This window comes from Balaenoptera musculus, chromosome 2 (genome assembly GCF_009873245.2).
Source record: "Balaenoptera musculus isolate JJ_BM4_2016_0621 chromosome 2, mBalMus1.pri.v3, whole genome shotgun sequence".
Lineage (NCBI taxonomy): Eukaryota > Metazoa > Chordata > Mammalia > Artiodactyla > Balaenopteridae > Balaenoptera > Balaenoptera musculus.
Window position 1 is genome coordinate 47,284,042 of NC_045786.1, and position 72,089 is coordinate 47,356,130.

At 45.3% G+C, this 72,089-nt stretch overlaps 1 long non-coding RNA gene across 3 annotated transcripts; it reads left to right on the plus strand.

Moving 5' to 3' along the window:
• The first annotated feature begins 9,875 nt into the window (after nucleotides 1-9,875).
• On the plus strand, nucleotides 9,876-51,203 carry LOC118888717. Of its 3 annotated transcripts, XR_005018355.1 has the most exons (5): nucleotides 9,876-10,028; nucleotides 41,075-41,263; nucleotides 42,086-42,196; nucleotides 45,515-45,662; nucleotides 48,820-51,203. It is a non-coding gene; the product is annotated as an uncharacterized LOC118888717 (long non-coding RNA). The 3 variants fall into 3 exon arrangements; XR_005018356.1 differs by lacking the exon at nucleotides 42,086-42,196; XR_005018354.1 differs by lacking the exons at nucleotides 41,075-41,263; nucleotides 42,086-42,196.
• The last annotated feature ends 20,886 nt before the right edge of the window (nucleotides 51,204-72,089 follow it).

A 72,089-nucleotide genomic window follows, 5' to 3' on the forward strand; every position in this document is an offset into this window, starting at 1 on the left:
AAGCGCTACAAATGTAAGATGAATTTAGTGGCGCGGCTGCCTCCCTGAATCCGAACGGTAATGATGGATTTATCAACGGGGATTCGCCTTCAGCACAGCAAGGGAGGTTTACTCAGCAAATATGTCGTTGAGCACCCACCCAAATACAATCATTTGACCCCCTGCGGGCGTTAGCCACCTCACCCCTTCCGCCACCCGCCTGGTGGGCCAGGGTTGCCCGGGGCCAGCGACGGCCCGAGGACCAGAGGGGCACCGCCCCTCTCCTGGCCTCTCGCCCCCTCCTCTGCCTCCTCTCGGCCTGCGGGTCTCCTCTTCTGGCGAGTGGGGGACCTGGCTTGCAGGTTTGGACGTGGGGAGTGGGTGATAGCAATATTAGAGCACACGACGAAGCGTGGGCTGTCTTGGTGTTGCCGACTCACATCAGTGGGCGCCTTCGCGCTCCTCTTGGTTTTTAAGGGGTAGCAATTGTTCCTGAGAGTGGGCTCTTGAGCACTCAGGCTTTGACCAAATCTTAGGTCGTGGGATCCTCGCTGGGCCCCCAGCCCATCCCTGGGCAGCATTCTAGGTGAGACTGGCTCGAGGACAGAGGCCTCGGCCCCCAGGCCCTCCGAGGGCCCCAAGTGTGTCCAGAGTGGGTGCCTCTAGTGCCCACATTCTCCAGGCTCCCCGGACCCGGCCAAACCAAACCAGAGGCTGCTATTTGCCAAGGTTAGGGTGTAGCCTCCAAGGCAGAGGGCAAAACTTCCAAGTCTCTTCCCCTAAACAGATCTGGCCTCTCTCCCACCTGCCCTGGCAGGGCCCACCGGCCATTTTAAAGTTTCTGTGGCTGTGGATTTTATAGAATTTGGTGCGGACTGTGATTATTAACGCGCACAAACCCCAGTGACCACCACCTCTTTCTTTTTGTCTTTTATCTTTCTTTGCGAGGGGGAGGAAAGTGCTGGCCTGTTCCATCAAGCCCAGTTCGCATTTGCTTTGGCCTCTGATTTCTTTCTTCTTTGGAAATTTCATTGAGATGTCTCTGTACTTCGCTTGTCAGTTATCTTTGTTCCTTTTAAATAAAGGGCTTTTAAATGGACTTATTGCTCCCAGCGTGGGTTCCTCTCTCTAAATGTTAGAAAATTGTGCCATCTACCCGCTATGCTGAGTACTGTCACACTCGGAGACCTCGGGGACCTCCGGGCCGGCTTCAATGCAGCGGTGTCAGGGGCCGCGGGCGGCAGGAGGAGGGGGTGGCTCACGTGGATTTTTTACAGATCTCCGCCTGCAGTCGGCCCGCGTGGCCACGGCAGGGCACGGCCAGCAACGCGCGCAGCCGCCGGCTTGATGGCGGCCGCGAACTTGGCGGCTGAGGCTGATCCCGGACCACATCACAGGCGTGGCTGGGACTCTTCCCTTCTCAGAGATGCCCCGGGCCGGGAAGGGGAGCGCCGGAGCTGCTTTTAGACCCGAACAGCCGCTGGGGGTCGGGGATAACGGTGGACAATGGGGGGGTGAGGCTACCAGGGAGGGGCCGGGGGGGGGGACTTGGCCACGCCGCTTTGGAGCGCTCCTACCCGCCTCCAGCCCCGCTGTCTCCCTCGGGGAAGCCGGGCCGAGGCCTGCGGAGAGTCACAGCCGCCAACTGGCTTCCCAGCCTGGGTGAGCGAGAGGAGAGCTCGGGCCAGGCAGTTCGGTTGCAACTTTCAGCTCCGTCTTCTGGAAGGCCACAACTTGCTTTGCTTTAGGGGAGTGTAGTTTAGTTGGACCAAGTTTGAACAAATCAGAGGTCTGACGTGGGGTCTCCTCACCCCAACCCCTTCTCTGCAAAACATCCTACCTGCAACCGCAGGTTCTGTTTGAATGAGTTAGAATGGATTAACAGTTTAGATTTTATTATGTGGCTACCCCTCTCAGATGCCTTTTTTTTTTTTCAAACCCATTAAAAGTATTAGCTAAGATCTCCAAGTGTCATTTGGGTATTTATGCTTGTGTGTGTGTGTGTGTGTGTGTGTGTGTGTGTCGGGGGCGGGGGGGAAATCTCCGATACGGTTTATGACTTTTATTACATGTTTCACACTGTTCGAGAAATGGAATTTTAAACAACATACAATTAAATCTATATTGCTCTTTGGAGAAGGGCCAAGGAACTCTACAGTCAATTAGTTTAGATCTTTTGATACTTGTTGCTAAAATCAAAGTGTGAAACTACAACCCCAACGTAGAGCTGCTTCCCCATTTTTCCTAAGGTCGTGGAGCTACCACATAAGAAATGGCAGTGGCTTTTTTCCACCCCGGGTTGTTTTTCCTGATAATTCTGCACAGATTAGTCTTTTAAAAAATCATACTATTTTCTATGTTTTTCCCCCATTTCTCTCTCTTACTGCAATTTCTCATCTCCTGCCTTTATCAGCCCGATTTAGTTTTTAAAAATACATTTACTTTTAATTTGTATTATTTGAAAATGAATTTTCCATTCACCCTCTCTCTCATCCCTCCTATCCTTGCCTGACAGTAAGAAGGGAAGCCAGGTTGTTTAATAACCACAGTAATACAGTGGTTTCCAGACAAAGGCAAAATTAAATTCTTTATAACCACAACAGGACGAGAATCGGGGATTCATTCTCCATCCCCCCCCCCCCCCCCCGCTTTCTCTCATCTCTGTCTCTTTCAATAAGCAGTTTAGGAAATAATCTGCATTGAACAGAAACTGCTTCCTCCTTGAAAATGTCACCGTTGCCACCTCCCTGACTCTCTCTGGGCCAATCCCCTTGACTGCCTAGTGGCAGTCTGCCTGTCCTTGGCCTGAGCAGGGGCTGGCAGGGGAGCGCCTATGGAGACACAGAGCATCATGAGAAAGCGGTGGGGTCCAGCTCGCCTATACTGGGCCGCTGAGGCAGGGTTGCTAGCAAGTTCCAAAGAGGGGCTTGCTAATTTATTACATAATTCTTACTTCCCCTCAGCATCTTCTCCCTATAGACACCCAGGTTTTCAAAATGAGGGGGAGGCGTCTGAGGTCTCATATCTGTCTCCCCACTTCCTTCTCCATTTTCCAGGCTGGGTTGCCCTTTCACCAGCTTCATCACTGATTTTAATACCCTGTGGCTTTGGGACTGAGCAGGCCAGTCATTGAACTGTCATCTCCACCACGTTAGAACATCCAGAACCTCTTCTCTTCTCCAAAAGAAAGGTTCTGAACCGAGTGAAGTGATTGGGCAGAATGTCATTAGCCTCTCTCCAGAAGCCTTCCTTTTCCTCCCAGGGGATGAGGACTCCCGGGTGGGAAGGAACTTTGCCTCCACCAGTGCTGTGGACTTGCAGGGTCTGGTCCTCGAGTTTCCACCCCGTCTTGTGCCCATCCATCCCTATGCTGTGGCCCTAATTGTAAGGAAGGTCTGGGAAACATTTTCTCTGCTAATTTTATATTTCCCCTTTCCCCCTTGCAACATTAAACATAATTTTGCGCTGTCACTGTCACTAAGATTGCGGTTTGTTGATGTCTCTACTTGGAAACACGACCCCTTCGCCTCCAACAGGGAGTCCTCCCTGTGCAGCTTCTGGGAGGCCCCTTCTCCATCCGGGACTTCAGGGTTTCTGGAAAACCCTGAGAGAGACAGAGAGAGAGAGAACTGCAACAAAGGCCAGAAGGGTCCCTACCAGAACCCCACAATCATTTCAAATCCCCTTTCCCTATGACAGCAGGGGCCAATGTGTTTTTGATGTGCGTTTGGTTGTTGGCTTGTTTGTTTAATAAAATCCCTGTGTGTGTGTGTGTGTGTGTGTGTGTGTGTTTTAATGTCTCAGTGTCTGTGATGTGTAACCACAGCCACTCCACTTTAAAAATTTCCCTTCAAATTTCTTTTCTGCTTGTTTGTTTTTGTGACTGTCCTCTTCAACCTCTCTCTGTTCTTTATCCCCCCCCCCTATATATTTTCTTTGCCTAAGCAATAATCCCCTGGCCCAGTGACCACGTTCCTGGAGATAAAATCCATTTATCCCTTGTGTTGCCTCACCAACGCCCAGTTATCCGGGGCATTTGGTGACAGACTGGAGCAAGAGAGATGAAAATATTTTTTATTTTGCAGGCCCTGATCCTGTCTTTAACGTGCCAGCCTGGAGGGGCTTGGGAGTTAAGCAAATGCGCCCAGGGTCTATGGGTTTGCTTTCTGTGCCTGGTTGTGCTTCTGGTCGCTTCTCATCTGTTTTCCTTTTCTTTGGAAGAGCTGCTAGCTACTCTGCACTCTCCACAGCAGTGTTCCGGAGCCTGTGTGCACCAAGGCTGGTGAGTTTCAGGGCGATTATCTCATTTCGCTGGTGCAGAGTGAAGCGGCTTGCAGCCCCTGGGTCAGGCATTCAGCAGAGGGCCCATGTCACAGACCCAACCCGAAGGTTAATTTTCCCTCATTAGCATGTCCATAGTTTGCTTCTAGCCCAGGATCTCAGGTCCTCCCTGTGTCTCCTCCCTGCTCCCCTCTCAAAGTCTCTGGTATATTCTCTCTCTCTCCTGGACCCTTCTTCACAACCTTACATTCTGCCAGGTTCCTACTGGGTTCATAGACTCTAATCACTGAAAACCCGTTTCATCAATTTTCAAACAGTTTGTCTATTTTTATTCTAGAGCCACTTTCCTCCATCCACCTCTCTCTCTCTCCTCCATGCACTTCATTTACAAAGTATTCTGCTTTATTTGAATTAGTTCACTTCTCCTCTTTTACTTTCTCTCCCCCCCTCCCCTTATCCTTTCATTCACTGCTAGTAAAAGCAAAAGATACAAAATGGCAAAGTTCAGCTGCATGTGCGTGGGGGGAGCCAACCATCCCAGCCACCTAGAGTGAAGCTGGAGGTTTGTAATGACAGAAGAAACAACAAAGAAAAGAGAATTGCATTTGCAGCTTAAGTGGGCGAGTGTGTTTGTGTGTCTATATCTGTGTGTGTTTTTAAGATTTTTTTAAACTGCTTTTGTGCTGACTTGACAGAGGCGTTTGCCGAAGCTAGTCACAGTATAGGAACTTTGAGTTAACCTCTTATATCAAATGAATCTTTTCATTTAGAGACCAATAAATCTCAATCTCTAAATACGTTGTGTAGACCCAGCCTGAGCTCAAGGAGACAAGACTGGGGCTTATAATAAAGACCAGATAAAGTTTGCCAAAGTTATTTTTTCCCCTCCATCCTTTTTTAACTAATCTAAAAAATTCCCCCATCTAACAAATAAAAGTTCGAGGAAGTAGCAGCTTTTCCTCAGTGAACAGAAGGCTGGGGATTTCTTTACCTTTTCACAGCAAGCCTGTTGACTGAAGTGGTTTTCCAAGCTCAGACGCTGAAATGATTTATAGTTTTTCAACGTCATTATTTTGGTGTGCCGTTTAGGTGGGGCTGAGACAATCTAATAATCAATGTAAGGCTGGGGGGAGGGGATTGTCTGTGACCAAGAGGAGAGTTAACACCAGAAACATGAAAGCCAGTCCGGTCTCCAGGGATGGAATTTGGGAAAGAGCCTGCACACGTCTGCTCCTGGGCTATAAAGAAATACATTGTTAACAACAACAAAACAGACAATGCCCTGAGCTCTGGCTTGATTCAGAGCTGAGCTACTTTCAAGATTTTTTAGCAGCACTGTTCATTTTGATGGGGTTTCTGGGCCATTTGAAATTCAACCTTTAGCCAGCCTGCTCATGGGGTATGGTTACAGAATTCATTTTCTGATTTACTACCCCTCCTCCTATATTTTCTTTATTTCCTGATGGCCTCCCATGAGGCTAATTTTTTTTCCTTTCTTTTATATTTTCCAGTTTTGTTCTCCCCACAAACGACTCAGTGTTTTTCCTGTTTCTACTGATCACTCATTTGCTTCCTTTCTTTCCTTCCTCAAGAGACAGAGGAAAATAAAAAGCATGGGAGGGGGATTTCCAAATCGTTCCTCTCTAAGTGTTATTAATTACTGTTACAAGGCAGGCGATTCTTAACTAATAACAAAGTTGTAAATTACCCCTGACTTTCAAATATTTCTCATTTGTCAGCTCTGATTGATTTGATTAATATTCTGTTCTTTGAAATAATTTTAGCCGCACTTACAATCAGCTCTACTCATGAAGCACTGAGCAGACCATCACCCCTGCACAGGACCCTGTCCCTCTGGTTTTACTTTTCAAGTGAAGTGTTGGTTTTCATCCTGAGGTCCATGATTCTGACTGCAAAGCAGTGCTGGAAAGGCTCACGGGTAGTTAAATTGCAGAAATTGAGTGGATGGGGTACCTGCATATGTTCAGTGATTTATATGTAATTTTGAAAACATTGTTGAGGAAATTAATTGTATTGAAAGAGCCAAAAAACTTCATTTCCTAGGTCTCCTAAACATTTTTTTCCCTCCAGATTCAAGGCTGAAGGAATGGGTTTTTAAAGGATTCCTAAACCCGGGACATTCACCCAAGCCAAGACCTATTTCTCCTTATTCTCCTCCATACCATTTCTAAGAAAGAGCTGGTCTACTCCTAGCTCACCTAATCAGAGATGGGAATTACTGATGGGGAAAAAAGGTGTATGTTGGGAGTGGGGGGCAGAAAAGGTCAAAAGGGCTCCCTAGACAGGAGCACCCTGAAAACCCCACCTTTTGGGAAGGGGGTTTATATATTCCAAAGGTCTTTTCCCCTTCCACCATCATATCCAGAACGCAATTTCTGAAGCTATCAATACCTGCTGCCTCCAATACCTCTGGAGTTTTAATCTTAATTATATTATTAAGTAAAGTACTGTTCTGTCAAGGAATTGAACATGATTTATGACGTCTGCCTATTAAAGGATCGATTATGAATATCGCTACTATCGTCTGTCAGTATTCTTAGGCCGGGGGTATTTCTCGCTCCACGGTTGTTATTTGTAATACCGAAATGATAGACTGCAGGATACGGCTATTTCTTCTTCGGAGGACTAGCTTTCCAGGTGCGGCGGGGAGTCAGCGTGGGGAGACAGGAAACTCCGCGCGGCCCACCACTTCTCTCACCCAGGGAGAGTTTTAAGATTTTTTTTTTCTTTCTTAATGTGAAGACCAGTGAATTCTCCTTTGGGCGCGTAGTAGAAGAAGGAAAGCCAGAGTCGTTTTTAAGGAAAGAAATAACCTCTGCAGGTCGATATCAGGAGCGAGCATTTCCGAGCTGCCAGGTGATTTGCAATGAGACCAGAAGCAAAAAAACAGCGACGAGGGAGCCCCTTTATAGGAGGATGGCTGGATGGGGGCTGGCGGGGTGGGCTAGGGCAGATACCTGGGTCGTGCCTATGCCCTTGGACTCGGAGGTGTTCAATTTCTGGGATCAATCAAGGCCCTCTACTACGAGCCACCCCTACCACGACACTTCCACCTGCTCCCGGATGCTCTGCATAGGCGGAGGCGGGTGCGAAACGCGCAGCGGCTGAGCCCGAAGGAGCCTGAGCGCGGAGGCCTTTTGTCTCCAGACAGAGCAGCGCCTGCTTTTTTCCACCCTCGCGGGGCACGGCACGGGGTCATCGGCGAGTCTCAGCCCCTGTTTTAGGGGGATGGGAGGGAGAGGCCATGCATGGCGCCAAAGTCCGGTTCCCGGAGAGGCCTCGGAGCGGAGGCTGGAGCACCCCTGCGGGGTGGAGCGTGGAGAGCAGCCCGAGCGCGGCCAGGGGGCGGCACAGCCTGCGCCCCGCTCCTGCCCTGGGGCCCGCACCGGGCCGCGAGGACTGCGGAGGCCCCGGAGCCGGTGCAGTGTCCCCGGCCCCGAGAGGGAGGCGCACCTCGCCTGGAGCAGCGCCGCCGCGCCCTGGGTCTGGGAGGGCGGAGGAGGCGCGGAACACGGGGCCTCGGGCTTGGCTGTGGGCCTGGTCTCGGCGCGCCCAGCACTCGCCCTGACCCTCGCCTGGCCTTCGCCGTCCTCACGGCCCAGTCGACTTGCCTCCAGAGTTCCAGCGGGAAGAAATGAGCACATCACTGAAACTGTTGGTCTTCCTTTTCCCTGGCCAGAGATTTGGGGCCCACACCGTGCGTGGCCACGCGGGGCAGGCCGGATGTGGGAAAAGGACCACAGACAGGGAGGAAGGATGCCATGACCCGGCTCCTGGCTGCCCGCAGCGCCCCCTCCTCACCGGGCAGAAAACGCATTGCGGGGCAGAAGCCTCTATCCTCAGCCATGGGATCCCACCTACCTGGCTACCTGCCTGCTCCCTCCCGGCTTCCCTGCTCTGAGGCCTACCCTTGGCCACCATGGTGTATCCTCGGCCAAGGGTAGGCCTCCCTGGGGGGATGGACACGATGTCTGGTACATAGTAAGCACTCAATAAATGTTAGCTGTGGTTCTTATTATTATGAGGCACGTCCGGTTTCCTCCGTGAGCATCTCCTCTCTCCTACACGTTGATCCGGGATCAACCACAGCATAGCTGCGGTCCCCAAGCCCCCAACTCGTGCCTAGGTGTCCACCAGCTGCTTCTGCCCCCTCTAAGCCCCAAAGGCACAGCCCTCCACCCCCAACATACTGGGAGAAAACCCGAGGCCCCTGCCCTTCCTCCCCCAGCGTGTTTGTTCAGGCCTGGACCACCGTGAACGGAAGACACTGAGGCCTGAAGCAAGTGTTAGCAGGTTTCTAATACGCCCTGCCCCGGTCAGCACCAAGGGAAGGGAATTTCTGTTAAATAAGAACTTCCTGGGAAAGGGGGTGGTGGTTTGTTTTTTAAAAGCAAACAAGAAAAAAGAAAAGACCCTTCAGTGTGGGGTTTGGGAGGAGCAGGGGCAGGCCGAGACAGGGGGAGCAATAGTAGCTGGGTCAGAAGCATCGGAATGACACCTTTTTCTTCCAGAAACAAGTTCTTGGGTAAGCCTTTAATCGGCCTAGGCCGAGGGGAATAAGTTGTCAGAGACAGGCCACCAAATATACATACGACGCCTTGAGGCCGGATTTTATCTTAAGACCTCAAATAAATATCACCCCGCCTTCCAGATTCTTCTTATTATCAGTAATACTCCTAATATTGTTGTTATTGTTTTGCAAACGACGTTTCGGTCCCGGACAGCCTCTGGAGCCTCAGCAGGAGCCACGCCCAGGACGGCGATCACCTGCCGCGCTGGGGCTGGGACTTTGCCCCCATCATAGTCCCTTCCCTCCTCCCCACTCCCCTTAGGCTGATAGATATTCTTGGATGTGGACCCCTTTTAAAAGGACAAATGTCTTGTCAATACAGACCATCCATCCCTTCTTGCTTTCTAATCGTGTTTCGGAGCGAGGAGGGACCCAGGCGCAGGCCCAGCGGCGCGTGTTACGCGGCCTGCGTTGTACTGTAATCACCAAAACCTTGGCCTAATTTACAGCTAATAGATCTCGAGCGAGGGAGTCGGGAAGAAATCAGTGGCCCAAGGAGCTGATTTAAGCTTTGGAAGGATCAGAAATTAAGGGACTGGAAGGAGGATGTGATTCATATTATTCTCTCCTCCCTCCCCCTCCCACACGGGACCAGGCGTCTCCCGGCTCGGCTTTTGGGGATGCAGCCCTTAGCTCTCCGCGGCCTGTGTCCCTGTCGCTCGCTTCCCTCGGTCGGGACCGCTGTGCGTCTGGGGCGCCCTTCGGTGCTCTCAGACCCCGCGCCCTCCGCCTGGCTTCTCCCGGCCCCCGAGAGGAGGCGCTGGCGCCCGGGTCGGCCTCTGATCCCTCCCAGCCGGCGTCCCGGAGCCCCCATTCACAAAGCCCCGCTTGGAGGAGGCGACACACACAAGCACACAGCGAAGAGGGGAGCTTGATCTTGTCTCATTGGTGTCTCGGGCCTGAAAGGAAAATCATTTGGGTAAACAGCCAAGCTTCCAGGCTTAACGCCCGGCTCCCGCCCCCGCCCCCGCCCCCCTCCGCCTCCCCCACTCCCCTTCCACCCCACCCGCCACCCACACTCCGCTCCGCAGCCGGGCCCCGAGCGAGCTCCGCGCGGCGGGCCGGGAGCCCAGGGCTCCCGGGTTCAAAGGGCCCCGGCCCTGAGGGGGATGCCCTTCTCGCTGTGCCCCGGGGGGCAGAAGCGGACTGCAGGGCGGTGGGACCGGCCCGGGCCACGGTAGGAACCGCGAAACCTCCCGCTTCCCTAAATAGAGCTGGTCCCGCGGGAGGGCGCCGGGGAGTTCGGAGCCCGGAGGGACCTTTTCGCCAAGACCGAGCGGAGGCCGATCCCCGGGCCCAGGCTGGGCCTGGGCTGCCCCGGCGCGTACCCTGAGCCCCAGCAGGCGTTCCCAGGCAGGTGTGCAAGTGTGTGCACGACCGCGGGCGGGGGCGGTGACCCTCTGCAGGCCGCGTGGCGCTCCGCACACCCCGGGGTGATTACCGGGTCCCCACCTCCCTCCAAGCGGGGCGGCTCCTGGAAATGCCTTTAATCTGATATTAAGCGTTTTCCGAAGTTAGATTCTTTCCAAAAGGAGAGTTCTTCACTTAACTGACTGTAAACATAATTAATAGTTATTAACATGCAAAAAAAAAAAAAGGCAACCTCTGTGGTGTTTAAAAGGATATTGCTCTCTCTCTAGCTCATACTCTCAAGCGTGGAAAGAACCTTGAAATCTGAAAATATTCTGATTAGATTATTAGACTTGATTATACGGTGACCCCCCCCTTCTTCTAATGAAATTCCTCTCTCTTCTCCTTTCCTCTCTCTCTCTCTTGTTCTCTCTCTCTCTCTCTTTCTCCTTCTCCCAGTCTCAATCTCGCTCTAATCCAGGAGTCATTAGCAACACCCTCTGGCTACATGTTTTGCATCAGTGAAACATTGTGACATAGTTGTAATACAAACTCTGTCGCCTTGCACTGCATCTTGTGGTAGGAAGTGTAATAGCAATAAAAATCATTTTTCATCTCCAGGCATTATTCGGTGGAGAAAACAAACCCCAGAAAATCTTAATGTGAGAAGCGGAGGGGGTGGAGGAGAGAGAAATGAAGGGAGGGAAGAGAAGGAGAGAGGGAGAAAGAGAGAGAGAGAAGAAAAACCGTTCCAATTTAGACTGCTCAAAACTAGAGGCACATCGATTCAAGCATATTATTTTCTCTGCTTTCCTTTTCTCTGATTTTGTCCCTGGTCCCCATGGCTGTCCCTCAGTGGACCCCTGGAACCTCTCAGGAATTGCCTCTTAGTTCCCAGGATGTCTCAGCAACTCCCTTCTCCCCCAGCATAGCATCCCTTTGGGCGAGAAAGCCCCAGGAATCCCAGGGGCTGGGCCACCCCTTCTCAGCTGTCTGGGGTGAGGAATCCTTATTCAAATCCTGCTAAGAAATTGGGGCCTCTTTCCTGTACGGTATCTCAGGAATGTTTCCTAGCCTGATGGAGAAGGGACAAACCACCCAGCAAGCCAACCTGGCTATTTTCCTGGTGCAGCCCTATAATTTCTGAGCAAGGGCTCTCTGAGAGCCTCCTAATCTTCAGTGAGGAGTACTCCCTCCTTTGCCTGCTGGCCCTTTGGGAACTCACCCTGCCAACTCAGGGAGGGCAGAGTTTCAGAGAAAGGGTCTCTATGTTGGGTTTGCTCAGGCAGGGAAATGCAGGGGCTTACACACCACCACGTGCACACTCTCCCCCCACCCCATAGTTCCCAGTTCAGCCATCATTCCATGTGGGATCCACCGAGTTCCTTTAAACAAAAACAAACTTGCAGTCAAAACTAAATTAGAAAAAGTTTCTGTACCCGCCTGAAAACAAAGAAAACACACAAATCTTATCAACATAAGGTATACACTCTATTTTTAACAGGAAAAATCTTTTTTGTGTGTGAAAATATTTTACTTATAACCCTATCTCTGGGGCAGTGCACTTTGAAAACAAATTGAACAAATTCACATATGAGTTAAATTTTCTGTATATTTTTAGTCTTGTGGGCTTAAGAGTAGGGCAAAACTCTTAAGTTACCAACTGGATAAAATAGGGTCAAACTTGCACCTTAGAGAGAAATGCTGTGTGATTTGTAACTCTTGCCGTTCCTGTTTTCACTGGCCCACAGGTGTACAAGTTAGGGGCTGCATTTTGTGGTTATTTTGTCAGCAGAGCCAAGGGCTGCAGGGAACAAGTCCCAGTAGGCTGGCCACTGGCATGGCGCAGCCCCTCTGATGTCCGTCTGATCAGAATGAGTGGATTTCGGTGGAACTCGTAATTGGGAAGGGATGACTTCATAAGCACCCGCCTCATGGGAGATATCTGCATTGGCCACAGCTGAGTGGCCCGAAACACACGGCGGCCCGAACCCGTGGCAACCCGTGGCCTCCGAGAGGACATCGCTCATTTATTTTATCTTTTCTATGAAAGCAGCATCACAATTTAGACTTGGAGATATTGTACCTATATATTTGTTCCTCTTTTTCCTGTTATTTGCCCTTTATCCCAGTGCAGACATCACGGGATATGTCGGTCACAGATCACGGGTTTTAATTGGTGGGAAGAAGGCCTGCGCGTTTCGGCTTCTCTTAAGGTTTAGATGAAGGAAAAACTCTGGTGACGGTCAAGTTAGGCAGGAGGCTGGGCGGCATGGCCGCGTAATTCCAGTTTCCGCAGCGAGGTGGCGCTCCAGGGTACGGCAGCGCGCCGGGCTGTCCGGCGCCGAGCGCCGCGGCCGCGTTCCCGCAGTGAGGCGGCGGCCACCGAGCATCGTTCACGCCGGCTTCCTTTCGCCTCGGCGTCAAAAGTCGGGGAGCCCTCAGACCCGCTAGGCCGACCAGTTCTCGGGGTGGGCGAAGGCCCGAGGCCACGACGGGGAAGCTGGCGGCGGCAGGGAACGCGGCGGGACCCAGGCCGGGGCACATTCCGGGCACCTTGGCTCCAGGGAATCTGTGAAGTCCGTATTCGCGATGGGACCCGGGCGGGGCCGGTGCGAGGGTGCGGGGCCCGCAAGGCCCGGGGACCGCACGCGGGGTCAGCCTCGGTCCAGTCGTGGAAGGCCGAACCCAAACACGCCGAGGGAGTCGCCCAGCTCCTTCTCCCCGGGCTCGGGAGACTTCGCTTCTTTTTTCTTTTTCTCCTTTTTTTTTTTTAAGATAAAATAAAGGAAAGAAAATCTAATGCATTCGTTATTGGTTTGTCCCCAAACTAGGTAGTTTACAGTTTGATAGGTTTTTCTTTTTCCTTTCCTTTCCTTCTCGTTCTTTACATTTTTCCCTTTCGTCCCCGCCCCCCCCCCCCCCCCGTTTTTCTTTCTTTTCTTTCTTTCTTCAACCTACTTCTGAGAGCTGGTTCCTTGTGGGTGGGTGGGTGAGAGAGAGGAAGAGAGAGAGAGAGAGAGAGAGAGAGATTAACACCAGCCCTGGAAAACCCAGCATTGGGCAAATGGCAGCGAAATTGAAGAAGAAACTATTTCCATTTATTGAACTACTTCCACACATGCGATTTCGTTTTCACAATTGCCTTCCGTGGGTATCTCACAAGCTCTAAGTCAAAGACGACCGGGAGGGAATGCCTTTCACCCTGCCACTCTCAACTTGCGGTTGTTGGGCCCATCACGACCAGTTTGGAAACAATGCTAGAAATAATAGTACTAATAAATAGTAACGATGAACAGCATTTCCATCCTGCATGAACTTCCTCCTACGTAGCTCTGCGCCCGGATCTCTGGGATCCGGGCGACACGCGCAGCCGTTTAGGCTGGGCCCTCTTTTCAACAGTTCGATCCACTGGAGCGCCCTGCCCCGAGAGCTGCCCCCTTACGCAGAGGCTTTGGGTGCCCGGCCTGGGCCCTGGCCGCCACCGGGAAGCTTTCCTGAGGCTGCACCCGGTCGCTGACTTGTCACCAGCTGCACTTCTTCTTTTAGTCCATGCTTTTGGCCACCTCACCTTCCTTGAAGTTTTCTGGTATAAACGCAGGAAATTTCGGCATTAGGAGTCTGCAGAAACTCAGAGGGTCAGGTCACGAGGAATGTTAACGTGGCGACCAAGGATTACAAACATGATCTAAAAGTCTCTTCCAATTCATTTCTTCAAGTATTTATTTGAGTTAAGCGATGAAAAGTGACAGTTGTGAAATAGACAGCTTTTAAAAGTAATGAAGTCAGATGAGGCTCTAACCTGTCGATTGCTGTAAATCAACTTTGAAAAAGACGAATGAAGAATATTACTTGGGCGCCTAACCGCCAGCATTTGCTGTGCGGGCTGCAGACCCTGAAATCTGCTTGCGATTGCCCTGGGAGCGGCGGCCCCGCAAGGCTCTGAGATTGGAGCTTGGCCCTTGGGTGACTGAGCAGTCCTGGGACTTGTGCTGCCTGAAGGTGACATTTTGGCAGGGGTGGGTCTCCATTTCCGCTTGGACTTGGGCAGATTTGGGCCACCGCAGTGTGTCTTGGGCAGGCGACCCTAGCCCTCAGAACAGCTGGAAATTCAGAGGGGCCGCCACCCACGGTAAATGCCATGATATATGCCTCACCCAGCTGAGGGTGCCAACTTCCTCCAGCCGAGCGGAGAAAGACCGGGGCCTGCCTGACCCCCGACCCCCGGCCTGCCTTAACTAACCCTTCGAAAATGGCGGCAGAGGCAGGGAGGAAGGTGGGGAAGAAGAGCAGGAAACTAAATCTCCCAGGGGCCCAGGGATCCTGGGGGTGGGGTGGGGAGGGGAGGGGACGGAGGTGCTTCGGGTTCTCAGGGACATCAAATGGCCTTATCTACAAGGGAACCCGGAAAAGAAAGGGACCGGGACAGGCATCCGGAGGTCTTGTGATGGGGAGAACGGTCTTAGTTCTCCACCTGCCCCAGGCAAGGGGTTCAGATATGGCTTCTAAGGAAGGTGAACTGGTGGGGTGTTTTAAAATAAACTTGACACATTTTCTTGGAGAGCTTAAGTTCCCCACAACTGCAACTTTAGTCAAACCAAGGCTTGGGGGGACAGTCCCCTTCCCAGTGACTTCACCCCCAGGTCCCTATCCCACCCCAAGTCTGAAGGAGCATGCCCGGAGCTTCTTGCCCTCTGGGTCGACTAGGGTCTCTTTCCTCAAACACTTCTCCCAGGCGAGAAGGGCACAGAGGTTTCCGCCCTTTTCCTTTGCCCCTCTCCGACGTTGTTTCTTGGAGAAATCGGCATTCGATATCCTCCCGGGAGAGGCGCCGCTCTGCTGGAGCACCAGCAACAGGTCCTATGCACTTTATCCCCTGAGCCCTCCACCCCTTTCCCTCTCCATCCTCACTTCTTGGGTCAACTGAGAAGAGAGGGAGTAACTCTCTTTTCCTCTGTCCTGGGACCACCGAGCGCAACCCAAGGAAAGTGAGGAGACAGCGCCCGAGTTTGGGGGCAAGTGCCAGGCCGGTTGGCTCTTAGAGACGTTCTGTTGCCCCTGCCTTAGCCCTGCTCGAAATTCTGACTCTAGGCTGGAGGCTGTGACTCAGAGGACTCTGAGGATGAGACCCAGGAGAAAGTGATGGGGAGAGAGAGTGAAGAGGACCACACCCTCCCCGGGGACAGTCACTAGCGACGTGGGGGCAAGTTGGGCTGGTGGCTCCACTCGGCCCACCGTGGCCTGCGACGCCACCTCGCGGCCTGGGGGCCTGCTGCCGACCTCGTGCAGCGTCCTCTCCCCCTTCAGGTCGATTTCCCTTCTCTACAGACCGCGACGCGGGGAAGGAGGCGCCCCACCCGGGCGCACAGGGCTCCCGCACATCCCGCTCCCAGCCCGCCCTCCGGGTCAGCCGGGCTGGAACCCGGCGGCTGGGACTCCGCCGTCGGCTGCGCGGCCACCACCCCCCACCCGCCCCGCTGGCGCCAGGGTTCCCAGTGTCCCAGGCTGGGGCATGAGGGGCGCAGGGCGCGTCCGGACCCGCCGGGGTGGAGGGTGGAGAGCGGGGACGGCAACTTCCAGTTTCCGGCCGGGCGGAGGGAAACTCGTCGGAGGGGGCAGGTGGAGACTCCTCCTCCACTCCGCCCCGAGGCAGCCGGACCCGGCGAGCAGCGCGTCTCCGCCCGCCCGAGCGTTTCCATAAATCAGGCTGCTGGCAGGCTGCTAATTAGCTCAGGCCGAAAAGAATAGGAAGAGGGAGAGTCCAGTAGCGCTCGGTGGGGTGGGGTGGGAGCTCAGTAGGTGGGAGATCAGAATTTCCCGGGGACCAACAGGAGAGTCCTTGGGGCACGCCAGCAGCCCCCGCGGAGGCCACGGCAGGTCACTCCCTCCGCCCCGCCCCCCCCCCCAGCCAAGGCCTCCAAGCTGGGCCTCCAGATCACCAGCCCCCAGCACTGAGCGCACCCCGATGTTCGACCCGGCCCGCCCACCCACGCCGATTCCCCCTCTCCCACTCGCTGAGCCAGCCCCGCGTTAATTAACTCTCCTCTCACCCCCTGCAATATCACAGGACTTTCACAACTCATCCCCGAATGTTTCCTCCTTAAGCCTGAAGCCTCCGGCTTGGAACGGCCGCCAGGAAAGAGGGAGCTGGGTCTGGAAGGAGGGTCAGTCACCTCAAGGCTTTTGGAATAACGGGGTTCTCCCAGGGATGGAGGATGGTGTGGGATAGGACGTTGTAAAGCTGTTCCTCCTCCCCCAATGAAAAGGCAAGACGGGTCATTCAAGATTAGAAATAACAGTAAAGTTGGATTATTGATTTCCATGTAAATCCAGAGCAGAGGACGCGGCGAGTGAGAGCAATTACTGTTTATTTTCTCTCTTTTCCTCCCCTACCCTTCTCCCAGTCCGCCTGGCTCCGGTCCCCCCTCTCCCCTCAGTCCTCCCCGCCCTCCGCCGGGAAGGGACTCTGCGATGACATCACCGCGGAGACCCGTGGCCTCCCCGCCCCCGGCCCCGGGACCCCAGAGCGGAGATTGACAGGTGTCGCTCGCAAGGACAATGCCTTCCAGGTGTCACCATCACAGTCTCAGCCCTCTCAACCTGCCCTCTCTGCCCCCTTCACTTCCAACTCTCCTGCCCCTCTATTTCTCCTCAGAGGGAAGCCCTCTCATCCCCCTCCCCTAGCTCCTCGCATCTGGGTAACGGGGCCCGGGTCTGGAGATGCGGGCAGGGGTGGCGGGGTCTCTGCCTGCTGCCTGCCGCGGGGCGGCTGGGAGATGCCAAGGCCATCAGTAAGGGGCCAGGCGGCGATAGCCCGAGTGGGCAAAGAGGGAACGTGCGTGTATTTTAAAGGAACCAGAGCAGTCTCTGGACTTCCCTGCCTTCGCTCTCCATCCTTTCTCCCACCCCGACACACACACACATAATATAACAGACGCGAAGATAATCCTGCCATCTGGCAAATCCCAAATTTGGCGACCAAGCTCCGAAAGCCACGGCGAAGTGTCATCCCGGGAGTAGGTGCCTAGTCCTGCCCGGCTCTCCGGAGCTGGGACGAGGGCGCTGAGGTCTGCGCCTGCACCTGCCCGTACCTCGGCTGGATCCCCCATCCCTGCCCTGACCCCACAGATTTTGTGAAGTTTTCCTTCCACAGTGGACAGAGGCTCTGGGGGTCGGGAATGGGGACGCAGGAATTTGGGGGTCCCCGCCCCAGTTCCCACCAATACTGCTTCAATGAGCTAAAACCCAAATTCGGCTTCATTATGTAACACCAATTGTAATTTATAACTGGGCGGCCAGTCGGCGGCGATTTAGATCATTTGGTGATAAGGATCACACTTATTAGATTTCTTCAAAGTCGATGGAGGTTTTCTATCTTTTTTTTTTTTTTTTTAAAGGAGGGCATTTGTGCTAAATTGCCCAGTGCTGGTGTGATAACTGTCAAAAGTTTGACATCAAAAGAGCTAATATTATTCAGTTACTAGAGAAGCTGTCAGTCTAAATAAGAATATCTTAATTACTGCATGACAAAGGTAGGAAAGGGTCGGATCTGAAAAGGGGAGAGGCATTCAGCCACTCCTTTTGATGCACTATCTATATTAGACCGATGCGCCGCTCTTAATCAGGCCTAGTCCGATTTCCTCTCCTCTCCCCGTCGGTCCTCTGAACTTTATAACTATATGTAAACACGTTGTCAGTGGGGACATAATCTCAGGTTCTTATTAGAAGAAATTTCCATCCTTTCCCGTTCTAGATTAGCAGTGGAGTCCCTCCATCAATGAAGGGACTAAGGTTTCGTGGACAATAATGTGGCAATTGTTGATGGTTTGTGACCCATAAAATGTGGAGGTGACTGTTCTGGCTTTGGTATGTAATTATGCAAAACACTTTCCATAAAGACTTGCCATTCGATCTAATGGCAGTCCCTGCGGTCTATTTCAAAAAGGGAGGGTCTATGTACAGAGAGAGAAAAGTAACATTTGTTTTAACACAGGTTTTATGGGGGGGATGGATAAAAACAAACATCGCAACGCCGCCCAAAGTATTTTTTCGAGTCAAATTAAAATAATTACGAGGGGGTTTAATAAGTTAATCATAGCAACACGGCCCATCCAAACACAGAGGGAGGGTCGTTCAGGCTTCAGCCCACCACCTCCCCGACCTGGGACTGGGCTTGTGGGTGGCGATTCACCTCCCGCGCATGCAGGGTGGTGTGCGTCTCTGTCCCAGCTCAGTCCACCTGGGCGACTGGCTGGGATCTAAAGCTCAGTCTGGGGCTGAGACTGGGGGAGGGGTGGGCAAAGTCCCCACCCCCAAATCTTTTCCGCGGAATTATTTGACAGAGGGCATTTTAATAAAGCAGTCCTCTCCCAAGAAGCCCTCCCCCACATTCCCTTTGCCTCTAGTGCCCTCAAGTCCCCAGGATTTAGGGGCCCACGGAAAGGCTGGTGGGAGGGGATGCCGGGGCAGGCAGGGGTGCCCGGCTGACTTGGGTAAGATGTCTAAACGCGGTGTCCAAGCTCAGAGACGTCAGCTCGGGGGCCGACTTCCAGCAGCTAAAGCGGCACCTTTCCAAGCCACCTGAGGGTTTTTTTTTTTTTTTTTAAATAATAGAAGGAATTAAAAAGGGCTTGAAGGAGGAGAGGTGGAATGAGATGGGAGGGTAGTCACCGGTCCCGACCCAGCCCTGGCCGCCGGCTAAAAAGCAAGCGTTTCTCTGTAACTCCACGGGCCCCCACCCTGCCTGGAGAGGAACCCCCGCGCTCGGATCGGCTCTGCGTCCAGCTCGGCGGCCTTGCTGCCCGCCGCGCAGTGACGTTGCAGTGTGAGCCCTGCAGAGGCAGGCAACAGGGGATTTTTTCAAGGGGGAAATGATGATTAAAAGAGAGAATCATCTAAATATCAAAGTGACATATGGGGAGACCTGGAAAAAATATTTAAGCTATTGAAAAGCAAATAAAGAAGCAGGCACTTAGGCTGGGAAATTAAATATTATGTTTAAGATGGTGCTTTTGTGCGGGCTTGAAGATTTCCGATTCATGTACACATAATAAACACTCAGGTTTGTCATCTGGAGGTGCAAATCTGAAAGATATTCCAACAAATGAAGTGCTGGCAGAGAGAGGAATAAAGAGATCGGCGCCTGTCAGGGGTCAGGCAGCCTGAGATTGCTTCTAGAGATCTTTTGAAAATTTCACACGATTGAAGGCTTAGGGGCTTCACTGTGCTTGCATTTCAAACTCAGATCAGTGGGATCACAATCAAAAATAGAGGTCTGGAAAATTTTGATGCAAAGATGGCCACGGGCTGCAGCGTTTCGCTCACTAGCTCACTCTCTCTCTCCTTTTTTTTTTTTTTTTTCTTTCCAAGACAGACACCCTGACATGGCTGTGATCCTTTGGATGACAGAGTTGTCAGAAAAGAAAGAGAAAATTGCATCTTGTCTCGTAACTTCCCTTCAGTCAAAGGAATTTAGGATCTTATTTCCAATAAAAGAGAAAAATGATTATTTTCTGGCAAGCGTAGGACTCTAGCTCAGAAGAGTTTTGGATTTCATGATTAGTGATTTACTCCTAGACGTTTAGGTCTGGGGTCTCCTCTTCATTTATCCAGAGTATTAAGATGATTTCTCATTCAGCTTGTGTTCCTACGTTACATTAAAATTTCTTACCACTGTCAATCTTAGGCAAGTTCGGGTGGATAAACAAAAGTATATACTTACACATACATATGTATATGCACACACAACTTTAATCGTTAAACCTGGAGATTGGCCTGGCTACTTCATATTTTGTGGGATTTCGTGCTCACTCATATTTCGTCCACCCCTCAAGATGTCAGCACTTTCTGGTTCAAACAGGGCACAGGAAAATCAATTGTCTCTGTAATTGATCCATGGCGGGCAGGGGGAGAAAAATAAAAGAACTGGGGAGGGTGGGTTCTATGAGAACAGTTCTAAGGAACTCTGAAATGGGACCAGGCTGAGTAGATGCAAAGAAGCTGGTTTGACAGGGCTGTAGAAGACTTTGCGAACAAGCATAAATAATGCCAATTATGCTAAAATTGGAGTCATCTAAAATCAATTTCTATTAGTTTGGCAGACTTTAGGAAGAGAAGAAAAAAACAAGGACTAATTAATCATCAACTTGCCAATTTTAATTTTTACCTAGCTATGTTAGACAAACGACAATGTACTTTTGGGAAATAATCTAAATTATAGTTGGGTTTCATTAAGTCTGAGACCAGGATGAGCAGAAATTAGATTCCTGAGAACTTCTCTGAAGTGCTTGTATTAAGAGCAGTGATCCCACAGTGGAGGAAGAGACCGGAATAAAGAATGTCTCCTCATCCCTGAATTATGGAGTCAAACCACTTAAGAATGTGTGTTCTTTAACAGGTGGGCAGACAGGGAAAACTGTAAGAGTTGCTCTAACTGGTTTTACAAGTTCAAATCCTTGATTCCTCTAGTTTCTGTCAATTGGAGCAGCCGCTGCCAGCGCCTTGGAGTTGGGGAGCGGCGGCAGGACCCGGGTGGCCGCTGGGCCGGTGGGACAGGCCTCAGCTGCGGAAGCTTTCTCTCCTATGCCAGGCCGAGGGGGAGAACTTGGCTTCTGGCGCCCTGGATTTAGTGATTACAGAAGGAAGGTGGGGAAAAGTAGACTGCCCCTCAAATCTCACATTTAGAGCCTTCGCAGACACCCAAGTTGCCAGGGCAGAACGTCCCGCCCTGGAGGTTTAAGGAGGGAGCGGCCGCATGTCTACAGGGCGGCCGCTACCCTCAGATCAGCTTCTCCAATATATATATTTTCCAGACCCACAGTAAAGGAATAGACAGCAGGTCCTAAGTATAACTTTTTAAAACTTGAGCAGAGATGCAAACGAAGGGGAGCCTTCTCTTTGCAAGAGGGCCACCCACTGGGCTCTCAATCTCGCTCTTTCTCTGTCTTCTACGAGGGACCAAGGCCCCCAGCTGGGCTTTAAAAGCGGGATTTTGCGCAGTGAATACAGTGGGGCCTGTCCTGGCTTCCAGGAAAATCGCTTAGAGTGAAAAAGGGCCGGCGGGATAACGGGCAGAAAGCAGGGGAGGCAGGAGGGGATCCTTGGCCGAATGGAAACTGTGCCGCCTCCGAGCCGGAGCCGCGCGCAGGCCCCAGCGGGGAGGAGGCACAGCGGAGCAAGGGTTCGGCGGAGATCAACGGCACCGTGGGCGCGCCGAGTGCCCGCGATAACCCCTGCACCAGACTGGAGAGGGTTCGAGGCTCCTCCGGTGGGACGTGGGAGTTGTTGGGGTAACCTTCCCTGCAGAATGCAGAGCTGGCAGGAGGCTCCATAAAAAAACACCATGAAGATGCGGTCTTGAGGGCCGCCTGCTTTGCCCACAACAGAGGGGTTTTCTCGGGACTGAAGGGGAGGTGAAACTCATGCAACTCGGATCCCGCCTGGGACCCGCGAGGAATGCCCCTTCTGCAACCTATTAACCAGGAACTCCAGCGGGGGGGAAGAGGGCGACAACTCCAAGTGACAGGCTGCGGGTGACCTCCCGGTCCTCATGTTCTACCATCTCCAGTCCTGGGAGCTGAGGACACGAGTAACCTTCCTCTCGCCATCTTATTCTCGCCTTGGAAAAAAAAAAAAAAAGTGAGGGCACAGGGGAGAATGGCAAAGTGGAGGTCAGAGGCTTCAGGGAGCTTGAAAGGAACCCGCGCCTCTAGGTTTTAAAGCAAACTAAGCCAAAAACAGCCCAAGCGCCTCTGGCAGCCCATGGGCCAGAGCTCGGTATGTCTAGGGCTGGGCTGGGCCCCGCGCGCCTCTGCCTGTCCGGCCTCGAGTCAGGAGACCCTGAGTGCACCCCTCTTCGCAGCTGCTGGATCCCTCCGGACAGGGTGGCTGTGGGGGGCGCTGCCCAGGGCAGGGAGGGCGCGGGGCTCAGGTGGAGAGCTCCGCGGCGCTGGAGGCTGGGCGCCCACGGCCGGGGCCCCATTCCAACCCCTAAGCCGCGCGCTCTGCCCTCTCCAGGAGTGAGACATGCAAACATTCCCGGGCCTAGCCGAGTGCTGGAGAGGGGAAAAGTGGAGCGACCAGAGACATGTTCCGGCTGTGTTACCACTGGCGCAGAAAACTGAGCGTTTCCAACGTTGGAAACCTCCTGTGGCTGCTGGGAGAGGCCGGCCTCTCGGGGCGGCGAGAAAGCACTCGAATTCCCTCATTGCCATCTTGGCCTTTTCTAAAATGATGTTTTTTTTAAAAATTATGAAACTAAAAACTCCAGGCGAGGCAACTCCTTTCTTCCCGTTTTGATACGACATCCACTAAATAAAATCCGCTTTTAAGCCGTTTATACTCTAACTTCAAAGGAACACATGTTAATTTTACGTTTATTTAAATGATTGCCAGGCTGACTTGTGAGGGGTTCTCCCCCTCCTCCAGCCCTCCCTCTAGATTTTAACATATGGAGTATTGTAATGATTCAGCACCACTCTGGAAAGCAGGCAGCTTTTTTGTTGATATCATTAATTAATATCACTTTTGTTGATATTGTTAATTTCATGGAACGCTCTTTAAAGTTTAGCCTGAAATGCACGTGCCAGGACACAAATGGCGAGTGTGTCGGTTATCTCCAATGACCTCTAAGTGGCGACACACTAGGAACAGACCCGACGTCTCCTTGGGTTTCCATGGTCTGCTCCTGCAGACCATGCCATGTGGGATTTCGTGGGCACGATCTCCTGGTGCCCATGGTTCCTTGATCTAAGCCCAGGCATGAATATTTTTACGCCAAGCACGCCCAGGTGACCACACTCCCAGGTGGTTTGCCACTTGGGACTAAACCTCTGCTCCTTGAAGGCAAGGTCTGTAGACGTGGAGGGAAACGCGGGGGACTTCAGGCGATCTTTTTGACACCACGTCCAGTTTTTAGGATCTCGTGCCAATTTCTCAGTGTGTTTCTGTCCAGATAGACTAAGCTCTTTGGAGTTAATTAACCTGTGGTCCAGCTACGATTAATATAGAGCGAAGAAAAGACGGAAAGAGGGGGAATTAGAAAGAGGAGAGGGAAATAAGTAGCGTGCCTTTAGCAGCATTCCTTTATACCGGTCGGCCACAGTTAGTTACCGACTTTCCAGCCGCGAGGACGCTGTGCGCCATTTACTGTAATTGAATTGCTGTTATAACACCTTTCAGAGGGACAGCAATGCGTTTCAAAAAAGTTGCGCGTGCGGCCTGCGGCTGCCTGTCCTACTCCTGCCGTCGCCGCCCGCCCGCCGGGCAGAGCTGCCCCTCGGGGACTGGGGACACAGGGCTCGATGTGCCCCCGGGCGGAGCTGGAGGAACCCGGCCCCTGGTGAATCCAGCCCAGGGCGTCCCTAGTCCGGCGGATACTCTGGGACTCTGGGGATGCCAGGGACCCCGAGAGGGCCGGAACCCAAAGCCTAAACTGAATAAGGGATGAGAATAGGACCTGGAATTGCAGAAACTGGGGAAATCAGTATGCGTCGGGGGTAATCTCCGAGCCACCAAGGCCTCTGCCCTCACTCTTCCATTGGATTTGGATTCTCCGGCGCTGACCCGGGTGCTTAGACGGCACTACCTTCCCCTCCCCCATCCCCCAGACTTGGCCTGGCCTCTCTGGGGACCTGCTTGCCCTGAGGAAAGAGGAAAGTTTCCTGCCCGGGGCTAGGAACCAGAGGTTGGGGCCGGGTGCTGAGATGCCCTGTCGTGTGTTCCCCCCACCCCCACTCCGACTCTGATAGACCTCCCCAGCCTCGGATTTTGGCCATGCAGGCCCGGGGCAAAGCCTCGAAGGCAGCAGGATTCATCACCTCGGTCTCTCGGCAACAGCCTCTGGCTTCCTTCCTCGTCTCCCCTACCCCTCAGCAGTGTCCTCGCTGAGACCTCAGGGCCAGCCAACTCTTTTCTCTGGTACCCCTCACGCCCCGCTGGCTCCCCTCTTGGGCTCCACACAGCTTTCTAGGCACAGAGAGCAAACTTTATTCATATGCGTATCCCTCCTGCCACACCCCAGCCCCAGGACAGTCAAGGTCTCCCAGCCTTCAGCGCAGCCTTTGGCTTGGTCTCCAGGAGAGTAGCAGGTTGAGAGAAGTGTATGTGAGTGTGTGTGTGTAAGGGGAGTGCAAGGGGATCTCCCCACCCTATGGCCCCGAGTAAGATCTCTATGGCTAGTTTAGAGAGGCTAGGAAAAGAGAAAGGCGACAACTAGAGGCTAGACTGTGCTTCACAGGCCCTGGGAGGTGAGCAGAGAACTTCTGGGACCGGAGCGCTCGGCGGCGAGAATAACCCGCGGATCTGAGCATCCTCAGTCTCATCTACGCAGGTCAGCCAGAGAAGCTGAGGCACCGGTGGCCACGCTGGGCTCCCTCAGTCGCCCAGTGCCGTGCGCAGGGCGAGGGTCAGTGAGGCTAGAAAGAACTGTCCAAGGGGGATTGGGACGGAAACCAGAGGGCAGAACAGGGTTGAAGGAGCAACCACTCGAGGGGAGAAGGAACGCCCCGGGGTTTGGCCCTCAGCGACAGAGTGGGGAAGCCTTATGACCTTAGTTTGGGATACACCTAACCGGTGTGTGTGTGTGTGTGTGTGTGTGTGTGTGTGTCACTGCATACGCGAGGTGGTGGTGGTGAGAGGGACACATGGGGGGGAGGGGGAAGGGGTGGCTTGGCATGCACGCACATCAATGTGACTCCAGTTGACCTTCTCTTTTCCTGGGGAATATTCAGCTTCCTCCGGGGCTTGCTAGACATAAAGTTTTCTTCAGAACCAAAAAGTCTATTGCTCTCGGAGGCATCCAGCGATGAGAGCAAGCATGTGCTCTGCGATCCTGAGAGCTGGGGTGCATTCACCCCTTCCCCCACCCAGGCACAACACCTCGCCGCCTACGTCTGCTTTTCTGCAAAACCAAGTTCTTTGCCTTTCCGGTGTGGCCAGGAGACGGGATGGGGAGGATATCTTGCCCCTGGTCTCCCGTGGCCTCCTGAACAATTAGGGGTGGAGTTCGGGAGGGCGATAAAATCTGCAAGAACTCGGGAAAGTGACTTTAATGGGGAGGCCTCGGGAATGTTGGGGGTAAATTGCCTCAAGGCTCGGTTGAGAACAGGAGAAAAAAAGCAGGTCCCATCCTCCGGTATCTGGACCCAGTTTTCTTTGACGGGAACCGCGGGCTCTTCGGTTTGCGCCTCGGAGTCTTGGAGACAGAACAGGTTCGCGCCTGCCTCGCTCCGCTTCTTGGCGAGGGTGAGGAGGTCGCCCCAGGGAGACAGGACTACAGAGCGCGTTAAGGAGTCAAGGGCAAAAGCTCATTCTGCTCACCCAGTGTTAGTAGCGAGGCTTGGGGTGTGGTGGTCTGGCTGGTATGAGACTCCCCTTCACTTGGGACTGCAGCCAAGGCTGGGCTTGTGAGCGGCTCGTCTCCCGCTCCATTGCCGGGCTCCATGTACTCCCGCAGCCCTGACAAAATCCGTATCCTTGCAGTTTTGACGTTCCCATCACTAGACCTTGCTCAGTAGTGATTTTCGCCGGGTATTAACCTTTGCGCAACAAAGTTGATTGCCAACAGCTAGAAAGATTCTTTAGGAAAAGACATGGACAAAAATAGAAATAAGAAGACTGAAGTGAGCCATGAGCCCTGCTTGAGGCTAAGAACCTTACTGCGTTATCTCTTTACATCCTCACAACGCTGCCCCCACCCCACCGCCAGACATAGGTGCTACCCTTGTCTCCTTTTTGCTGCTGAAGTAACTGAGCTTCAGGGAAGTTAAGAACCCTTACTAAGTTTAACCAGCTAGCAACAGGCCAGGCCTGGATGGAACCAGGCCAACTTTTCTGGAAGCCAGCTTCCATCCCAGACTGGACTCAGGAGAGAAACCTGCTCACTTGCAGGTCTAAATGGAACAAAGGGACAAAGTGGTCCTTTTCCCTGGAGATCTGTCTCAGCCCGTAGGGAGCCAGGAAAGGGTTTTCTAGCAGGCGCCAGCCAGTGTACCACTCAGCTGAGAAGTAGCAAGTGAATGGGCCAGCAATTCCCCTCCACGGCACAGTCTGCTGCTTCCAGGGCTGGGAGTCAGTATGACCCTGCACTTTCTGTATTTCAGAAATGAACCAGAGGTGAGGGCTTCCCTGGTGGCGTAGTGGTTGGGAGTCTGCCTGCCAATGCAGGGGACACGGGTTCAAGCCCTGGTCTGGGAAGATCACACATGCCGCAGAGCAACTAAGCCCGTGCACCACAACTACTGAGCCTGTGCTCTAGAGTCTGCGAGCCACAACTACTGAGCCCACATGCCGCATCTACTGAAGCCCACACGCTCTAGAGCATGTGCTCCGCAACAGGAGATGCCACTGCAATGAGAAGCCCATGCACTGCAACGAAGAGAAGCCCCCGCTCTCTGCATCTAGAGAAAGCCCATGCACAGCAACAAAGACCCAACAGCCAAAAATAATAAATAAATTTATCAAAAAAAAAAAAAAGAAATGAACCAGAGATGCTTGCTGTGTCATGTGTCCCCCACAAAAGAAGCATGGGATAATTATTCCTTTTTAAGAGCCCATTAAAAGAGCACTTCGATTTGTAAGGGGGGTGGGGGAGAGGGAGAAAGGAAAGAAAGCACCTGTGACACTGGGGCATATTTATCCTGGGAGATGAGCACAGACTGGCGGTGGCAAACAATGAGATTTGCCACAACAGAATAAACAGTTCCATTTCAAACATTCTGACATGCTCCCTGTTCTGATGGGGAGAGACGCTGATGCAAACCAGTCAAGAGAACTTCCCTTTTACTAAGAAGTCCCATTCCCCACAGGACCCTAGGAAAATGTTCTCAGGGTAGAGCAGAGAGTCATCCATTTACATCACCAGAAGTACCTGTTTGCAGGTGCTAAAGGACACAAGGAGGGCATCTCCCCGCTTTTTCCTTTTAATCTATTTCCATGGTCTTTTCATGGAGTTCATGAGGAATCAAACTTTAGCACTGCTTTTTTTTTTTCAACTAGGAAAGCAGATTATGCCTTAAGCATAACCGCAGCAGACTTATGTCGTAGTGATTATAGAGAATCATTAATTTTCCTACCAAATTGGTGTGGGTAGTATTTGACCTAACCTTTGTTCTTTTCTTTTTTAGTTTTTCTTTTTTTCAATTTTCTCATGAGGGTGAAGTGAATTTAAGAAAATACTCTCCTTAGAATCTCTCTCTCTCTCTCTCTCTCTTTCAATATACATACACAAGTTACATCTCCATGAGTCTAAGCATCTAATAGTTTTAAGGCTGATGTGGAAAAAAAATCAGTGTACCTAGTTAGCCATTTTTAAAAAATTCAAAACAGCGGAATGGCAGATAGTATTCAAGTCTTCAACTCATAGGAAGGAACCACCTGTGTGTGTTACTCATTTGGAAGGAGGTGGTCAGTTTGGGTCAGCCAGTCCTAGGAGAATATTATAAGTCAAGATCAGCTGCGCCTACCTGGCGACACCCCAAGCCTATTCTGCATTTAGAGCTTCCTAGCTTGGGAGGTGGGTCATGCATGTTGGGAAGAGGTGGAAGCGTGGGTGAGGCTGTGGGTATAGCGTGGAGAATACAGGAATCTAGTAGGAAGGGGAAGAGTGATTATTTTCCTGCTCTCCATGGAAACTTTCTCACTTATGCATTTATTTAACACCCACTTATTGAGTAGGTAGGATGTTCCCAGCATGGTACAAGGCACTTGTGGACACAAAGATTAGTAAGTCATGGGCCCTGGCCTCTAAGAGTTTTTAAGTTTGTGGGAGAGAGGCAAGCAAACATGACATAATACTCTCTGATAACGGGTACAAGGAGCTTTGGAAACTTGAAAGAGGGCGGTTCTTTCTGCCTCGGAGAACTGCTTGGGAAAGATATCAGAGTGAAGGTGATTTGATCTGGGACTCAGAAGGTGTGGGAGGTGGGGCAGAGTAAGGATGGGGAGGAGAGAGAAATGGGAACTCCAGCTGGAGGGAGGCACAGAGTAAAGGTAGGGAAGGTCAGACCAGGTTCTTATTCCTCTGGGGGGACAATCATGTTCATTGTTCCCTGGATTATTGGAGCTGTGTAAAGAAGCCAGAGGTTACTCACATAGTTCTTAATTAGAGTGTGTCTTCTGCCTCCCTGTCGTTTTCATGGGGCGGGGGGAGGAGTAGATTTGAAATGATTTCCAAGAGGATGGAGCTTCTTTTTAGTCTAACTGATGAGCCACATTTGGATTTCCTTTTAGAGTGAATAAATTGAGCTCCTTGTGTCTTGGGCATTTACCTGAAGGTTTAAGACAGAGAGAAGAACACATAAAAGTGGACAAGGTCGTGGAAATATCAGAGGAGATTAGTATAAGGATCACTGTGGCCAAAAAAAAAAAATCCTGCCAGAATGTATTCTTAACTTTGCACGAGTGCCAGCAGTATGGGTACCATCGGCTTCCTCTTCAGTGCTTATGCTTCTCTCAGAACAGATGAAACATGCTGTTTTGGTTAGTGCTATGTGTCTCTCTCTCCCTTGGGGCTGGAAGCCCCTCGGAGGCTGGGAGTAGAACTGTATCATTTATGTTCCCAGTTCCTGGCACAGTGCCAGGCACATAATAAGAGCTCAGTCCATTCTCAATGAATGAATGCTGCAAGTGTAAGAATGTTGGTTTTTAGTTTGTGTTCATGATAGTTAGAGAATATCTTTTTATGTTTATCATTTTGGGTTTTACAACTAGTTCTGATAAAAACTAGTTCTTATTCATGGTGCGACTAGCCTGTTTAAGTGAAAGGCATGAGCACAATAGTTTTTAAACTGTATCCCCTGCCTTGACCTTGGGCAGTCACCTCCAAGGCACTCAAGAGCCACAAGTTTGAAAACCATTGTACTAGAGGCTTCAAATCAATGTTGTCCAATTCGTTGCTCTAGTTATTCTCAGCATGATTGTTAGGCTTAGCTGTGCTCTCTATCATAGTCTTCCTACCATTCAGAACCATAGTAAAATTTCATACAACCAAAACTCACTTTTTGCATACGTTCTGCTGTTATTGTTGTCATTTTATGTATAATTTAGACATTGGCCAAGATACTTTCTTAGTTGGGCTAAAGAGAGATTAAGAAGATACCTTCTTCTTCCTAAGACTTCTATATAACTTTTGGATGACCTAAGGAATAGCAACAATCTGGGTTCTTAAAAGTTAATATCTTATGGCCACTTATCCAGGGAGAGGACAAGATCTATGTCAGAAGAGGGATTAATCTAAGATGTTTTGATGCCCTTCTTTTGCACCGCTGCTTGGTGTTAACATTTTCCAACATAGGCACCAATTAGATCTTGGAAACAAGCATGAAGAAAAGCATAAAATGAGATCAAAACATGATCAGCTCCCTCTGAATTCTACCTTATGTTTTAGCAAGTCTATTGGCCCTTGGCTTGGAGTAATTTCAAATTCCCACTGGCTTAGTGGCAAGACAACTTCTCATTCTTTTCTAAAAACACTCTTCCTTAAAAAAAAATTCCTGCCCACCACCTTCTCTCTCTTGTGAATTCTCTTTTTAGAATTCAAATTGCAAAGAAATTCACAAGTGAAATAGAATACATTTTGGAGCCCTGTGTTCATTGTTCCTAGCTCTAGGGAGCAGTAGAATTTTTCAGTAAAGAAGTTTATAGTTTTTGTTTACTTTGAGTTGAGGAGGCCATGTTAGCCTTGATAATCATCTCAGAGATACTGTGTCTTGGTATCCAGACAGCTGAGGTATTGTACAAGTATCATCTAGCCATGAGTACATGACTCAAAAAAAGACAAAACTTTGAGGGCTGTGGGCCTCTTGGGGTAAGGACAGAGTCAAACTCTTCTATAGCAATATCAAAATATGATTCCAGAGAGCCCATGATGAGAGATTCAAATGGGATTGGATGATACAAATGCAAAAGATGGGAAATCCAGCTTTAGGTCAATTGCCAGCCCTACTGCGTTCCAGTGGCTCTGTGAAGACTATAAAAAGTAGAGACTTCACTTTTGGGATTCTGATAGGAAACCAATATAGTAACCTCTCCCATCTTGGAGAATTGTACTCACGCCCACGTTCCTACACCTAGTGATCTTGAAGCAGGGTTTCAGTTCCCGGCCAGTGATTGAGGTCGGGTCCCAGTGGTGAGAGCACCGAATCCTAGCCACTAGACCAGTGGTCAGCGACAAGGCCCTGGCCCTACGGCTTTGTAGAAAAAGAATTCCCACAAAGACAGAAAGTAGTGAAACAAGTAACGTATTTATTAAGAGAAAAAAAGAGTACAGTACGTGTGGATAGACACATGGGCGGGCTCAGAGAGAGAGTCGCGCCCTCATGGCAGTTTAAATCACTTATATGGTGCGTTTCTTCTGGGTTTCCTTTAGCCAATCATTTTAATTTGCCTGCTTCAAAGTCCATACTTGGTATATCTTGGGAACTTCCCATGTGTGCATGCGCATCTCTTAACCAAGATGGAGTCTACTGAAGAGGCCTATGGGTAGACTTAGCCACTTAGCATCACTCCCCTTCTGACTTCCAAGGAGCCTTTCTGTGCACGTGTAGTTGGGGGTGTCTCCTGACTTTGAGAATGAGGGATATGTGGTGTTTTATCTTCTATCTGGGCAGGGCCCAACCTGTTATTCTGGTCTTGGACTATTGGCCCATAGTGAATGAACTCCAACTGTTTGCCCCAGGGGCCCATCTATCTCCTGCTTCACTAGGAATCTAAATATTATTACAACTAATGTATCAATTTATTATTCTCAATGCATATATTTCTGAGAAATATTAAGAAAGGAAATTATACATTTATAGACTAAAAAGGTAAAAATTATTTGAATTTAAAACTTGGGATGCTAGTACATTTCCTTTTGTTTAAAGTACGGCTGCCTCAAATGAACCTATCTATGAAACAGACACAGGCTCACAGACATAGAGAGCAGACTTGTGGTTGCCAAGGGGAGAGTCGGGGGAGGAGGCACTGGGGGTTTGGGATTAGTAGATGAAAACTATTACATATAGAATGGTCCTACTTTGTAGCACAGGAAACTATATTCAATATCCTAGGATAAACCATAATGGAAAAGAATATAAAAAAGAAAGTATATATGTGTGTAACTGAGTTACTTTGCTGTACAGCAGAAATTAATGGAACATTGTAAATCAATTATACTTCAATAAAATAAATTTAAAAAATAATAAAGCATGGCTGCCTGTGCCATCTTTACTCACTCGAGATGGCCTGTAATAATCTTCCATGGTAGCCAATTTAGTAAGCATAAATTACTGGGAACTTTATATGGAATAAATTATGTTCTTAAGCCTTCTCAGATGTGCAGCCAATAGAGATTTTAAAGCAGAAAACAAAATGCAAAATTTAACTTGAAGGGGTATTTATTGTGTTTGGAACCCTCTCTGAAGTTGTTTCCTCTCTACCTCTGTGAGGGGATTACAGGGGGTGCCTTCCAACCTGAGGCATTCCTAGCCACACGAGGCTCTTCAGAAACCTGCACGTGGTTTGCTTCTTAGATTTAAATAAAGTGACAAAGAATATTGCGGGCCCGAGGAAAAAAATGAAGAACTACGTTTGAGTCACAGACAGGACAAACAGGGAAGCTGTCACTGATCCCAAATGTGCCATTACCCGACTTGCATGCTTTTGTTGAGAACCTTGTGCTACCATCTTTTTTTGTACGACCATTGTGAGTGCAATTCATGGGTACTCATAAATGCAAGGTAAGTTTAATTGATTTGCGGCTTTCCACATTGCTGATGATGAAGTGGTGCTTTGGCTGTTGAAAGGTGAGGGGAACTTGATTTCAATGTGGAGATGAGATGCTGCATTCTCTAAACTGACAGATGGAAATTCTGCTTCAGAATTCATTATTCGATGTGAAGGACAATGGTGAAAATTTGAATCTTCAAAAGAGTGCAATGGGTCAAAATACAGTCAGACCATTAAAAGTTAAATGAATTGCAACGTGGAAAATCATTGGGAAATGCATTTAGGTGGCAGCTTCTGGGTTCCCTGATAATGTTTTTTGATAGCCTTTTCCATGTCATCTTAAGTTTTCCTCATTCTCTTTAAGCTACTAAGGTACCTAACTAGAACTTTGGGTCGACATAATACCTGACACATGAATGGAAAATGGCATTCCTCATCTAAAGATACAAAATATCGTGATAAGGGGTTGATGCTTTCTGGGTCTCCTGTGGGGAGGTCAAAACTACATGGCTATATCTAGTTTATTAACAGAAAATTAAGTTACAAAATAGCACATGTTAATTGTAATAAGCCAAACAATTAAAATGTATGAAAAAAAATTTTAACAGTTTCCTTTCTAATCAACTCTCCTCCATGGTTTTCAGATTGTATACATGGATTCTCTGATGCTTCTCTCTTTAAGGGGTGGAGTCTAATTCCCAGAAATGACATAGAATTACTTTGGAGACTAGGTAATAAAAAGCAATTGTGGCTTCTGATTTAGGTGCAGGCTCTCTTTTTCTCTCTCTTGGACCTCTGGCTCTGGGAAGCCTTACAGAAAGGTCCACATGGCAAGGAACTGAAGTCTCTGCCAAGAACCAGTGAGGAATGGAGGTCTGCCAACAAGTAGGAGAGTGAACTTGGAACCAGATTCTGCAGCCCAGTCAGTCTTAAGATGACCTCAGCTCCAGCCAATAGCTTGACTGCAACCTCACGAGAGATCCAGAAGCAAAAGCATTTACTAAGCTGTTCTCAGATTCCTGAGCCTCAGAAACTGTGAGATCACAAGTGTTTGTTGTTTTAACTTGCCAAGTTTAGGGTTAATTTTATACAATAATAGATAACTTGTACATCACTAAGAAGTAACTTGCACAGTGTCTGGCATTGGCTAGAAGCCTAATAAGTATTTGTTGAGTGAATGAATTAAAATGAATAAATGAAAAGTTTTTTTTTTAAAGGTTTTACTTTTCTTTTCTTTTTTTAAAATTTATTTATAGTTGTATTGGGTCTTCGTTTCTGTGCGAGGGCTTTCTCCAGTTGCGGCGAGCGGGGCCACTCTTCATCGCGGTGTGCGGGCCTTCTCACTATCGCGGCCTCTCTTGTTGCGGAGCACAGGCTCCAGACGCACAAGCTCAGTAATTATGGCTCACGGGCCCAGTTGCTCCACGGCATGTGGGATCTTCCCAGATCAGGGCTCAAACCCGTGTCCCCCGCATTGGCAGGCAGACTCTCAACCACTGCGCCACCAGGGAAGCCCCGAAAAGTTTAATTTATGTCCTTCCATATCATTCCATATTTTTTTATAACCTTTTAAAAACTAGCTTCACAGAAGAGTGTTTCTGGGAGAGGATCTCTTTAATTATTAAAAGTTCTGTCATGCAACAAATATTTATTGCTGTTATTATTTGTCAATGAACCACTCTTCCACTGTGAAATACTTGTGAGCCCATTTGAGCATCTGCCAAGCTTTCATAAGGAAGTAGTTATGGAAGCTCTCTCTGTTTAAAGAAGTTAAAAACCATATTTGGGGTTAGGTAGACACAACTGACCAAGAAAAGTGAAGGATTAGTGGACGGACAGAAGTTATCTCTACACTGACATACTCAAGGTATTCATAGGTGAGAATGAGACCAAACACTGAACTGAGGGATATAAATAGTGCAAGACATTCAACAGTGAATGTGAACAGTGTGGGGGAATGTGGCTCTCTCGTTCTCTCTGTGGTGTGACGTGTGACTGGAACTGGCTTTTGGGTCAGATAATCTGGCTCAGAATCTCCCCTCTTTCACTTATGAACTGTGAGAACTTAAGGAACTCATTTAATCCTTTGAAGCCTCTTTTTCTTCATCTACACATTAAGCAAGCAAATAGTATGATATAGGATTTTTAAACAGATAAGGCCTGTAAAAGGTTTAGGCTACTCCCTGGCTAAATTTTTGAAGTAAAGCACTTCAAAAATTGTTAGTTCCTTTTCTTAAGAGGAGTTGTCATGTTTCCTACATGATTAGACCACTTTCCTGCTCACATGAACCTCCCTGTCAGTACCCACGTGCAATATGTTAAGATTGTCTGAAAATCTGGAGTCAAGGAGAATAATTAGAACATGGTTGAACTTCTCTGCTGCCCTAGGAGGAGCCTGGTAAGAAGAAATAAAGGTAGCATGGACACATTTACAGTCTTTAAGGCTGGACTCTGGAGAAGATGCTGAACACTCATGCTACTGTTCTTTCTATTCCATGTGGCTTTCTGTAGGTGTGGTTCTAACTTTTGACTGGTCTTTCAAAGAGACAAAATGCATTTAGAGGCTCCTCTTGCACCATTAAGGTAGCCTTGATGGTTGGTCCTGCCTGCATACCTCTAAGCTGCAATTCTGAGGTTTGAGCTACCTGGACCATTGCAGAAGTAGTTCAGCCAGAAGATTTCAAGGTTGTTTAGTGGCAGACAAGTCAAGAAGTGGTTCTCTCACTCATCACTTAGCTGCTTCACCTTGATTTGGCCATACTTGAAATTGTATATCTCTTCATATTCTCTTCTTTTTTCTTTTTATCTTGTTCACCCTTCTCACTTGGCCAGTTTCTTCTTCTACTCTCACCCACCCCCATAATCTCCCTCATTTTTCCCGTCTCTCTTTCCCTTCTATCCACCTCCCACTCATAGTGAGGTAGGAGAGAAGAAAACCAGGAGTGAGGCTGGAGTCATTCTGGTTCCTTTCTTTCCTCTCTTCTCCTTATTCATGCTGTGTGCTTCTGCTGCAGAGGCACTTTGGAATTTGTCAAGCAAGTGAGTTTCTAGGTAGATCCCAGTTATATTTTAGATAGAAATCTAGGGCTGTGTGAGGGTCAATTAAACATATTTAAGACTTTTAGGACAGTGGACAAAATGATCTTTCTCATTTGGCTTACTCCTTGGCTAGAAACACACCATTATTCCTATTCTCAACATTTTAGTATTTTCCTTGAATGGGTCTTCTGACCTTCTGGCTAACAAAACAAAACAAAACAAAACAAAACAAAACATGAATACGTAAAATTTACCATTCATCAACCAGTTTGAACATATTCCTTTATTATGAGAGTAAAAATATAATGAGCAGAGCCAAGAATATGAAATTATTTATTAGATTTATTAAAATATCTCATTTTTCAAGCCCTTTAGGACACATCTGCAAATAAATATGAGCAACAATTAAATGTAACATTAATTATATTAAACCTACATTTCTATTCTATTCACTTTTACATTAACATGTGTCTTTCATGTTTGACTTCCATTTGTTTTTGATATTTAGTAAGATAAAACACATCTTTTTATTTTTTTTTAAAAAGTCCTGGTGGGAGGGATTGGAAGATATAGTCAAGACAATTCTGTAACATGCCCCCTCCTGGGAGTAGAGAAACTCCATTGAGCCTCTCCTTATCTCTATCTCTCCTTGCAACTTATAAAGAAAAATATCCTAGAAGATCTGGGGGGTTCATAGCTTCTTTTTGCTCTAAATCCATTATTTTGGCATAGAAAACAAACATAAATGCATGGCAATTGTAGCAGTGAGAGTTGAGAGAAAATGTGGAAATTATTTATTAGTCAGGATAAGCTAGGTTCTGCAGCTGTAACAAATTAGCACTAAAGTATTAGTGGTTTAACTGAACAAAGGCTTATTTCAGTTGCAAGTTGGCAAGGGGATTCTATGCCATGTACCTACTCATAGGCCCAAGATGATGGAGGCTCTACCATCTATAATCTTGAATTAATGGCATCCTCTGTGGCCATAGCAGGGGAACAGAGTACTGGAAGTTCTCATGACCAGAAGTAACGTGTAATCTTTCTTCTTATATCCTGTTGACCAGAGCTAGTCACCTGGCTAAGCATAACTACAAGGAATGTGGGAAATATAGTCTTCTATGTGTTTGGAAGGGAGAGGAAAGCCAGATATTGGTGAGTGCCAGTGATGTCTACCACATTACATAATTCAATCCCTTCAAGAAAACCAAGGACTAGAAGGGGCTTTGTCCTAGGTCACAAAATAAGCTAGTGGCAGAGTCAATACTAGAACTTAGCTCTTTTGATACCAAGTATTATTTCTGCTGTTATTTTGACAGTAGTTAACTCTTTCCTCTGTGGGAATTAATGGCACAAGAATATTGCAGAGCTACAGAACACACAGAATAAATCGTCAAGTGTGAATGAAGAATGATGACCTTGCTGTGATTTTAAATTATCTTTTTCTATCCTACCTCAGGAAAAGTTTATTTTCTGGTTGTGGCTTAGAGGATTTCCAGGCCATATCTTCTAGTACCATGATGAAGGGAGTTTTCCCTCTCTTACTCAAGCAAATGGGAATTTTTTACACTAGAAGTAGTAACGATATCCTGCATGTATTGATACTTAGACACAAATTTCACAAATCATTTTCAAGTATCTTTTCTCATGTGCTTTACACATAATGTACCAGAAATAAGGAGGTTGGGTGTCACTGACTTAATCTTACATATACCCAGGGCAATGACATGATATGTCCAAGCTCATATAACCCGTTAATGGTGACCTTGGGACTAAAATTCAAAGCTTTGATTTTCAAAACCAGTACTGGAGCACAAGCTAGTTTGCTTCCATCTTTTTCCTGGCATTGTGGATTTCCTGGTGTGACAGAAATAATTAGGTTACTTTCTCCAAGCTTCAACAGCTTTTCAGTGGCAGAATGAGGAACCTAATTTGACTCTTAATCTAGGATGCTTTTGCTAGATTCTTATGTTGAGAAAAATACAACACACATTGACATCTGGAAGGTGTTACATTGAGCTTCAACTTAAAACTCCAGTGCTCTTTTGAAATACAAAAAAATTTTTTGGTCCTTTTGGTTTCCTTAGTTAGGAATAATAATTATAACTAAGACATGGGTTTAAAAGAGTGCCTCTTATATTGCGTGTGCTATATGCATGTTTGCTCTTACTATTACTCAATATTCTGGAATAATCAAGAACAGAGGAGGAAAATGAAACAAAAGGAGTAAATCCAGCTCTACAAATTCTCTTTCTATATCTACTTTCTATTCCTGAGAAGCCATCAGAGTACTGATAGACAATATATGTAATACACAGAAACTTTGCACAACTGATACATCTCCTCGGGTTAGTGAGGTTGCTTTCAGTTGTCACTAACAGAACCTGAGTAGAAGCTGGCTTGATCAAAAAAAGAATGTATTGCTTCAGGCAGTGGAAAAGAACAGGGAAGAGCTAAATGTGTAAAGACGCCCCTAGGAAATTATTTTTTTATCTTTTGGCTCTGCTTTTCTTTGTGTTGGCTTCATTCTCAAGTAGATTCTCTTCAAGTGACAGCAAAGATGGCTACTCATACCTCAAAGATTATAGCTTCATAGTTTAGGGTTTTCTCTCAGTAGTTGCATCAAACATTTCAGGGTTAACATCCATAGGTCTTGATTGGGTCACATGCCCAGCCTTGGAAACATCACCATCATTTTGATTGGTCAGGCCTCAGCTACCTGTCAACTGCTGGACCCAATGGGTGGAGTCAGCTCTATTTAAACCTTAAGGACTGAGAATACAGAAAGGGGGTGGTATCTTAACAGAAAATCAAGCTTCTATTACATAAAGAGGGAATGGATGCTGGGCAGAGAAAAATTACAGATATCTATTCTAGTACTCAACTATATCCTCGAGTACTCAACAAATGCAGGAGAGAAAATAGATTATTATAGGCAAGGGTGTTATTTTATGTTGAAAACAAAGAGAGTTATGATGTTAAGGACAGGTGGAAAAATCTGATAGATGAAATTGGATCTCAAGTTACCTTCCTCTCTTTAACACTACTTTTTCCCAGAGCTTTGCACACGTAATAGAGGTAAATAACATCTTTTACATTTTCATTTCTTATAGAAAAATGTACTGGGGGGAAGGTGTATAGGCCATAAAACAAGATTTTAAAACCTTGTAAGTGATCAGTTTTCTCCAAGTAAATAAACATGGAGATGTTGGTCTATTCTTTAGATAAGATCACTTTTCAATCCCCAGTAAATCCCTGTTATTCAAATGGATTTACCTTTGCTTAATTTGTAAGCAGTGCTGGTCCCAAGCACAACTGCATTCAGAAGAGGAACCTTGTTTCTGATATTCTAATTTTCTATAGATGCCAATTACTGTTTCCTCAAGCCTGGAGTGCAGTTATGGGACAGCCACTTCCTTCTTCAAATCACATCCGTTTATCTGTGTGGGCGAAGTCCATCATTTTCATCCATTTATCATATCTGGTCCATCATTTTCATCCATTCATCATATCCATTTACCATATCAACCATCATATATGAAATATTCCCTAAATACCAATTAAATTCACGCAGATCCATCAACAGATTATGATTGTAAATAAGCCCTGCCAACTGATATTTGTATAGCACATTCCTGCTTCCTAAGTTCTTGCATGTAAACCATCTCACCTGATCGTCATGGGAACTTCGGAAGTCAGGCGAGGCAGATAAGAATATTATTATTCTCCTATCAAAAATGATGAAGCAGAGATGGAGCGATCTACTCAAACTGATAACTAATGTGAGTTTTTGGAGTCCAGACCTCAGGTTTTTCCAACTACATCCTGTTATCTGAGTTTGGGTGAGGGCTGTAGTGTAGGCTAGAATGTAAGAGGAAAAAGTCAGGAATGAATGAACAAGCGTTTGAATACTGACTGCTGATTGTTAGTTGTATGACCTTGGGCAAATTTCTTAATCATTTAACCTCAAATTACTCAACTGTATTGTTTTAATCATTCCGTACCTCATAGGAATCTTGTGATGATTAAATGAAATAATTCATGGACAATGCTTAGCAAAAGCTCTGTATGTAGACCGTGCTTCAGTAGTCTAGATATTGTTGTTATCATATATCTTTAAGTGTATATTTAACCTGCATTCACAAAGAGAAATAAAGAACTGAATCATTCGTCTGGATTGTTCCATGCTTCTGCCTCTATTAACTGCATTTTTCAGGTATGAGTAAAATGTGAGAGTGAATTGCCTGAATCAATCTTCTACCTCACTATGCTTGCGTCTAATTGCTTGATCTATTTTTTTAATTTAATTTTATTTTTTGAATACAGCAGGTTCTTATTAGTTATCTATTTTACACATATTAGTGTATATATGTCAATCCCAATGATCTATTTTTTTTTTTCCTTTCTGATCATCCACCATAAAGCCAAGTATATATTATTTGTACTCAAAAGATTATAAGGTTAATACTATTTTGCATATTCTAGGAGATAAGTGTAAACTCTGCAATATGATTAAACAATTAAGTTTAGACTTATATAAATATCACCACCACCTATTGGAGTCTTTTTTTTTTTTAGACTAAATAAGTCTCAAAGAAAGTATTTCTTCCATTTTACTTTGTTTTGAACTTTTGCCAATTCAGCCTGCATTATAGATTTTCTTAGTGTTTGTTTTATAAAAAGTAAACCGATTATTTCCACACAGCCCCAACATGGTTCTTCTATAACACTGACTTCGCATATAATAGCCAAAACATCCATTTCTTTTGAACAGACCCTCATCAGCAGGTGATTTTGTAGAGTAAAGGCAAATGGAAATAGAAAGCATGTTCCTGAGAAAGGGCAGGCTTTCCTGTTGGTCTTGAGGGTTTCTTTCATCTCAGTGTGTCAGAATTGATGCTCAGCGATAGGGAGAAGTGGCCCATGGGCAGATCCAAATCCCTGCCAAGAGGAGCTTGCGGTCTAATGGTAGAGACAGAGAGCCGGAAATGAAAGACAGTAACTGAAGGATGGAGGCTGTGAGCACGTGTACGGGGAGCACCTAGTACAGATTTGGTGTGGGGGTTTCTCAGAAATGATGACATCCAGGGAGAGGGCTGATGGATGATTGTGAATTAGCCACGCAGGGTTTGGTGTGGGGAGAGAGGAGGCAACTATTCCAGGACAAGTGAAGAGCAGATGCAAGGACGGTAAGGAGTGAGCAAACTTAGCTGGATTGTGGAGCACAGAATTTAAGGAGAAACCTGGCAGGAGAGAAGGCAGAAGAAAGGGTAGGGATGAGAATGGGGAGAGAGCGTACCAATGGAAACTTCTCCCATTCCTACACTCAACTCCACGAAAGGGGAAATGACCTCCGCTGTCCCATTCTGTCCTAGAGGAAAGATGATTGCCTTTAAAACCCAGACTTTCTGGGTATTGAAGGAAAATAACAATGCCTGAGCACTACTATATACCTGGCACAGTTTTAGTTACTTTATATTGATTTAAACAATCCTGTGGTATAGGCACTATTGTTCTACCCATTTTATAGATGAGGATATTGAGGCAAGGAGAGTGAAATGATCTGCCCAATGAACTCAGCGGATGCCTTCCCGGGACTGAAACCCGGGGAGCTTGGCTCCAGGGAATATCCCTTCCACAAGGAGTGCTTGTAGCAGTGAGGTGTCCCATGAGCTGATTCAGGAATGCCTGTAGAGCTTCCAACAGTGCCATAGCAACTATAGAAAACTCTCCTGAAATTAATATATTAATATAAGACATTTACTCTTTTGTTTTTAAAATTTTGGGGCAAGACAATGTTTTAATAAAATGTGTTTATGAAAATAAAGATGTCCTTAAGCTCAACTTATAACTACTATTGCAAGTTATGGAGGTTTACCATGAAAGAACTTCCAGACACCTTTTATCTTTACTTTTGCTTTTTCTTTAACATGAGTAATGAAACTAGACAGGTCACTGTCCGTTAAAGTCAGTAACACTTCCTGGTTTCCAGGAGGTGACAATGATGACTTTTCTTTGCCTTTTCAGTGCTGCTACACTTTGTTGAACTTCAAGGACTAGGTTTTGTTATGACTTATTCAGGATTTTATTTTACTTTGTAATTTTTTAAAGCAAAATTTCTCTTTTTTGTAGGTGGTGTGACATTCTTTTGTCCCCAAAGGAAAATGCAGGCTCCAACCATCCCTGAAATGCCTTTTTGAGTGTCTCTTTCAGAAGCTCATACACTAGGATGTTGAAGGTGCAATATGGCTTTTGATGCACGTGTAGTAGCATAAAGTGAAATTCTAGAGAATACACTACATTTTCAAAAAAGTTAAAGAGGTGAGGCAGATTAAATAAAAAGAAGCTTATTTTAAACTGTGATGCCTTTATCCAGGGAGTTTGTTACTGACCTTCTACCCGACAACCTCCGAATTAACATTGCCTTGCTAACATTTCCAGTGCATGCATAACTTCTGACTAAACTCTACTTTCCATTGGGAAAAAGTCATGCTTGTTAATTGTTTTCAAGTTTGGCAGATTTACTCTAAGAATACTGGCCAAAATCAGGTTCAAAAACAAAAACATCATATAATATTTATATTATCAGAAAAAATGTTTTTATGAAAAATATTTTAGGAACATCTATAGTTCCTGGAATAGTTTTTTTTTTTTTTTTGTATTGTTTAATTTTTTGTCCCTGTCAACTAATGTTTGCCATATTAGATCAGGTCATTTGAGCTTTACATCCTATTTCCACTGTCCTTCCAGGACATATGAGCATGGGCAAACACTTTTTAATTATCCTGATCAAGGGTGGGGGACATATTTTTGCTGATCCCACTTGTAATCAACTGTGATCTTCTAGAAGCAGGTGAATTGATTGCTTTTATCTTCCCCAACTAGTCAGAAGAGTGGGTCATACATTATTCTGGCCTTTTGAAAAATGCAACTCAGTGATTGATTTTATGACTGCCTGTAGCAGCAAATTCCTCAGAATGAATTCTACCAGGTGAAGAAGTATTTCCTATAACTTGCTTTAAATTTCCTTAACATTAACTTCTCCGAGTGGCTCAGTCTCTTATGGGACAATGTAATAAGGATCTATCAGTTTCACTGCCCAGTACCTATCTTTAATGCCTAAGTAAATCTCTTTTTTTCCAGCCCTGACTTAGTAATTTTAACTTTTGAAATCTCTCGTCATGAGTGAATCTACACTACTTGATTTCTTGCCCTGCTCTGGAGCTCTGCAATCTCTGAACTACATTCTTTAAGGTGAGAAAGTGAAAAATGGAGACAATAATGCAGATGAACATGGATTATTCTCCTCTATAATGCTATGGTACTATGCTCGCTCTTATTTTTTTATCTTCTTGATTTCTCTGAACGAAAAAAGGAAAATTCATGGAAGACAATGGAAAGTTGCTTTGAAAAGTTTTTATCTAGTTCATATTCACATACAGTGCAATGTTCTCTTTTACAGCATTATACAGTTGGGGATTTTTTATCCTTTAGAAAATGACCTAAAGGGGCTTTGACATTAATTGTTCTAATTTTGACATCCCCAGGGGGTGGGGTGAAGCCTTCTTTTTATTTAATAGAATAGACATCCATTTCATTAAATAAATGGAGATCTCAAGCATTAGTTACTAATGAAATCAAATTATATATAAAATGTCCAACTATACAAACACCACATTTTTCTCTAAATTTTTGCCAAGATATACCTCATCTCCATCTGCACCCCCAAATAATATTATTTCTAGTGTCTTTCTTAGTTATGGAATGTCACTGTCAATTTGGACTTATTTGGTGACAAAACTTGTGTAAGATTTTCAAACCTTAAGTGAAAAAATTATATTTTAACAAAACATATTTTGTGATTTATTTATTGACATGAATGTGAGAGAGATATCATGCTTTGTGCTTGTTGAGTAAATTGGCTTTGGAATTGTATATTTAAATTGTGGAGGCAGGACTCAGAAGGACCAAAAAAAGAAAAAAAAGACACATCAAATTGGGGTACACACTGAGGCAAGGATGATTTTAATTTTGTTTAATTATGGTGTTTCCATGAAGAGGAGATGATAGAGGAGGGAGAGAAAAAGAGGACGGGAGAGGCCACGTGGTGGGGGGTATGACAAATTAGGAATGCCTCTGCAGTGATTTTTTTTTGCCCTTTTTCTCATGTTCTTCCCTCCCTCCTTCCCTTCCTTCCTCTCTCTCTTTCTCCATATCTTCTCTCTCTTTTACTTCCATCAAAGATTATCGAGCACCTACCATGTGTAAAGACAGAAATAGTCTCTGAACTCAGAGCAAGAAACATGCAATCAAAAAGCAATTGCATGAAGTGCCTTAGAAGTCATTGTATAGGAACCAGCGGAGTGTGGGTAAAGAGCCCACGTCTTTGTTGAGGGGACTGTGAAGATTTCCTGTGGGAAACCATGTTCAAACTGATGCATGAAGGATGGGTGGAACTCAGCCAGGAGAAGAAGGAGTTAGGAAGAGAAAAAGTCATCCATAAAGCAAACAGAGCTTGTGGCAGACAAGCTGAAGGAAGTCCAGGAGGGCAGGAGGGGTGGAGGGCTGGAGGGCAGGGGAGGGTTGGAAGGTTGAAGGGCAGGATTCTAGGGAAGAGTTCACTAGTGAGGACATCAGGGCTTGGAGTGCCAGTTATTGCTTTGAAAACACAACTAAGGACAGTATTTGATGTTCTTTTCCCTAAATCTAATAAAGATTAGATAGAGGTGAAATCATTACAATAAAATACTTTGAAGTAGCTTTAGAACTTCAAAAAAGAGGACCATTAGAAATTCAAGAATGCACCAAACCTCCACATCCCTGGATCCTCCTCCCTATATGGGGACCAGAATATGGGATATGGGCAGCCCTGGGGAACTAGCTGGGTATAATGGCGGTTACTGTATCTGTAAACTGGCAGAGGCTCACCTGGTGTGGAGAGATTTTTTTCTTTAGGGGTACTCCTTTCAGCATCAGGCACATACAACTTAGAGATACCATAGAAAACTCCTTTCCTGATATGTAGTACTATTATTTTTTAAGGATTTTTTTTTGATGTGGATCATTACTAAAGTCTTTATTGAATTTGTTACAATATTGCTTCTGTTTTATATTTTGGGGGTTTTTTGGCCACAAGGCATGTGGGATCTTAGCTCCCTGATTGAACCTACCCACCCTGCAATGGAAGGCGAAGTCTTAACCACTGGACTGCCAGGGAAGTCCCAGATATGTAGTACTTTTAATACTAGCTCTCAAAACTTTTTTTTTTTTTAGTCAAAACCATGAAAATCATAAAAATTAAACAACGTTTTAGCTTTCCCATTGCAGGGGGAGGATCACTGTTGACAATGAGTGGAAATTAAAGGTCAGAGTCAAGATCCCCCTGGCCATCCTCCCACTGGTACAGAAAAATAATTGCAGGGCTCTGACTGCACCTGAAGACAAAAGCCCCAGGGCCCCTCCATTCATCTCTCCATGTCTCCATGACTGACAGGAGACCAAGGGACATTCAGCTTCAAGTTGAGAAGAAAATTTGCTAGAATAGGGCTCCTTGGAGCCCAGCATATTTCTGCCTCATGGAGTCATGATTTACTGGACATCAAGAAGGCAATTTGAGCCCACATCCTTCTTCCAAATATTCTTGATAAATGAGTTTAACATCTCAGTTTACTAGTCTATCTGCTTATATATCTTACATGATCCCCTAATTTTATTTTTGTTTGGCCTAACAAAGGCAAGTGGTCAGGAGATATCTAAGATATAGGTGCTCTTTTGCAAATGTAAGAATGTATTCTGAAGCTTGGTTGGGGAGTCAGTGTAGAGTCCTAGACCATCATTCAGTTTCTGGCCTCAGTATTCTTTTATACCAGAAAAAATTAAAGTTGAAGCAGAAGTTATATGCCAATGCATTACAGAGCCATGACTCACCCACGTTCTCACAGAGGCAGGGAAATGCTTTGGGTGCAGAGAAAAACAGCATGGGACCAGTGTCTTCATGCTTTAGGTTGATATGTTGCTTAAACATTTGAAACCGTGTTTTCCTCAAGGGATATATAGGACAAAACTCTTTTGCTTAGACATATTTTAATACAGTTTGTATTAATAATTAAATTTTTAACTTAAAAGAGATTCTAAACTGAAATTGTTTTATTAAAATACTATCTATTTATCTATCTGTCTATCTATCATCTATATTTGGGGGAGAAGGAGAATAGGGGTCAGGATAATGTGTGTGCTAATTCAGATTCAAAGAGGCCAATCTGATATTTTGAGAGGCTATCTCCAACTTCACGTGACACCACTAACTGAATAGCCACATTTGTGGAATCCCCTTGTGCAGGCAAAGTGCTTGTCAGGCAGGGATATCACCGTGTCCCCTGGATCCTGGAACACTCCCCAGAACCCTTTCCTGAGTTTTCTACAAAGAAGGGACTCAAAACACACTTGTTGAACTGAATTAAATAACGGAGCAGCACAGCTGGTAGCATCTAAGGATGCTGAAACACTCAACTCCAGGGTCCATGCCTGAACCCTGATACTACTAATTTCTTTCCTGCCTATTTCCTGTTCCAGATGGAAGAATATCCATAACTGGGGTAGTCAACTCAAAATAGCAATGATGACGACAATAGTGCAGTAACGACCTAGACTGAGCACTTACTGTGCATCAGAGACTGTGCCAAGCATTGATTTTCTGTGATCCTTACAGCAGCTGGAGGAGGTATGTTGCTATTATTATTTCTGTTTTACAACCAAGGGAGCTCAGGCTTAGAGAGGAACTGTTCAATTTCATAGGACTAGGAAAGGGTGGAGCCAGAAGTCCAAGTTGGTTACTATTGTCTGATTCTTGATACTGTGCTGTTAATCATTATCCAAACTCAGCAGGCTGGACCTTAAAGCCCAGAAGGTTCTAGAAAATCTAGATAGATTTTCCTGGGCCCTAGCACATCCAAAGCAAATTTAGAGTGGGAGACCTCCCCTTGGGGCCGATTCTTTCCTTCTTTCCTTTCTTTTTCTCACAACTCTATTAAGCTGTGCCAGGAACTGCAAGACACTTGTGTCGGTGTGGGAGAGCGGAACGAGAAAGACCCTGCTCATTCTGACCCTCTGCCCTCTTCCTGTTCTTCCCACAGGACTGATGGGCTAAACAGTCTTAATACCTGGCTGTCACCATCCCTTTGGAAGACTCCAGCAGACCCACATGTCCTACAGTTCAACTTTTCAAACCTACCTCTTTGTAATTCCTAAGTAGAATTCTGAGCTCTGTTGTCATATTTCAGTTTTACAGTTACTCCAAAATATTTTGATCCAAATGTGCCCTTAATGTCGTGCTTTATTAATGCGATATGACTCATATTAGTGACTGCTTGCTTTTGAGCCATATGCCCTGAATAACTTATCGGGTTTCATTGTTTACCCTTAGTTTAAAAAAAATTCCATATGCTCTGACCTTATGACACCTAAACCCCGCTCATGCAGTTAAAACAGGAAAACTATAGTTATCTGATACCATGAAGGTAAATCAGCTGGTAGAAACACTCAAATGTTTCCTTTTCCACTGGTGTGAGGGCACTGTGGGAGTCATAGATTATTAGTCAGGAAAGCATAGGAGAGAATTTTTGTTTGTTTGTTGGTTAATTTCCAGAATAAACCCAATACAAACATACAGCTACAGCGCTCTTATTTTTCATTTTTAACGCATATAATTATGTCATCCTAGAAGAATTGCCCAAAGAAATAGAAAAAAAAAATTACCATATGGATTGCTTAATGGCCCTCTCCTGCCTGCCTGTGGAACTGTCTGAGAAAGGAAAATACAGGAGCGTGAGTCAGGCCCTCGGGGTGAGGAGAATTCTCGCTGTGAGCAGTGCCGGGTTAGCCTGGGTGTCTGTGGAGCAGGCTTTGGCAGGCTACCAGAGGGAGGGCATTTCACAATCCAGGACTTACCCCAGCGGATTCTGAGCCAAAAAGACACTGTTGAGGGTCAAGGGCTAGAGCAGAGTGAGAGAATTTATCCTGTGGACCAAAACCTCCGCACTTAAAGACATTTCCTTTCTAGTTTAGGTTTCTTTTTATTTTAGCTGCTGCACATTTTTTTCTCACCAGATTTCACAACGTATGAAATCATTCTGTACCTGAGTGAATTGTTACACAAATTCATCCCTAAAGAATATACTGGCTATACGTGTGTGTGTGTGGGGGGGGTGGTGGTGGAAGAGATGCTGGTTTTTGTTATAAGATATAATAATAATGAACTTTTACTGAGCACTTTTACCAAGTGATGTGCTAAGACATGCATGAGATATCTCAGGTAATGCTCAGAACCCTAGAGTCTGGGTACTATTACCAAGTTAATTTCAGTTGAGGAAATAGAAGCATGGGAAGGTTAAGTAAGTTGCCTGAGGTCACAGAGCAAGTAAGTCACGAAGGCAAGGCGTGAACCACTGTAGCTTGATCAAGTTCATATTCTTAAGAGGGACTCTTTGTTCCTCCAAATGGCCCCAGCTCTTGCCTTGGTGTCCCCCAGGATTTGTTCTGGTTCTCCATATTTGCTAGGGACCTATTGTGTTAACTAATATGTACTTTAAAACTCCAAGAAACACATTGGATTAGAAGACAGTTAGGCAATTTCTTACAAAACTAAACACACTCTTCCTTTATCATCTAGCAATCACACATTCCTTGATATGTATTCATATGACATGAAGATTTATGTACACACAAAACTTTGTACATGGGTGTATATAGCAGCCTTATTCATAATTGGCAAAACTTAGTACTTGTCAAGATGTCCTTCAGTAGGTGAATGGATAAACAAACCTTGGTACAACCAGACAGTGGAATATTATGTGAAAATAAAAAGAAGTGAGCCATGAACAGACATGGAGGAAACTTACATACACTGCATATAATTCCAACTATATGACATTATGGAAAAGGCAAAACTATAGAGACAGTAAAAAGATTAGCTGTTGCCAGAGGCTTCATAGGGAGAGAGGGATGAATAGATAGAACACAGGGGATTTTTTAGGACAGTGAAACTATTTCATATGATACCCTAATGGTGGATACATGTCATTATATATTTGCGAAAACCCACAGAATATACAACACCAAATGAACCCTAATGTAAACCGTGAACTTTAGCTAATAATAATGTATCAGTATTGGATCATCAATTGTAACAAATGTACCACACCAATGCAAGATGGTATTAGGTGGGCAAGGTGGGGAGGGGTGTGAGGGGATATACAGAAACTCAAATTTCCTATAAATCTAAAATTCCTCCAAAAAAAAGTCTATTGATTTAAAGAAAGGATGTTGGTGAGTTTGGATGGGAGGGGCTGGGAGATAGGACTGGAGGAAGAGTTTTTACCCTTTCCTACCTTTTACATGTCGATTTAAAATAAATTAAAATTTAAAAACCAGTAAAGGAAAGAATTCTCAACTTTGGGCATGATCCTGAGGCTATGGCTTCAAGTTTTGTTCTTTTTTTTTTTTTTTTTTTTTTTAGTGTAAAGCAATTCTTTTTTTTTTTCTTAAATACTGTTTTATTTTTTAATTTATTTTTTTGGCTGTGCTGTGTGGCTTGCGGGATCTCAGTTCCCCAACGAGGGATTGAACTTGGGCCACTGCAGTGAAAGCCTGGAATCCTAACCACTAGGCCACCAGGGAATTCCCAAGTTTGGTCCATTTTAAATGATGGAGTCTTGATCTCCTGTATTCTTGATGCAATAGAGGAGCCATGCTCAGGAACAACCTATTTGGTCAGAAGGTGGCTGGAGTAGAGCCAAAGGGTGTTAGGTTGGGAATTGCTATAGGTCTTCGTGCTGCCTGCTCTGACCCTGCTCAAATCTGCACATTCATTTCTTCCTCAGAGATTCTTCGGAGAGCCCATTCTGGTGGACCAGTTTGCACCCTGAGCTTGCTGAGATGAGACAATGCTTGGGAGAAAGAAGAGAAAAGAAGAAGGCAAGGGGGAAAAAAGAACAAAGAAAGAGACAAAGGAAGGAAGGAAGAGAAGGAGGGACGGAGGGAGGGAGGGAGGGAAGGAGAATAATTTCAGTGGACCAATCCGAAGGCTGATATAGCTTCCCACTAAAGGTTTGGTCTTGGTAAGTGATGCTGGAGAAAGAAGGGAGGGTGTCTTCAGATTTTCTAGCAAAGAAGGCTGGAATTTTTCCTAATCCCTCTCAACTTCAAACCTTGGAAAGAGCATTAAACCAAAAAGGGGACTAGCTCATGTCTGTCGCCATTTCCTGCATATTCACCACCAGGCCTGGTTGATGCCATTAATCATACAATGTGTCCATCTGTGTGCCTGTCACCTGAGCTGCTCCCTGTGGTCAGAAAAGCAGATGACAGGCAAATGCCAAACTCTTGGTTGTGTGGGTCTTCAGTGGTGACTCTGGGTAGAGAAGTTACTTCTCCCTGCTTACATTTTAATTTTCATTATTCATTAAATTTTCTAATTTACTCTGCAGAATGAGGCAGTTATGTTTAGAGAGAATGGAATGAACCCAACTCCATTTGGCTTCCTTGCTGAACTGAGGACATGAGAGGTTTTACATGTCTCTGGGCAGTTGATATAGTAGAAACACACACACACCAAACCTCATACAATGAATCAAGAATAGGGGTTATCTGAACAAACTAGTTTTCTATATAGTCATTCAAGGAATGTTTGGTTTTATATACAGAATCATCTAGGACAAGCATTTTATTTAGTTGTGTTACACATAAATGACTTAAGACTGGAAATTTCCAGTTCTTACCGACTCCCCATCTTCCAGGGAGGTTATACCCATTAACTCTAATATGTAAGGGAATCTCCCAAGTTATGGAATATTATTTTCAACATGAAATTTTATTTCAATATATGGACCCCCAAAAGCTCCAATAAAGTTGAATTATTGACTCGATGTGATGTTCCCAGAAAACCAGGACTTAACAGCTCCTTCCCAGGCAGTTTTCTGAGAACTGCTTGACTCTTTCTGCTGCTGCTTGAGGCTGGCTTCAGGGTTCCTTTGGGTTCTTTCAGGATGAATCTTTAAATGGCACCTCAGTCTATCCTTAAAAGCAAACTCCAGAAAGGTTTGATTCTATTTCTAGAAGTGAATTAATAATATCAGGAAGGAAACCATACATTCCAACTCTCTACAGTCTCCTTCAGATTTCGAGACTCATTTTGGATAGTGAAGCACCTTCCCTGAGTTTTTTTCATCCATTTTCTTCATCAGAAGAGGTGGACTTGGGCTGTCTACCCCTACCCACTCTTGTTGGGGTTTCTCACCTCCACCCAGTGGGATGAAATCATGAGAGCAATGGGCATGAGTTATGGTCACAAGACAAAGGAAACTAACTGGGCATCGTTCTCAGACTTGGCTTTGTTCATGCCATCCTCTACTAACGTAGCCTCTAGATCCAGACATGAAGTACTACCAAGGAACTCTTGAACAATGGATTTCTTTCCAAAAGTGAATATTTCACACATTTCCAAAGCTCTCAAGCAACAATAAACCACCATCCATTTACTGAAGGCCTGCTCTGATTCAGCCACCATGCCAAATGCTCTACAAACTTTGTCTACAGTCTTACTGGTACCATTATTTCTGTTCCACAGATGAAGATTCTAACACTTAGAGGTGCTATATCATCATCATCATCATCATCATCATCATAAATAGCAATAACGGTGATTTACACTGATGAACTCTTTTTCAGAAACATGGAGAGCCATGTTATTTCCTGAATCCTCAAACAAGTTTGTAAATTAAGGACAGTTAATACCCCCATATCACAGATGAAGAAACTGAGGCTCAGGAAATTAACTGATGTGCCCAAGGTCATAGAATGCATCACATAGAAGTGTAACAGTTAGCTTCACTCCAAAGCTTTTGACTTTCATTGCTACAATTTCTGGCTATGCAGTGGAGTAAAAATGAACTAAAAATTAATTACAGAAATATTTCATTAAGAAGAAAAGGGAAAAGTTAGGACAAAAGAGAAGAATTAAAAAATCTTGCAACTGGAAACTTAAATTTTAAAGTTTGGAACAATTAAACATTCTTACTAATAAACGTTATACCACATTAAATGCAAATCTCTTCAGTGTCAACAACAGTGACTGCTTTAGTCTTATAGTCAGAGGCCTTTTATCTTTTTTTTCTTTAAAAAAAAATCTTTTTCCAAAACTTAAAACAACTTTAATATTTGTGAAAGAAAATGTTAAACAATAAAAGGACATCAGAGTTTTGGAGTATTACAATGACTTTTTTTTCTTAAGAATATGACTCATGTACTGCTTTATAATAACACTCAGGAAGTAAAAATCATTTGCATGAACAATAACTTGGGGTTGTAGGGATTGTGTGTAAAGTGAAAGGAGAGATAAATACTTTTAGAAGTGTGATGGTCTTCTCTTAGGTATAATACAATAAAATATAATATTATCCACTAAGGAGAAGAGCAATACTTCCTACTTTGGACCAGGTATTACCAGGTATGATTCTTGGAGTTTCTATTACCTCACATTCAGAACTAAACACATGCAATTCATCTGACCTATAGAGGAGGGGATGAAAAACAAAAAAAGATCCATTTTATTAAGAAAAGAAAGATATATGAAAATAATGCTTACTTAACAAAGTGTAAAAAAACTCTTGGTTCATTTTATTTGTTGAGACTGATAAGTTTAAGAGTCTTTCATGGATTTTTATTTGTGCATTTAGAGCACAATGTGCTAAAGCGCAAGAAAAAGCTGCAGGAGAGATGCAGTTGCACAGCGCGCCACTCAGAACCAAAGGACTTCAGCCTGCTTACATTTCATGGACTTGAATCAATCTTTCTTCCTCCAGCATCTCCATTTTGCCCCCTCCCTACGCACACGTGTGCACAGGCATTGCAGGAGGGAGGGAAGTTTATTCTCCACAAACAATTCGCTCTTTGGCCACTCTTTGAGCGTGTCAACCAGGTTGCCAATTCTGATGTAGACACCTGTCCATTTGGAACAGGAATGAAAACAGCCACTCATTTCCTAGAAACCATCAAACACCCTGTCAGGGAACAACAGCTCTCCATTAACTGCAATCTGGGCAAGACATGAACGGGTCACATCGATAGCCAATTACCAATCCTCTGAGCCATTCGGCTTCCTTCAGATTGATGAAAGTTCCTGATTCTTTCATTACAATATAGTTTGAGGAGGGTTATCTTTTAATCATGGTGATCATAACCTGCTAAAACTTTAATTTTTGTTGAGCAATTGGATTTTTAAAACAATGCTAAGCAGAACTTGCAAATAAGGGTATAAGGCCAAGCCATATTTTAAGGTGACTCCCTGAATGACATCTTCATTGTTTAAACAACAACAAAAATGATTTTAACCACATGGCTATTGGATTCTGGAAATTTTGCATAATTTCAAATAGAAGCATGTACATTTTCCTGTGTGTGTGTGTGTGTGTGTGTGTGTGTGTGTTGGAGGGCTCTTAGCTCTTTATCTTGTTCATTGTCCTTTGTCTTGCAAGACACTGGCTTGGTGTTTCTAAGTATGACATCCTCATGAATCCTGGGTGCAAAATATTTTAGGTTAGTGCTGCCTACGACTTTCAGATGAAATGTCACCATTGAAGTGAAATTTTTGAGAAGGCTGGGTCCCAAGTTTAAGAGCTCCTCCCTGGCAGAGGCTGGAGACTAATGTGGGTTTAATGTTGTTATGAGCCAGGCGGCTGAGCGGGGTAACAATATGAGTCTGTTGGACATGTCTTCTAGGTTGTCACGTTCAATTTGCACATGACCTCTTGGCCAAAAAATGGGAAAGAAGTGGTAGAATGTGGAACTGAAAGCTCATATTATTGCTTTGACAGCTTCACTCATCTAGAAGTAATGCAAAATGCAATTTATATTTATACACTCTGACCTCCTGCGCAGAGAGGGAAAGTATCTAATGATGGGTCGAGGTAGTGGAGGAAGAAACAGATCTGAATACAGCTGGAATTTGTCTACATTTTTGCTTTTCAACCATTCAATTACAGTCAAAAGATAAATGAAACACGAACACTGCACTGGTGAGGTAGTGACACAATTATTTTATAGTGACTGGGTTCTGGCTTTGAGTCTTGGCAAAGGTGGCCTCGCAACATGCCTTATTTCACTGGAGACAGATAATCTGTCTGCTCTCACTGGACAAAGTCCCTCTGCTTGTAGGTGCGTCATTATGCCCATCAGAGAGGAAAAAAGACACCAGCGAGTCAGTGACACTCCGGATTGCATTTGGAAATTCTTGAGAGGGGTTGACACGTTAATCCTATTAACCAAGATAAATCAAGTCAGGCCTGGTGGTAACTGGGGCATTATTCACTTTCGAGTGGAAATAGGCAGTGGGCAGAAAGCACCATTTTCTTTTGTGCATCAGGAAATTTACTGGCTTTTACATGCTCCCAAATAGCTTCCTTCTGAATAGAGTCTATGAGCTAACTGGGGAGAATGGGGCTATAATTGTCAGGATCCTTAAATATGTCCTGAGGATTTCAGAACAGGGGTTTAAACGAATACCGTTTCTAGGATCTACAGCCTCATAGTCTCTATAAAAGTAGGACACACGGGGAAAAGGATTCTGGCTTTGTCCAGAGATTAAAAGGGACAATAATCTTCACCTTCATAAAGGCAGCAGCTCCTGAACGGCTGATGGCAAACTATCACTTGAAGATGCCCACATCAAAGGTTATACTAGAGACCCACAGATCAACCTTGAGAAAAAAACAAAGAGAAATGGGAGATTGCAATAAACAATGCAGTAGAGTATTCCTAAAATGATTGCTCAAACAAGCATTTTTGTCTATATTCTTGCTAATTTTTTCTTAATTTTTATTCTTTGGGGGATAAAGAGTCTCCACTGCTTACGTTTTCCTAGATGTATTAAACTTCTCCCCACTATGTCCCACCAGTGCTTTCTGATGCAGAAGACAGAAATACATTTTCTTCCTTAACTGAACAGAATGGACTTTTATGTGGAGGAATATCAGATAACCCAGACTCTCAAATCAAATCTTTCTACTTTCCCTCTCTTATCACAGTTTATGACACAAACTCTCTACCACTGCCCCCCTCCCCCCCAAAAAAGGAAATCACTTGCAGATTTCAGCTGGTCAATTTCTGCAGGTTTCTTTTAAGGAACAAAATGTAGTTTGAGTTTTAAAAACATTGTTTCTAAGGTTTTACTAACTTCCCAGTGTAGAAAGAAATTAGCAGAGAGTGTGTGAATTGGAGAGGGAAGGGTGCAGGAAGTCTGGAACCTCAGTCACACAGGCCAGAGTCAGGGCACCTGTCTCTTGGGGTTGCTATGAGGAGGTAGGGTAGCATGCCTAGGGGTAAGTTAAGAATAGGATGTTTCTGCCTTACAGCTGGATGAGAACAATGTCACAGCCACTCTTCCTTTGTGGGTCTTTGAAGAGGAGTTCTGGGATTGGACATGGGGCCCTAGAGGTCAGGGAGGAGACCATCTCCATGAGGACACCGGACACCATCTTCATGAGGGAACTCCCTACTTCCTTGTTTAAACAAATAAACCCAGGACAAAATAATGCACCAGGGAGACAGCTGCCGAGTTTTTGGTTCCCCTTTCCCAGTTACATTTTCCCCCTTACCTTCTTTCCTAACCCCTCTTTCCAACTGGGTGACATCGCAGACATTGATTCTCCTCTGTCACAAATGGAGGAAGACAAATTGAAAAATAGCTGGAGACACCCTGGCTCCCCTCAGCCACCTTGGGGTATTCCAAGGTGACTTCTCTGGGTGGGGGTAGTCAGGTAAGAAGAAATGGGGCAGCTCTCTCTAAATACATAATGGTGGCAAAGAGGGGTGTTCCAGAGATCTGGGGATCAGGGATCCCTCAGAAGGATGTGAAGCCGGAGGTCATGTTCAGGGGCACTCACTCTTGCTAGGAAGACCTCGTACCTGGCCACCTGGGTAGCCTTCCGGATACGGGACATGCCAACTCCCTGCTTTTTGCGGGGGTGGGATGCTGAACCCGGTCCTGTTGCTCTCCCTCATTCCTGGTGAGATGAAGTGGCAGTTCGTGTGAACTTTTAACGTTCACATGCAGGGTAGGAAATCTCGAATAAATCTTCCTATTTTGATTTCAGGCTTATGAAAACAATTATATGATGGTACTGACTAATTAAAGATTGTTTGAACCAGTTAAATAACCAGCCTAGTGAAAAGCTCATGGGATGCTGGCGGGAGTGACCTGGGTACCCTTCTTCTATCTGTCCCCATCCTGTTCTGTTCCTCTTGGCCAAGCCCCCCACCCATTAAAAAAATAACCAAAAAGTGCAAAGAGGCTCTTCTCATTTTGAGGAACACACCTTAGTAGCACGTATGCGCTCAGCCTCCAGACCCAGAACCTTCTCCCAGAGCCGCGGGGCCGAGCCCGGGAGCTGGGGAGGCGGATCCCCCGACCGGAGACCTCGGAACCCGAGGCCAGAGGAGGCCGCGCGTGTCCCTGGCCGGCCCCGCAGGAGTTAAACCCGGAGGCAGGCAAAAGGGAGGCGGCCGCGTCTCCTTTTCTCGGCTATCAGTTGGAAATAGAACGGCTGCCCTCTGGACTTTAACTCCCGCCAGAAAGGGCATTTTATTACAGGTTATGACAAGTTGCCGAGAGACACGGAGAACTCAATAAGAAAGAGCTGCGAGCGGAATAAAAAATGCTCGAGATGTTTGGGAGACAGAGCGAAGACGGCTTCAAATGATAGGTGTTAGCCGGACTCGGGGTGGAATGTGCGGGCTCGGCCGGGTGGGAGCGGACGCGTGGGGATGGAGATGCCCAGGCCCCCGCCCCCCGCGCCGCCCGCGCCCACTTCCGACCTTCCCTCCATCTCCTCCAAGAGTCAAGCCACTGCTGCGACCGATCGTCCCAGAAGATTCGCGCCAGCCCCCTCCGCCCAAATTTGCTACTTTGCGTTTTTTGATTATCTGCAGGAAATCTGCACCTTCCTCTCCTCTCCGGACCTCTGTGAGAATAGGGATGTTCCTCCTATAATCTGTGTTGTGCCCCATACACACTCCCACTTTCAGTTTTTCTGAGTTTACATCTTCTCACCTAGTTAAAACCGAAAAGAAAAAGGAAATCAAGCAGAGAGTTCTATTTTCCACCAGGTGGGAGATGCGCCTTTTGGGGTTTCTGCTAAGTCAGCCCCGCAGTCTTAACAGCTGCTCAGGGTCCCGCTGACGAGCTGATTTTGCAGAGTGGGGAACACATCCCCCTTCTCCCTGGCAGCCTTTCAGATGTTTTTCATCACCCATCGCCAGTGGAAAATAGTTCTGTCTCCGTGAGTGCTCAGACCTGCAGAGCCTTGCCCTGCTCTGAACTCGCAGTGAGATGGAGGACCCCCAAGAGACACAAAACCAGCGCCCCAAATGGAAGTGGAGCTTGGTCTGAGGATGCCGGTTAGGTTCCGGGGGGGGGGGCAGTTATCTGGAGAAATGCAGGAGGAAAAGAGAGGGGGGCAATGGAGTCCCAAAAGGGAGAGATGTTTATCCAAATTCCATTCCTATCGCTCAGATCTGGAGAAGACATCGTTAGTAGTTTCAGAAGCAAGCCTCCCTACAAAGTTCATTAATTTGCAGGTTTTGAGCTCAATCAAAGCCAGAAACAAGAAACTTTCTAACAGTAATACTTTGCACACTATGGCGAATACTTAAAACAATCAAACAAACAAACCTACAGATCTTTCTCTTCCCTCTTCCCCCTCCTGGTTAAAAAAAAAAAAATCTATGGAAATAAAAAGCAAACAACTCTCTGGACCTCTATTACTGAGGAGGTAGACAGAGCAGATAAACTGCAGATATATAGCTGGTGTTCGTCACTCACTATTTCCATCCTTTGAAGGAGGGCTGGGTCCTTCCAGGTGTATGAAAAGTTGCTCAAGTGCTTGCCTGATGGTTGAATCCGATGAATGTAACAACTCCCCAGACTCATAGAGAGGCAGTTTCTTGGAGTGATGGTCTTGAACATATATGACCCCTTCCCCTCCACCGCCACCCCGTGCCACAGACTAGTGCAAACCCAATTTTGTTTTCCCAACCTCAATCTAATCTCTTACTAGAAGTTTCTTGCAGAACTATGTATCCCCTCATGTCAAAATGTGCCTGATTTTTATAAACTTTAATTGCTCTCCCTCTGGAACTCTCAGTTAACCCTCCCCTCCCCCCAACAACTTGTTTCAGATGTATAAACAGACCTTTACTGCAAATTTGTGACAGAAGTTGGAGAAAGTTCATAGAAAAACAACTGAGCTTGAAAAGCAAGTCCTGAGTGCTCACCGTATGCAGAGCAACTCCTGCAAAACTTACATCAAATGTAAAGAGCTGTGAAAATGAGTGGGATAGGCCCCTGGAAAATAGAAAATTTGTGTGGCATGAAGTCACAAGATGAATAGAATGAGAGATGTTATTTATTTTTCTGTCATGATGGGCCATTTGTGATAATAGTACCTTGAAGATAAAACCATATTTCCCCAGAGATCCATTTATTTGTGTTATTTTTGTTTTAAACTGCCTCAGAACTTTAAAAAAGCAAAATTATTGTTCTTCAAATGCCTGTCCATTGGCAAGGCATCAGCTAGAAATTTTGTGGAATTATAGGACTCTTTTCATAAAATATTAACATATAAAAAACTTTTAGCCTTCAGGATGGAAAACCTTCCTCTTATGTTTTGTTTTTGAAAAAATTGGGAGAGAGAAATTGTAAACGAAATCACCCCCCTGGCTTGGTCTGTGTAAATTGGGAATCCTTACAAATCTGCTGGGGTGATAGGAAAACACAAACTGAACTGAGCTCAGTGCCCATTCTTGCCTTTGGCAAAGCCTTAACAGGTAAGAATCAATCTTTATTTCTTTTTTTCTTCTCTCTTCCTTTCTAGAATTGAGTTATATATCAATTTGTCTTCCAGAATCAAACTCAAATATGCTTAAAACTTCATGGATTTTACATGTTCTTGTCCTTTCTATCTGTGGTGAAAATAGCAAATTGTTGAGAGCAAAGAAAAACCGCACATCTCAAACTTTCCTGTACATCCTTCCGAAAAGAAAGAGAATGGAGAGATTTAAGGAGAAGGTATGTGAAGCTGTCACCAGCAATACCCCAGAAAAAAAAATTGTAAAAATAAGAAAGGTCATCTCTAAGAAAGTTAAAACCAGAACCGTCACCTGTAAGTGAAATTGCCCTGCAGAGGTGTTCTGTATTGTGACGGGGGACGGGGGGAGGAGAAAAGAAAAAAGAAAAAAAAAAAAAAGAGAAAGGAATCACCACTTGGCAGTGAATAAGAAGGAAGGTACTGATGAGCGGGGAAAGGGGGACAAATTTGTAAGGAGAGTTTAAGTAAAACTCGGCAAAGTCCCTAGAAATATTTTTTGCGCCCCTATCTTTACAAATCTTCCAGGCAGCTTGGAGAAGAACTAGAAAGTGAGGCGAGGAAGAGGAAATGAGGAACTCTGAGGAAGGCTGGGGCTGCTTCAGCCCCTTTGTGAGAAGCGCAGGGGCATCTCTTTTTACGGTTTTCCTCACTTCTGAGGTTTGGAATAATAAACTCAAGTGGCTGCCCGTCAGTTCCTGTCCATCTTCTTTAGCAAACTTGACATAGTGGAAGAAATATGACAAGTGACTTATTAAAGAGGAGCTAGTTGACTTTTAACCCTGACTGCCTTTCTCAGACCCCATTACCTGCAAATTTATCTAGCAATATATTACCAGAATTACAGGGCGTGCCAGTGAGGAGGAAGGGAGGAGAAAGCAAAGCCGGGATTTTGTGAAAATATCAGGGAAAAGCAGAATGTTTTACCTTCCTATTTGTGCCACTTAAGGGGATGAGTAATATGTTGCAGAAAACAAACCACTCCTAGTCTAAGAAGGGGGTCAGTTTCTCTGTACCAGAAAGCAGACAGAATTTCAGGGACCTTCAGCATCGCTCCTCCTTATATCCCTCTGATTCCCAGTTCCTTCCCGCAGAGCTTCTCAGGATTTTAATTCTTGTCATCTTCAATCCGATTTAAATGGATTTTTAACTTTATGAACAATAATCACATAAAGGGCTCTTCTCTGCCTCCTCTTCCTCCTCCACTTCCCCTTTTTTTTTTGATACAACTCCTGTTTTTACTCTGTTGCAAACACTTCTCAAAAGGGAAGAAACGTTTTCCATGTACTTTTAAAGATAGCTCAAAGACCCTCTCTAAGTTGGAACTCTTTCAAAACTTTGAAAACATCCAGGGACTATTTAATTTAGGTAACTGATAACATTATAAAAATCAGCAATAATCATTCAGGCATTCAAACAAAGTTTCTTTGTGCTAATTGGGCAGCCATTATCCTGGGGGGCTTGAGTAACTCGGCAGCTGTTGTTAGGCTAAAATAGGAAGGGATTTTTGAACACTTAGGGGTTTCTTCTTCTTTTAAAATGAAAAAGAGGAAAGTTGCTGTCAAAATAATAATAATAATAGTAATGATAATAATAATGATTATTATTATTTAGTGCTTTGGGCATACATTTGTATATCCTGTTGCCAGGGTGAAGGCAATAATTGAATCTATCCCAAATCTGAGTGATGGAGTAGTCATAAATGACTCCATGTGACAGAAGAGCCAGGAGGCAAGTGATGGATACTATTGTCCAAACGTGACCCTCCATTAACACCACCTATCAGCATCTGGATCCTGTCACTGTGTCCCATCCCAGAGCCAAGAGGGCTGCCTGGCATATTCCAAGCGCTTCAAGGGCTTCCAGGCTGCGCTCAACCCTGCATCAGCTAAATGGATGGGGAGGCTGACCCAAACCTTGCCCCCTCTGTCTCCACTCGCCTTATTACCCCTCTCCAGGCCCATTGTTGGGCAGGTGCTGGCAATTTGCTCCTTATCGCACCTCTGTTTATGAGGGCTTTTTATTAATAACAAAGGGAGAAATGGTATTAATATTAATTAACACAATAAAATGAAACAGTTTGGAGAATCCACCAAATAAATCTTCTCATCGTCTAATTGGAGCTGGAGAGAAAGGGGAGGAGGAGGGGAGGGGAAGGCAAGGGGAGGGGGAGGGGAAGGGGAGGGGGAGGGGAAGATCCAGATGACCTACTGGGTGACAGGCACAGGTTGGAAGGGTGACATTTTATTGTAAGCCTCCCAATGAAAGGAAGAAAAGGAAGGGACCAGTCAATTTAATGCAGGGACCAAGAGTGCAAGGGTGTTGCTAAGAGACAGGGATGCTGCTAAAGTTCTATCAGAAGCACTACTCTGACCTTATGCAAATAGAGGCGGCCAACGCTTTGTGGAACGGCTGAAAATTCCACCCCCTGTGTCACCAATACCTGGCATTGAGCCTTTTATTCAAATGTTCTCTAAAAACACTCACAGAGGATGTGACAAAGCATGACACATTTAGAGGCTGTAAAAACACACACACATGCAGACAAAATGGGGGGAACAATAATAATAGTCATAATTTTTAAAAACCAGGGAGAAAAATCAACACCAGATCTTTCTGTGGAAATGTCACCCATCTTTACCTTCTGACACTGTCATTTTCCTTTAGCTGAAAAGTGACCTAAAGATTCAGAAATTGTCTTCTCGTTGCAGAAATGAAGCTTATTAAGACACCACCGTGGCTCTCAAAATAGTGTCTTAATTTACACCCCAGGGGTGTGGGGAGGGGATGGTGTGACGGGGGTGGGCAGGGGGTGTGAAAGCCTGGTGCAGACTGGACAAATTACATCACATGCCCCCTCCCCAACTAATAAAGTAAGTATGCCTTTCCTTTCATTTTAACTATCCACCCTAGGACAAGGTTAAGTGCATAAGGTGAGAGGCTTGGAGACCAGTTGGTTCTCCCAGGAAGTTGACTGTCCTTACAGTTATATGAAGGCGGAAGGCCAGACACACCTCCGCGGGCGTCACTTGGGTACCTGCGGTGGAAGGGCCACGGGTGGGTCCTGGACTGGACAGGCAGGTAGGTGGGCATGTATCCCACGCCACGCCCCGCCCCACGCGCCCCCGACGAGGCGTGACTGTGAGCTGCTGCAGGGGAAGATGCTCTCCCTCTGTGTCGGTGTCGGAAGGCGCGCCTCCAGCCAAAGCCGGCTTTTGTCACACGCCTGACCCCGCCGCTCCGCTCCACTGCGCGGCCCTTGAGAGGCCGGTGAGAGAAACCCGGCCCCACGAATCAGTGTGGGTCGCCCTGGAGCCTCTGGGTTTGCTATTCTCTGGACCACTTTAGGCGGCTGGACTTTGGGGTCAGGTTTGTGCACCAGCACTTCCAACTGTCCAGGCCAAACTCTCTCTCTCTCCATCTTCCTTTCCCTCCTCCCTTTTTCACTCCAATCTGTCTCCCAGGAAAACCACCTGACCTTAGGGATGGCAATCCTGAAAAGTTTCAAACAGGCGATTCTCACAGCTCTTCGCCGGACTTTGTTCCCCTGGGGCCATCCTCCCTCCCCGCCCCGCCCCCCCCCCCCCAGACTGCAGCTTTGGGAACTCCGGGGACTTCGGGCTGGGGGTTGGGAAAGCTGGGAGGAGAGGCCCTCTAGACACACCCCTGCCAGCCCTGCAGCCCTGGCAGCCTCCACCTAGGACTGGCTGCAGCCAGAACCCAGTACCACCTGCAAAGTTCTGCTGGTTCCTGCCTCCCTTCTCCCGAGGCCGCCAGCTGCGGAAGAGGAGAAGCGTCTCTAACTGAGGGCAGAGCACCAACACACACAACTTTGCGAACTCAATTTAACCAGCGAGCTTTTTTACCCACTCCATTCCCTCCCTCACTTTTGATTTCAATATTGATAAAATGCCCACCAGTTCACATCTTTATGGTAATAGTTGAAAATGAATACATTTAACTACTCGGGGGGCGTTTCCAGCATTCAGTGGCAGATAACTTCCCAGGGCAACTTCTCCCTAGGACCCTCCCACCTCCCTTCTTAATGGTGGGACTTTTCATCCTGGGCACAATACTATTAAAATTTCATATTAGCTGTGCGTATGGTGAACTTTGTAATAGGAAATTCAATAGCTGCTGTAAATATTAATGGAATATGAAATGAAGCCACAGCCTCGACCAGCCCTGACAGTAAAACCGAGTGGGCAAGTGGCGGCCCCGGGGCGAGAAAGGCCTTTCCTCTTGTCTCTCTCGCTTTATTACATTAGCGCGGGCCTCCCCGCGCCGGCGTGGGCTCAGAAGCCGAGGTTCCGGGTCACCCATGACAAATGTCTCCGTGTCTCGCCAACAGGCCCCGCCTGGCCCTGCCACTCCGTCTGCCCAGCAGGCCCCGGGAGACTGCTTGCGGGTGTCAGTTTCAGGTAAAGAGCTCTTGAAAGCGCGAAGTCTCCAAAAAGGTTACAAGGATTCCAGCGCCTCCTCAAGTCCCCGCAGCCCCGGTGCAGCCACCGCAGGAGGGGGTCTTCGCCCGGGGATAGAGGGAACCCCAAGCAAGTTTTGGGGATTGAAATCACTGTCAAGGGCGGCCGGATCCGTACCTTCCGTCCTCACCTCCATCCCTCCCCGCCCCCTGCCCAAAAGACCGGCCTCAGCCTTGGACCTGGGGCTGGGTAGGGCGTCTGGGAGGGGACTCGGGAGGCCGGCCCAGGCGGGTTGGCCGCGTCCCAGCGCGTTTCGGGTCTGGATTTGTACCCTCGTGCACTCAAGTGGCAAAGGCCGCCCGGGCGGTCCAGCGACGAGGTGGGGCTGGGGGCGTAGGGGGCAGTTTGCAGTGATCTAAGGTCGCTCGGACTCCAGACCCTGGATCGCCAGTGCAGCCCCTGCCCGGGCGTGGGTCTTGGGAAAACCGGAGGGGAGGGAGCGCGTGGACGCGGGAGGAGTGGCGCGACCCGGGCCGCCGCCGCCAAGGTTGGATCACTTCCGAGCTGCGGTCGCCGCCGAGGAGGGTCCGGGGAGGCGCGACGCGCTGACAAACGTGGCAGTCAACACCTCCAGCTGCCCGGGCGAGTTATTTCAACAGGCTGGGAAAGATCGGTATTTTGAGTGGCAGGCGACGCCTTTCCTCACTTTCAGTATTTATGTTGTACCGACAGCACTTAGGAGAGCTTAGTTTTAGATGGGACATTAATCTTCACTTGTTAAGAGATAGCTTGTCAGCGTGGGCCCGGGGCTTTCCCACTCTCTGACGACGCCATCCCCATGCCCAGCACCCCGCCACTCCCCGCCTGGCCCGACACGGGCGCGCAGTGTCTCAGGTCCACTCGCGACAAGGGGACGAGCCGGGGTTAAACTGGGGCAGGGCGAGACGCCCGAGGAAGGTTAAAGTCAAAATCGACTGAAATGACAGCCCAGCCTGGGTCCTGGCACCACCCCCTGTCATTTTTGCCTGTTTGCAAGTGGAGAGAGGGGAGTACTTGATCAGAGTGGGCAGCTTGTTAAGCCACAAAGCACGCAGGCGAACCCCCCTGGCTGCGAACTCCGGGCAACTATTTCCCTTTGACTGACCCCCCAAGTGTCACCGCTGTGGAGTCACCCACCACCTCCCCATTATCACCAGCTCTACGGGATCACTTTTCTCTTCCGTTCACTGGGGGCTCCCCACTTTTAAATGATTTCCTCCCCAGTTATTTTTTTCCCCAATATAATCCAGAATAGTTCCTCATGTGCTCCAGATGCAGCAAACTGCAGAGCTGAAATGAGCTGAAATAAGAACGGAATTGCCATAACGTGGGTTTGCTTTGCATCAGGGGTTTCACTGCGGGAATAGTTTCAACAAGGCATCCACCTTTTCGAAATCCGTGGAAAAGCTTCAAGTGAGGTTTGCATTCTCACCGACCCTCTGGCCAGTTCTCCCACCCCCAACCGCTGTTACTTGTAGCCCCCATCCCCCCAAGTTAATAGCTGTGCCTCACTGTTTCTTTGGTGCCATTAAGTCTTCTTCCTTCCTCTGGGATCGTGCATCTTCTTCCCCCTTGCCCTTTAAGAGTTGCACTTTCAAAGAAGATTAAAAAAAAAAAAAAAAGGACAAGAAATGGATATAGGTTTTGTAAGTGTTAAATAACTTTCTCAGCGTGTATTAAAGGAAGATTGTATTTTATCAACAGCTGATTGATGCAGCCGTGTGATCCTGTCGGTTTGTCTATAGTATCATATTTATTTAACCTGCTGGGGGACTGTGTTCAGGGGCAGCCTGTTCATGCTGACAAGAGCATGCACATTACACACTACCCCAGGTATTTTGATTGATTGTTCCCACCCCAAAGCCTTTGGTTCATAATTTAGCACAGCAGGTTTTGCATCACAGACTAGGTTTCAAAAAAAAAAAATTCTGTAAGAGATTTCAGTGAACAACTACTGCCAAGAAACCTGCAACTCCCAAATATTTTAAATACCTCCTGAGATGGTTCAGTTTGTATAATTACAGGGCACACGACCTTTATTTGCCCTGATTCCCTAAATGTGATTAGATTATTCATTTTAATTTGTGGCTGGACCAACATTTCCTTAACTGAGGATGGCACGGGGGTGGGATGGCAGTGGTGAAAATATCAAATAGTGTGGGCTTTTCTTTTCTTCTCTTTTGCTCTCTCTCCTTCAATAACAGGTTTGAAATGTGGAAGCAGTAGAAAGGCAGACGAAGTGGCTCTTTTGCACTCTCCTGAGGTTGCTTTGGGAATTAGTTCACAATGTCCTTTGGCAGTAGACTAGACTTTTACTACCTCTCTATCCCGCCCCCCTCACCGTACCCCTGTGGGTGAGGAAAGGTTTTTTTTAATAAGTGATACACTGTTCAGTGTGTGGAATAAACTTCTTAATATTTGTGTCTTTTCAAGTAAATAATCTCAATGATCTGGGAACATCCTTGTGGTTCTGAAATTTGTGATCTGAAATTAGAATTACCTACTGAAGGACCAATGAATAATTACTTCCTATGAGATTTCTTTAAAAAAGGAGACTTCCCCTTGACTTTTATTTAAACTAACAACAACAGAGTACACATATATGTGTACTAACTAAACTATGCTTGAAAAATAATATATATTTTTTGCTATAATAAAAATGGGATATATTTTTTGTTCATCTTCTTGGATTATTATTATTCTGGTTAGCAATGGTTTTTCTGTATGTATGTGTGTGTGAAAGTGAAGTTTCACAGGTGTGCTATTTTCCAGTAATAGAGATGCTGTTTATTGTGCTTGCTATTTTTACATTTGTCCTTTAGAAACTCTTGGAATGACTCCTGAAGCCTGGAAAGGCAATCTTAGCACTATTATGTATCTCTTTGTCCATCAGAGTTTCATTTTGTCATTCTAGATTAGATGGGAAGATCCTTACCAAAGTGGTTAATTACATATATATATATATATAAAATGCTACACTAAGGGGGTGGTGGTGGGGATTAATAGCATTTAAAAAAGAGCTGTTAAGTGAATAGTTGCCCCCCAATAACTGAACACATTTAAAGTGTTTTTTTCCCCTTCAGCTCAGGTTAATATTGGGGGAAAATTATATATCCGGTGATGGCAGGGATTCCAACATTTATAATTAAGACTTTCTTCTCCATCCATCCATCCATCCATCCATCCATCCATCCATCATTCATTTTTCCTCATTCTTGCATATTTTTATTCACAAAAGTGTACCTTTTGGCTTGATTGTGCACTTTATAATGATGGTAAAGAAATTAACCAGTGTGATCAACACCTCCCATTCCAGTTAATATTTCCTTTTATCAAATGCCCCTTATATTTGGAGCAGCTTTGGAGACCCTGATGGTAAACCTTCATTGCTAATAATATCATATTCAGCAACTTATTTTTATCCCTAGATGTTGCTATTTACCCTTAGATGGTGTTTGATGACAAAAAACCAAAATATTTGCAAAACTCTAGGAGATGCATCTTTCTACTGAGAAAAACAGCCGTTATCAAAAGTCAGTACAGACACAATACCCAGAGAGAAAGAGAAAGGGCAGGCCAACAAAAGAAATATTTATCTGTGACTCAATGGTCAGCACGGTGTAGTAAGGCAGATCAAGCAAGGCGAAGAAAAGGCCAATTTGTTTGTGATGAAACAAATCTACACATCTTAATCGCTTGAGCTAAGGAGTTTTGAGATACCTTGTGAATCAACTTGCAACCATTTTTCCAAAATGTTTTAGTTTTGCACTGGTTTGCATTGAAAATAAACCTTTTAAAGCCATCCACCACCAGGTTTCTTTAATAAAATGTACATTATCCCTAATAAGGAAGAAAATACTTTCACATGTTGCCTGTCTTCTGAGGAGACAAATAAATTGGGTCCTATTTCCTTTCCAGGGGACCCTTTTTTACCATAATTAATACATGCTCACACACAGACACATATACAAATGAACTTCTTTGAAGTTTAGTCACTTCTTAACTGTGCAGCCCTGGACAAGTTACTTCATTTCTCCTTCCCTCAGTTTCCTCATCTAGTGAAATTATAATAGTACCTGCCTCAGGGGTTGCCATAAGGAGTATGTTAACACGTGCAAAGCTCTTAAAGCAGTACCCACCACGTACTTATATCTAGATTTGCATCTGCTATTATTATAGCTCATAGTATGCATTAGTGTCTTACTAATATCACTATTGACAACAATAGTTTTAATTCTGGTCACCTGGAATATTATGACTAGACCTCAAAACTTAAACTGTAAATTTGAAGTGATTCTTTCAAGGCATTGTGCTCAAATCTGCATTGTACTGAAGTGCAAAATTGTCCCTAAACGGGCAAAGCGATTACTATCTTTCTCCCTGTCTCCCTAGGCCCCAGACACACTAAGTAGCCTTCTATGTAAATGCCAAGCTAAAATACCACTCCAGGGAATGGTGGGTATGCTACTGAAGTGTTTGTATGTCAAATCACAGGAAGACTCCACCAAAAGTCTGTAAAAAGGCAAACAGCTCTCCAGCCACTCTCCTAAGGATGCCAGCACACCCTTCCTCATTTTTGTCTTACGTATCTAAGTCCCTCATAGCATATGTTAACATCCTATGGGTTTTATGATATGTTTTTTTTATATGCCAGGCACTGTCCTCTGTTAGACTGTTGAAGCCGAACAGAAAGCCATGTTTCCTGATAATAGGTTAGAATATCAATTAAAAATTAGAATCTTGATGTGAAAATGAATGGAATTAAATAATAAAGTTTGGGGGGGGGTGGTTGGATTTGTCCACATGTTGACTTTTGAAATTTAGACAAAACCAATTTCAATTGGGAATAGGATCAGCCTTACCTTGACTTTGGAATATCTTTTTGTTTTTGAGCTGATCTGTTGCCACTTCAGAGAGTAACTTGAGATCAGAGCTAAAGTGAAACCAGAGCGCTTGAAAGGCTGCTAACAGCACTTCCCCCTTCCCTTTAGGTTATCCGACATGGATACAGAATACGACTTGCTTTTGTTACAATTAGATCACAGAACCTCAGGTATGAATAGTTTTCATTTTATGTCACTCCCCAAACTAAATCATGCAAACAAGGCCGGACAGGAGCTGGTGTTTTCTTACACGTGTTAACATTGACCTTGCCACTTAGAACCACACCCCTCATTTCTTTAAATCAGAATTCCATATCCCTTTCACATCTTTTCTTTTCAACCTGCTCCGTGGTGTAAGACAGTCTGTTTCCACTCTGTACATACACCAAAAATCCATGAACTTCTGGCAGCTGAACTTTTTGTAAGGTTAAGATCCCCCAAAACAGGCATGTTTTTGCTCATCCACTAAAATATTTCCTTTTTTTTTTTTTTAACATTTTTATTGGAGTATAATTGCTTTACAATGGTGTGTTAGTTTCTGCTTTATAACAAAGTGAATCAGTTATACATATACATATATCTCCATATCTCTTCCCTCTTGCATCTCCCTCCCTCCCACCCTCCCTATCCCACCCTTCTAGCTGGTCACAAAGCACCAAGCTGATCTCCCTGTGCTATGCAACTGCTTCCCACTAGCTATCTATTTTACATTTGGTAGTGTATATCTGTCCATATATACACTACCACTCTCTCACTTTGTCCCAGCTTACCCTTCCCCCTCCCCTGTCCTCAAGTCCATTCTCTAGTAGGTCTGCATCTTTATTCCCGTCTTGCCCCTACGGTCTTCATGACTATTTTTTTTTTCTTAGATTCCATATATATGTGTTAGCATACAGTATTTGTTTTTCTCCTTCTGACTTACTTCACTCTGTATGACAGACTCTAGGTCCATCCACCTCACTACAAGTAACTCAATTTCCTTCCTTTTTATGGCTGAGTAATATTCCATTGTATATATGTGCCACATCTTCTTTATCCATTCATCTGTCGATGGACACTTAGGTTGCTTCCATGTCCTGACTATTGTAAATAGAGCTGCAATGAACATTGTGGTACATGACTCTTTTTGAATTATGGTTTTCTCAGGGTATATGCCCAGTGGTGGGATTGCTGGGTCATATGGTGGTTCTATTTTTAGTTTTTTAAGGAACCTCCATACTGTTCTCCATAGTGGCTGTATCAATTTACATTCCCACCAACAGTGTATGAGGGTTCCCTTTTCTCCACACCCTCTCCAGCATTTATTGTTTGTAGATTTTTTGATGATGGCCATTCTGACCGGTGTGAGATGATATTGCATTGTAGTTTTGATTTGCATAAAATATTTCCTCTTAAATATCATGTGTCATTGATTAAAAAAAAGTGAATCTCAGTTGTTTAAACTCAGCTTCAGTGTTAAATACCTTTTCACATTTTAATTAATTTACTCTTAGATCAGAGAAAGATAACTTTAGTGAAATAAACACAGCTTCCTATATGTCTTTTCATGATTGTTCCATAGATCTAGAAAGATCCTGTGACTTTCTCATATTTGGACTAATAATAGCTTCAAAGTTGCCTAAAAGGTCAAACAAAGATATTAGAATGTCCCCAGAAAGGAAAACACAACGTGGTGATCTGTTGTTTCCTGTATGTGAATGCTGACATTTAAGGGAATATCATGGTTCTCCTTTAACTCATATATACATTCTTTTTTAAACATCGCTCCCTTTGAGATTTGCAAATAGTTAAACTAGTTTACACAGTTCTCTTTTTTAGCGTTCCTTTCAAGTGCAGCTCTTAAGTAAGCAGACACTTTAACTTGCCTTCCTATTAGACAGCTTTTTCTTTACTGCCTTTTCATAGCACAGCTATCAAAAATAAGATAATGCCCAAGATCTGGGACCTAATCAGCTTTCTAGCTGAGTTTAAAGAGTCTGGAGGCTGTTTAAAGGTAGCTCTGGTTATGTGTGCGGGCCTACTGCAGTGTTTGCACTGCCACATTTTGATGGAGAGGGTAATGTGTTTGCTAGATAAGGTGAAAGGGACCAGCCAAAAAAGCAAGGCTCTGTTTGATAAACCCTGACATATTTAGCTATTTTTCACACACATGAAAGGAAGCTTTAAAACCCCAAGGAAAATAGAGGTGTCCATTCAAGCACACTCATGTTTATCGAGACAAAAAAGGTAAATAAAGAAAATTGGCATCTTGTAGTCTATTAATTAGGTCTAGAGCTTATCATTAAATTGAAAAGCTGGATAAAATACAAGTCTATTTCTTGCTGTTATTTGATGTGAAAGTTCAGTTCTTTAAGTCAGTGTACTTTGGAAGGACAGTTATTTTGTTTGGCTTGTCTTGCCCTGGTAGAAGTTTTGAGCCCTGTATAAAGGAGCTGATGAATTGAAGTTCAACTTTTAGAAGGCTGATTTGCATAGACTTGAGATGAGAACTCAGTTTGAAATTAGTGTTAACATACATGATGACATTCTTTGTGAAGTGACCTATAGCCTGAGAACAGATTGATAAAGTCAGAATGAAAATATGCCGCCTGACATCCAGTACTTATAATTAGGCTCAGTTCTAAAAGCCCAATTAAAATAAGTTCATACATAAAGATGTTTTAAAATAAAATAGCTTTACAATCTAGAATGATTAAAGAATGCTGGAGGTGAACTATTGACTGCCTTATAATAATTTCCCTTTTCTAGAAAAGTAAAGGAAAAAAATATCAAGAAGTTTCACAAAATAGAGCTGTCTCTCAAAATAAGAATTTTAATGATGTGAATATAAAGATAATTTGGGGCTCAATTTTTATGCTGTGATTACTGTAAGTTAATTTAGGAGGAAATATAAGCTCTAAATCATATCCTAGTAAAATTTTTCTAATTTTTTTCTCTAGGAAAGATATGTTTCTGATTTCTTATATTTCTAAATTGAAAGTATTTGAAAAACTGAAAAAATGGCCTCAAAAGTTTAGTTCATCTGTAGAACATTTTAAAATATAATCACTTGAATCTTTAGAAATGTGTTTCTTCTATATATTAATCATTTAAAACATTTTTATGCCTTAGTGTTAATAATCTATATAAGTGTAGATTTTTAGATGAATTTAATGTCAACTGGGGATTAATGTGAATTAATTAAATTGACAGTGTCTTCTTTAATGAGGAAAAAGGATTTAGTTTTAATACAGATGATCTTAATAAAGCTTCTCTCTACTTGTCTGTATTTTCTCAACATTAGGAATTATTTTTATTAGAAGGTGAATTAATTTAATAATGGTAGAGTGGCAAAACATGAATTAAATCAAGTGATTGCGAACTGACTTTGTTATTGTTATGGAAGTTGCATAATCAAGCCAAATAACTTTCAATTAAAAAGGAATCAATTTGTGTAAGCCATTTAAAAATAAAAACATAAATTGGAGTTCATATTTAATTTTCTTTTGAAACAGTCATTGGACAGAATTTGAAATAATATCTACGATGGAAGGTAAATGTTCAACAGGCTTGACTCTTTTCTCTAAACAGTGAAAATTCACATCTCAGAAATGCATTTCCAATAAAATTGCTGTCCCCAAAGATGCAGTACCATAAAGTAAAATTCTAGCAGAAATCTGTGAGGTCTCTGGGATTAACTCGTCACTACATTAACAAAGAGACATAAAACTCCAAGCACATACCTGGAGTGTATAAGGTCTCATGACACCTCCCGTATAAGATAAGATGTCAAAAGACGATGAAGGTTAGTTGAACATGCCAGACCACCTTGTAGTTCTTATTCTTTATTTTGAGGGGTACTCATTGGAATTATAGGCTATGTTCTTTTTTAAATTAAAATTGCATTTAGTTATAGCTATTTTTAAAATGAAGATGGAGGAGGAATGCAGGGAGTACAGGGACTGGCAAAAACAAAACAAAATCAAAGCCCAAACCAAAAAACAAACAAAACAATCCAGGCTCTTTTCCCTTCCCCCACTTTCTGTTTTTTGTTTTTTGTTTTTTTTACATTCCCAAATACAGCCCACATTTTAATGGTCAAAGGTCATGTATAGTGTCTGCTACCCAGCCCCGCATGAAGGCTTCTCACCAATGAATACTTAGCTGTCCTTCCCCCTATTCTGTCAGGACTCTTGTCTTGTGTTTAAGGATCTAACAAGCTAATCTCCCAACCCCCGCATTTTCAGGTGGATGCGTGCGATGGATTATGCATTTAGCAAGCTGCTCCTGACATCTCCCAAGGTTCATCTTCCAATCAGTCAGATATGAGACTGAGTCTAAACCAAATTATGCAATGCTTTGCTTATTAACTTTAAACCTGAAAATACAGTGTTCTAGACCAGGAATCTCCCAATTTAAAAAATATTGTGCCCAGATCTGGCCACCAAATTGTTCCAGGCCAGTAAAGTTTTTACTAGTGGGACTGCCTCAGTCCCAGTTCTGGCTTTGCCAGTTGAAAAATGGGTGATAGAATCCACTTTTCTGTCTTGTTGAGAATGTGAGAGAAGGGATCCAAAGTTCCTAGTCCTATATCTGACACAGAATAAGGTTTTCATAAATGACAAATCTCATTATGACTCCTAAGGATGATGGCCAAAATAGATCTCAGTTCAGAAACAAAATGATTTAGAGATCAGTTCAGGTACTATAGGGTGGGATGTGCAAAATGTCCCCAAAGAGCTTTCAAAGGGAAATGGGTAGAAAACAGGCATTGCAGGTAGTGGATTTCGGCTTCATAAGGAAGGACTCTCCAATAATTACATCAGTTTAAAAACATTAAAAAAATGACCATGTCGTCCATCAGGGGTGGCAGAGGGAGGATAATTGGATTATGTTGGGGCCGCACAAATCA